The 71,940-nt window shown below is 40.4% G+C and overlaps 1 protein-coding gene across 6 annotated transcripts; it reads left to right on the plus strand.

Annotated features, from left to right (window-relative positions):
* The first annotated feature begins 1,795 nt into the window (after window positions 1-1,795).
* Window positions 1,796-49,153, plus strand: ZC3H13 (zinc finger CCCH-type containing 13). Of its 6 annotated transcripts, XM_065743918.1 has the most exons (20): window positions 1,797-1,993; window positions 7,419-7,544; window positions 7,985-8,094; window positions 13,356-13,467; window positions 20,287-20,395; window positions 23,166-23,305; window positions 24,004-24,164; window positions 24,855-25,052; window positions 26,373-26,546; window positions 29,806-30,116; window positions 31,681-32,145; window positions 32,750-32,932; window positions 37,036-37,579; window positions 38,622-38,725; window positions 39,059-40,099; window positions 41,102-41,617; window positions 44,136-44,285; window positions 45,216-45,416; window positions 47,898-48,061; window positions 48,658-49,153. In XM_065743918.1, exons 2-20 carry the CDS (start codon window positions 7,428-7,430, stop codon window positions 48,826-48,828), a joined length of 4,971 nt encoding a protein of 1,656 aa, XP_065599990.1. In that variant the 5' UTR covers window positions 1,797-1,993; window positions 7,419-7,427; the 3' UTR covers window positions 48,829-49,153. The 6 variants fall into 6 exon arrangements, with proteins under 6 accessions (XP_065599984.1, XP_065599987.1, XP_065599986.1 ...); XM_065743912.1 differs by lacking the exon at window positions 48,658-49,153 and having other exon boundaries at window positions 1,796-1,993; window positions 38,583-38,725; window positions 44,136-44,291; window positions 47,898-48,106; XM_065743915.1 differs by lacking the exon at window positions 48,658-49,153 and having other exon boundaries at window positions 1,796-1,993; window positions 38,583-38,725; window positions 47,898-48,106.
* Window positions 49,154-71,940: the final 22,787 nt, after the last annotated feature.

Here is a 71,940-nt window from a genome sequence, read left to right on the forward strand (position 1 = left end):
ATAACAACACCCCTTACACTTCATTTTAGAATACTTCAAACTTTCCCAGCTGTACTTAAATACCTATGTTTACAGCACTAGATCAGTGCAGCTCCTATAAGGACAACAAAACAGAAAATAGAGTGCTATAAATAAAATCTCTTGTGCAAGTCTGTTACAATCCCATTAAAAAAGGCACTCAGAGCTTATAAGGTATCAATTAAAAAGTTATTTGTTACATCTAACACTATAAAGGGAAAATAGTACAGATAGTTTTACATCGAAGGATCGATATAGTTTTACATCGATCAAGATAGTTTTACATCGAAGGAATTTGATCTTCCCTTTATAGATTGTGGAACTCCCAGGTGTTGGCAACATTGCAAGGATCCCTCATCCACACACAGTATGCAGGACAGACTTCATCTGAAAAAGATGAGAGAACTGAATGGGATCAATGAGAACCCACAGGGGGATCAAGTACACCCCCAGCAAGTCTGCTGATGACACCAAGGTGTGTGATGTGGTAAACACACCTGAGGCATGGGTGGCAAAGAGAGACCTAAACAGCCTTGAGCAGTGGGCCCAGGTGAACCTCATGAGGTTCAACAAAGCCAAGTGCAAGGTCTTGCACCTGGGTCACAGAAACGTTCACTGTCAGTACAAGCTGCAGGATGTAAGTACAGAACACAAACCTGACAAAAAGGACCTAGGGTACGGGTGGGTGGCAAACTGAACATAAGACAGCAATGTGCCCTTGCAGCTCAGAAAGCCAACCGTATTTAAAGAAGTGTGGTCAGCAAGGCAATGGAGGTGATCCTGCCACTCTGCTCTGTGCTGGTGAGACCTCACCTGGAGAACCACAACCAGATGTGGAGTCCTCAGCACAGGAGAGACATGGACCTGTTGGAGTGTGTCCAGAAGAAAGCCACAAGAGTGATCTGAGGGGGAACACCTCCCTTACAAGGACAGGCTGAGAGAGCTGGGGCTGTTGAGCCTGGAGAAGGCTTCTCAGGAGACCTGACAGCAGTTTTTGAGTATCTAAAGGGGGGCTGTAGGGAAAAAAGAGGACAGACCCTTTAGCGGGGTCTGTTGTGAAAGGACAAGGGAAAATGGTTTCAGTCTAAAAGAGGCAAGATTTAGAATGGATATAAGGAAAACGTTTCTTTATAGTAAGGGTGAAGAGATGCTGGCACACGTCCACCAAAGATGTGATGGATGTCTTCATCCCTGGAAACGCTCAAGGTCAGGCTGGATGGAGCTCTAAGCACCTGACTGAGCTGTCCCCTGTTCGTTGCAGGGGACAGATGGCCTTTAAGGGTCCCTTCCAAATCAAAGAATTCTGTGATTCTACAGGATCCCCTCATTTTGTCCATTTGAGCTATTACAAGATTATCTCCCAAGAAGACAACTCTAATCATCACATTTCCTGTCCATCAAAAAGGACGCTCGCAGAGGAACTTCTCGCCTTTACATAAAGGCAAGGTCATGCAGATGGCCTCATCACTGATACTGGACGCAAGCTGCCCGCGGGCTCCTATGCTACAATTACCTAGCTATGTTTATCTAGCAGCCAAGTATTTTTGCTACACAAGATAGAGTAGAAAATGTGCTCACAGTGCTCAAGTTCGCTTGGATAAAAGAGGCGAGCAGGAACACAGACAGACTCGTATCAGAGGGAACCCAAAAGCACACCCGCTTGCAGCCCATCCCCCTCCTCATGGCAGCACTTCCGCTCTCGCTCCCGCCCCCTCCGACGCCATCACCGCCGTGCGGCGCAGGGGCCGCCGGGAGGGCAGCGCAGCCGGGCGCAGCGCGGCCCCGTGGCGCGGGGCAGGGCGGGAGCGGCGGCGCCGTGGGGCTGCGGGAGCGGAGGCGCTCCCCGCCTTCCTCTCCGCGTCGCTCCGCGCTCAGGCCCGGGAGGACGGACTCCCCCCTCACCCCCTCCCACCCTCTCCGCCCCGGGCGGCGGCGGAGGAGGCGGCGGGGAGCGGCGCGGCAGCGGAAGGAGCAGGTGAGTGCGGCCGAGCGGCCGGGGCGCGGAGGGGAGGGCCGTAACGGAGAGGTGAGGGGGGGGGAGGAGGCTGTGCGGGGCCTGCTTGGGGTGCGGGTTCAGCCTGCTGCCTGTCCGCAGGCCCGACCCTGCCGAGCTGGTGTGCACGTCACACGGGGCTGTGTTAGGCTGTGGCTGAAGCCGCTGTTCGGCTCGTTAGTTGAAGTGAGGCAGAGTGCCGCTTGCGGCCATCCTGTAGTAGTGGGCGTCCTGCATGCTTGGGATCGTGCTGTAGTATCACAGAATGGCTTAGCTTGGAAGGAATGTCAAAGATCATCTAGTCCCAACCTGCGAAGAAGGCTGAGCAAGCTTGAGTCTGTCCGCACCAGTCTGCTTAGGCCGCCTCTTGGTCTGCTGAAACATCTTCGGGTAGGAGGACTTAGTTAGGTGAGGTATGGAGTACTGCGTGCCTCAGGCCTTGCTATTCATGTGTCTATTAAAGCATAGGCATCTAACCATGATTTTATATTCCTGAGAGTGTAGTTGGCAGTTGTCCCCCATCCCTAATGGGGAAACATCCTACATTAAATTAGTGGTAGCTTCAGGTTGATGTGATGGGTTAACACCGTGGGGCTGTAGATATAAACACAGAAAATTTCTTTCGGACAGGCTTCTTAGTCAGAGTTAAAGCTTGATAGACTGACATCCCGTAAAATTACAGCAAGTATTAGAATCTTCCCTTGAAAATTGGTTAACTACACGTTTTAACTATTTTTAGCTCTGCTTTTAGGTAGCAAAACTGTGTAACTCCTTCAGGTATCACTGATTAGTGTTATGATGTAGAAATGCTAACGTGATTAGAAGCAAAAGCCTTTCAGCTGAAACCTCTCCATCTGTGATTTGGAAAAAGGAAGGGGAACACTGTCACTTTCCTCTTTTCAAGCTTTTATGAAGGCATTGGCCATTGTCAGGGATTTAAGTTATCCTGGGTATTGCAATCAGTTTGTGTCTAAAGTTCTGTCAGATCTTAATTTCAAGAATTTGTTACTTTGAATGGGACATTATTTACTGCTTCACTGGTAGGATGTTGAAATGTTTAGGCTGTGTGTGGTGTGCATGTACGCATGCATGGGCATTGCCATACTTGATGGTTACGTTTTGGACTTTTTAAGGAGGCTTCACCTCCTCACAGTTTTTGTGAACTTTCCTTTTGCTGTGTTATGTCTCGGTTACTAGTTTACTTGTAGAAGCAGGACTGATGTTTGCAGAGGACTGCATTAGGTTGTTTGTTATTTTTAACAGGAAAAAAGAGCACACTTCAGATGTTTATCACTTGATTTGCTTGATTGTGGCTTGTGTAATATCATACTTCTGTTGAACAAAAGTATTAAGCATGCTTGACTTCCAAATGTAGGAGTACTGATAATAAAAACAGAATCTTGCTGAATGTTGTCACACTTCAGTGATCTCAGTTACTTGCTTGTTGCCCACTAGATAAGCTCAAATCTATCTACGTTTAGGTATCTTAGGATGCTACTTTATAAATACATATTTCACTCCAAATTGCATTACAGATAGTGAGAAACTGTCTGTTACTGATACTCTAGCAAAGTTATTCCCTTAAGGAATAACACAGATGTATCTGTGAGTGAGCAAGTTGTTATAGTGGTGAAACATTTCTAATGTAAAGGTCCAGCAGATACTATTCCTGTATGGAGAGGTAATGCTTTATGGTTGCTGCAGTCAAAACTTCGGGTATAGAACTTAAGGAGATGACTTCTTACTCCTAAATTAGTGTCTTAGCATTTTTATTATGGATGTTAATATATTGGTTAGTAGTAGGAAACTGTTTCTGAATTTGAAGATAAAAGCCCTAAGATTTACCCATGAAATATCACATACCTGGAATAGGGAATTAGATGCATTGCTATTTAGAAACTTAAACTTTTGTTGTGATTATTTGAAATACTGTACAGGAAATGTTTTAAGGCCCAGCCCACACCGATGCTCAGTGTTGTCTGATCTGCCTGGCTGGATCAGATGCAGAGTTTGATGGAGAGGGAAAAGATGGGTCACCACTGGTGATCAGTGCTGTCTGGGCAGCGGGGCTGTGACGGTAAAGTGATGTGAGATGCATGTGAAAAGTGAGCAAGTTGTGGGAGTTCTTATTGGATGTTTAATCTCAATTATCCATTAATTTGCCATTGGAAGAATCTGGAAATCTTGAGCTTTCTGTTCCTTTCCCCTCGTAATGTTTGTCTGTGAGCAAGGGGAACACTTCTGTACTTGTCAGTAATATAAAGCTGCCATTTTGCATCTAGAATGTCAAATACAGCATTGTTTTAGTGATGTTTGTTCATCTGACTTGCTTGGTCTTGTGGGGAATGAAAACGGGAGTGACTGCATGTTGAGATGCATCCTCTCAGGTGTGATGTGCATCTTTCAATGTGTGGATATTGCTCAGTTTGTCTCTGAATTATATGCCCTGACTCTAACCCTTCCACCTGTGTCCCTGCTCAGTTCTCTGACCAAGTGAAGTCTCATCAGTTCTGGCTGCAGGAGTGAAACCCTTGTGTGATAGATAATCTGTGTGCAGCAAGCAATGTGCCGTGCAGTCCCAGCATGCCATTTGCCTTTGCTTAAAATTATTTCTCATGAAGTGGCTCTTCTGTTTAGAAATCATCTAGTCCTAATAGGAAGCCAGTGGGTGTGGGCATAAGGATGGAATTGACAGAATGCTACCTGTATTTTATTTTCACATTTCACGTATTTATTTTATTTAAAAGCAGTTTCTTGTTGCATTTTTCTTTTCCCAAACCTTAGAAGATTCATGGTTGGATGGTGTTTTCTTAATTCCCTTATAATTATCTGCCAAAGTCTGGGGAAGTGGGTAATTGGGATAAAATTATCAGTTTGGTTATTGTGATATTCTCCCCTCCTTCCTTTCTTTCCACTTTTAAAACTATTCTTTTAGACATAGACATCATCATTTCCTATAGAGATGAATTCCAAGAAGGTATTAGTTGCTGGGTAAAGGGTGACATGGTGGTGTTTGTTGGTTTTATTTTGCTTTTTTTTTTTTTAAGATATTTTGCCTCGGATTTATTTGGAAATAAAAGGATGTTCAAATTAGGAGGCAAAATGATTGTAGGTTTGTTGCATTTGTATACTGCTATCGTGTCGCTGTGCTGTACTTACGTATTAGGTGCACTCATTTTATCTGTCCTTCACGTGTTGAACCCCCTACGCCATTGCCGGTGCCGTTCTTCTAACCCTTTTTGTTTCAGATATGGCTCTTTTTACTGTAACCATTTAAACTGAGTTCGGTATTTGGAATGTGATTGTCTCAATAAAAATGCTTTCACATATGTTGGTTTATTTTTTGTATCCTGTATTCGAGAGTAGCTGCATGGAACTTTACAAATCCAGTGGGGTTTTTTGCTGTAATACAATCCTAAAACGGAGTGGTGCTCAGCTAGACTAGAGGTGGTGTTTGCTTTCTAACTTGAGTGATTTATCCTGTCGGACTTTGTAACTACTGCTGCACATTGAGCTGTCCACAATGACTCCTAATGATTTTTCCTCAGAAGACTGGACTAATTTGAACTCATCAAGTATTTTGATAGAATCATTTCTTCTTGTGTGCATTACATTATATTTATTTGCATTTCATCTGCTGTTGTATTACTTGATTTTCTAACTCAATTAGATCTTTCTGGAAATCTCTTCACAGTTTTTACTAACCCAAATAATTCCCTGCAACTGGTGAATTCTCCTGTTTCACTGTCTGCTTCCATCCTCTAGAGCACTAAATAATGTTAGCTGTTGGTTTTTAATGTCTGGTATAGACCTTGTGGTTATCTTTTGCTGAGAACTTGGTTACCTGAGCCTTGCTTGGGAGGTGGCATTCTTCAGATCACCAATGGCTTGAAGAAGCAGTCACTAGAGCTGAGCTGGGGAATGGCTCAAGTACAAGTACATGGCATAAGCTTCCTCCTGTTGTGTATGAAGGAGCAGAAGCACTCAGAGCTTGTTTCCTTCACAGAAAGTGCACAGATGAAAGACCTATAAGTGAGGTCTCATCATCGAGTTCACAGTGGGATTCAGATAATGAATTTCTACCATGGTACAAAGCAAATAATAATAATAAAAAGTATTATCAAAGTGCCAGTTGTAAAAATTTAGGCTACAGTGGTGTTATATTTTGTATACATAAGTATGCATCATCAATTTCGTTTTGCTGTAGAATGGAAGCTTACAGTCTGAATGCTGTGGGAGCATACGCTGATCAGACTAGTGATGTTTTGCACTAATCCAGCCTGCTGAGGGCTAGATTAAATTTGTATTCTCCTGGTTGTGTGAATGAGCTTTTTGTCATTTGTGGCTCGTGTTTGGGTGTAAGAAATCAGCTGAAGCGTGTGTGTTTAGAACAGAGTAATGCAAGGATAAGAGCAGAAAGGTAGGGCATAAGTGCTTGGCTAATCATGCTGTGCTGACTGTGGAGCACTGGAGAGGTAGTAGTTTGCTTTACAGTAGGTATGTTTTTGAGTGGCGTTTAAATTGTTCTGCAGGTTTTCCCAAATCGTTTTTTCTATGCAGATTGATAGCTTGTAAAGAAAGGGCAGTAGTTTTTAGAGCCCGTTTTGCCCTTTTTCTACATTCCTTCTCAGGTGCCCACTATCATGCTTTATATTGTTTTATTTCTATCTATATTCAGTAACTTCTTTATCAGGTAAGATAAACAGTGAGTTATTTGTCAAACTTGCTCTGTATTTGTTTCAGAATCTGTTTTTAATTGAAAACTAGTTACGTCTCTAAGCTTAAGAATTGTAATGCAGTGTGATTTTTTTTTTATTAATACTCTGCCAGTGCCAAATAGTTATACATCACAAACCAGTAATAAATGCAGGGTGTGGATGCTTCAGGATGGTTTTCAGTAGGTTCTCACTTGTAATAAGGAAAAAACAAAAGGAGGAAGAAACGGAACTCTCATTTTTAGAAGCATTTCTGAAAATGGGAGTTTTTAGTAGGCAGAAGCTGTTTCTGAGAGAGACTGGTGAAGGAACGTAAAAATATTTTTTCACTTGAAGTCGCTTGAGTTGTTGCACAAAAATACATGACCAAGAAACTGTACAGTGTATTGTTTGCTACCAAAATGAATAATATTATATGTGATCTTTCCTGGAGGGAAACTGAAGAATCTGAAGGAGTTCATAAAATAAAGTGAAAATTTGTCATTACCGGTGTTCTGCTGAGTAGTTTGAAACAGAGGCATTCCCTGTAATTAAAGACATTTCACTCATTTATGACTTTTTTTTTCTTATTTCTTCATCACCTCTGCAGCAACTCTTAACAACGTTTATCATACTATTTTGTTCATGTGAGTTCAGTGTCAATAGCCCCAAACTGAAGGATTTTACAGTTTTGCTTTCTTTTTTGGTTGAAGTAGTACAAAATGTCAAAAATTAGAAGGAAGGTCACAGTGGAAAATACCAAGACCATATCCGATAGCACATCCCGAAGACCCAGTGTGTTTGAAAGGCTTGGACCCAGCACTGGAAGTACTGCAGAGGTGAGTTGTAAAAACATTCTTCTTTTCCTCCCCGCCCCAGCATCTTCTTTTCCAGGATTTAGGTGGTGGGAAAGAGTAGCTCACAAGTGCCAAGTACTCAGGTGTCACAGCTGTTAGTACACATGAAAAGAACTCCTTAACCCGTGGGTGTTCAAAATACTAGTACTAGAACCCTCAAATAAGGTGTGTAGTCCCAATTTCTGGAGAAGAGCAGTAGTACTGTACCTTTTAATACTATTTCCACCAACTTAATTTTTTCTCTGCCAAACCTGATGCTCATTGTTGATTATTTATTTATTTTTTAGTGTTACATTACTGATAGATAGAAATTAGAGATAAATGGGAGTTAATGTGGAGTCATTTGTTTGTTCTGCCACACTCACACCAATGGTATTTCCAAAAATGAGTGTGAAATTCACTCAGTGATGTCTGTCTCTTAGACACAGTGCCGTAACTGGCTGAAGACTGGCAACTGCCTCTATGGGAACACATGTAGATTCGTACATGGCCCTTCACCACGAGGTAAAGGCTATAGCAGCAGTTATAGAAGGTAAATCAAGAACTCACTTTGAATTCTTCACATGCTGTAGGAAAATAGCTTTTACAACTGTGTCTTTTGTTTTCGTCTTTAAATAATGAAATGCTGTGGTGTACCTAATGGTATGTTTTCTCAGTAACCAGCTGTACTGTGAAGCTGCCCAAAACAAGTGATTTGGCAATGTGCAGTGGGTTTTCCCAACATTTTTGTGTGCATGTAGCTTTACAAAATGGAGTCCACTGAGTACAGATTAACATAGATTACTTGAAATAGGAAAATCAAATATCCTAATGCATTATTTTGTCTGTCGTGTCACTGCATCTTCTGATATGCCTTTCTGTCCTCAACACATGGTGTTGTAACTACTTACAATAGTAATCTGTACTTGTATCCCTTTTGCCTTCACTGTCTTGTCTCACGAGTAAGGTATCTGTCCTTTTTCTTCAGCATTGACTCTTCAAAAACATAATTTTGTTACTTAATCAAGTATTGGACAAATAGATCAAGAGAAGAAATTCAAAGTTACCACTTAATGTATATACATTATTATATGTCTCTTTGTACATTGTTGTCATTTTAAAGTGCTTTTTTCCCCCACTGTCCTTTGTGTGGTACAACGCCATACACTTGTTAAAAGAACTAAATGTTAGTGATGAATTCGTACTGTTGTCATTACAAAGGACCAAGAAGATAGCAGAGTTTTTTCATAACACCCCTTTGTATGAAGGCTTCAGATTTTACAAATGAGTGTTTCCTGATGCTGCAGTAATGTCAGTGTCACCTAGATAATGGGTAGATGCACTGGAGTATTAAGTGTAAAGCAGCATGGTGAAGGTCAAACAGGAGGGTAGAGTTTCTGTTTCTTGTTCCTGTGCCATGCTCTCAGGATGGCATTGACTTTGTTTGATCTCCCTTTGCTTCTAAGGTGGTAGAAGCTGGGATACAGAGTGTGTCAGTAAGCTTAATTTATCTTTCAATGTGTAAAAGATCTTACTCTGTTCTGCACAGAATGTTCCAAATGTGGGGAAAAATATGTAGCTTACTGGTAGGGAGAAATTAAACTTAAATGTAGCATGTCATTTTCTCCTTGCTTTCAAGTAGTTGGAACATCAGTGTGTGATTCTGCTTGATCATTTGACAAGAAGTCATGTTTCTTTTAACAGCTAAAGCTTTATTTCTGCTTCACTGTCACCACTAATGCTTAAGAATAGTGCTGATTTATTGCTAACTTTTCTTCCTATTAGACTGTATTGAAAAAGTCAAAAGGCAGATCTTGCTTCTCATTTGCCTATGTTCAACGCTTAATAAATATGTTCTTAAAAAGAAACCAGTTCCCTAAACAACAAAAAGAGGGAGGCAAACCCCCTACTCTCCTACCAAAACAAAAAAATGGAAAAAGCACTTCAGAAGTTTCTATTGATAGCTCTTGGCCAGGCACAGAAAAAGCTCTGTTTCAGTTTCATAATAAAAATATTGTTATGCTATTTAACATTACAGAAATCTAAACGAATGTTGGGCAGATATCTTAAATGCAATCTGTTGGCTTTGTGCGAGTCAAACTAATGCTGATTCCCACATCAGTTCAGTTTAAGCCGTATTTGTGTTCAGGTACCTGAGGCATTATTGGTAGTATGACAGCAAGCATTCAGCCTTCCCTGCTGGTGAAGTCTTTTGTCTAGTTTGCAGTTTGCCTGGACACAGCACGTTGTACTGCCTTTCTGGCTTGCTCCTCCTAATTCATAATTGTCTGAAATAAGTCTCATTGTTAAGGGTTTTATCTGACCATAATGCCTCCTGTAGTTCAGAGCATTACCAGACAGTACGAGAACTTGTCTCTGAAGTGCAAAAAAGCCTCTTAAAGGGAGTATGCATATGCTTTCAGTATTAATGCTGCTTCTTGCAGCATGAATTTTCCTCTATCTATTAAAAACAGCCAGTATGATTTTTGCATATAAAGCTTTCCTGGTAAGCTTAAAAATCCAGTATTAGACCTGCCTGTTTTCCAGGCACCTGAAGTAAGGAGAAGCCAATGAGGAAAGATGTGCATGTAAATAAACTGTCTTACAAGGAATTCTGCTCTCTTTTTCTGCTCATTGTTTTTTTGTTTTTTTTTTTTTTTGTTAGTTGCTTGGCAGATTTCCTGTTTGCCCTCATAGAATTATCATGGAATCACAGAACGACCTGAGTTGAAAAGGACCTCAAAGATCATTTAATTTCAACCCACCTGCCATAGGCAGGGTCACCAACCACTAGACTAGGCTGCCCAGAGCCACATCTAGACTTGCCTTGAATGCCTTCAGGGATGGGGCATCTTCCCTCTTGAGTGGAAAAACTTCCTCCTAACATCTAACCTAAATCTCCCCAGTCTTAGTTTAAAACTATTTCCCCTTGTCCTTTCACTATCAGCCCATGTAAACAGGCTTATACCATCGTCAGGATCATTTGTTCTGTAGTGTCTTAACTCTTGCCTGCCTGAAATTCAGCAGCCTGAATCCTTACAGTAGATTTAAAATCAAATTGAAACTCCAATAATAGTAGATAAAAATTGAAAAGTGTAACTATCATTGTGCAGGAAACTGAAGCAGGATGTCTAATGAGCATTCAGTTGTGTACATGATGTACTAATCTGCCTATACACACCCATGTGCACACAATACACTTAATGTTTTTTCTCAGTGTCCAGTGATTAAAACTGTGGAGCCTTTTGCATAAAGGTTTCTACTGGTTGTGCTGTAGATCTGTGATCTTAAAACTGTGGAATAAAATGGTATTTTCTTGTTGAAACTCAGCAGTGTGCATTACTTGGAATAATATAAAGCCCCTTGTTGGGAGGGAGAAAAACAAAATGTGGAAGAAGGATGCCATTTCTTAAAGCTCTTGTGGTGCACCTGAAGGCAAAACTAGTTAGTTGACAAACTTGTTTTTCTGTGCATCAAACCAAAATATCTGAAAACAGTCACAGCTTCCTCGGTAACTGCTTCTTTAGTAAAATGAGACTGAAAATTTAAGTATTTGACTCTTTTATGTTATGTTTGGTGGAGGAAAGATTGTGGAATGAGTGGTTGCTTACCTTCACTCCAGTGTTTTTCAGCACCAAAGCTGAAAAAATAGTAATAGAAAGAAAGATGCCAACCAACCAAGCAGACAAAAACAGCAAACAGAAGAGCACAACAGCAGAACCCTGAAGCTGTAGCTTTTTAAATTCCTGTAATTTTCTGATGATTTTTGTAATCTTAAAGCAAGTCTGAATGCTCTTAATAAACTAAGTTCCTTCTTCCTTCTCTTCTCCATTGGAAAAGGCATTCAAGGTGAAATAACTTAAATTTCTTTTCCACTCCAAATAAAAAAGGAAAAAAAAAAAAACAAAACAACCAAACCAGTATTCTATATAAAACCAGGTGTTATATATCTCTCTAGAAAGTACGTGAGCTACATTCAGTGCAAGTTCTGCTTTCTCCTTCAGCTAGCAGGTTTTCCTGTGAGTTGCTCTTCTCGAGAAACAGTATTACTGGTACACTATCTATAATCTTTTTTGCCTTTTAAATTAATTTTCAGTTTCACAAATCTGGATTCCTTGTTACATACCTGAAATACCTCTAAAAATTTAAGCCACTTTAATGTTGAAAGATGATTTGGAATGTTTCAGGGAATTTTGGTAGTACAAAGGAATTCTGCTCCTAAAATGGGAGAGAGAAAAATGTCCTCTGAATTATGACTTTCACAGAAATCAGATCCTTTAAAGATGATATAGTTCTGCACACAGGGAAACTAAATAGTTTATATTTGTATGCTGGATATTTTTTTGGTCCCTTTTAGTACTGAAGGAAGTAGTATGCTCCAGTTTTGTACCTTTCCTCTGATCTTGAGTGATCTTATTTACAACTTCATGAAGAATTAGATCTGTTTAACAATAAGAGCAGTCACTGGTCTTTTTTTTCTTAGATCTTAAGACACGTAAGTGTGTGATGCTGTTTAAAGAATTAAATACAGATCATGTTGCAAAGGTGGAAGTGGAAACAAATTACTGTGTTTCAAATGAGCACAGGTTGAAAATGAAATTATACTAATGTAAATATTTTTATATGTATTAGCTGAGAGAGATACTTTACTAATTATATTTCATGACAGAGGATATGTGGGAGTAACAGCTATTCTTAAAGGGAAACTAATTCAGACAAAAAAAAAAAGCAAATGCAAAATTTTTGATCCAAATACTAGATATAACTTCTAATCAGCTAAAGTAGTATTAATAGGTCTTTATTTCTTTAATTTGATTAGTTAGTTACATATCCAGTACTTTCATACAACCATTTCACAGAAGAATATGTAATTAAAACTAATAGCCATCTCAGAAGTGCCAAACTCAATATCAAGACAGATTTTTATGAAGAGATTTTCTTCAACTGAAAGATCATTTGAAGCAGCTGCTGTGTCCTCTTTGCCTCGAAACTTGTTGAACACAAGAGTTGTTCTCTTTTAATCTATAGGGGATAAATCAGTTTTTAAATCTTCAATAGGAAGTGATGAAGTATTGTAGAGATACCGTGGGAAGTGTAGAATATTCTCTCTCCCTTTCCTCATCACAGTAATACCTTTAACAGAAAATACGCAGTTGTATGACTAGTAGAGTTCACTCAATATTTTAAAACTAAAAAATAATTATATTGTTGCAAGATGGAAAACAGAGACCTCTAAGTTTTTTTCTGGTACATGGCCTTGCAGTTGCCATTCTTTGTGTAACGCTCCGACCGAGGTCATGGGAAGATGGCAAGTAGGGCAGATGATCTGCACTTACAGACTTCCATCTGTGTTTGGAGTTGTTTCTGTGTGACTAGCTGCTGTTCTTTAGTAATTTCCTTCTGCAATAGTTATGTATTTATGTAGATCAACATATCTTAGAATATGGAGGAAGCTAAAGTTATTTGAAGAGATATGATCTGAATTATTGTGAAACATATTTGCATGATGATCAGAAAAAAAAAAACAGATCTGCTGGGGCTAGGATCACCTGTAGCTGATTTAGAGTGGTCACTGAGCCATGACAGTGCCATACATACATACAGTTAATCTGTCTTGATGTTCTGAAAGAGATTATTTTTTTTTTGTTCTTAATGCTTAAGCCTATTAGAACTGAATATTTTGCTTTCATCCTCATCGGTTCTGTTGAGAGATTTAGATCTCTCTGTATGTACTACTAACAAATATAATTAAGATTGTGTTCCTTTTAATATAATCCCATAGAACTGGTTATATTAAGTTTCTGTATTATACAGGTCACCAGAAAGGCCTACTGGAGATCTCCGGGAAAGAATGAAGAATAAACGTCAAGATGTTGAGGCTGAGCCACAGAAACGAAGTACAGAGGAATCGTCCTCTCCTGTTAGGGTAAGAATGGAGTTTGCAGAACTCCAGAATCCCTCAGTAGCAATTGGGCAGTGCGTCCTAGAAACCTGTTTGTGGTGACTTGTAATACTTGAAATGTTTAACAAATAGATCATTTTGTACAATAGCACGTGGCATATTTCGATGTGAAGTGTCTTAACAGTTGTATTACTTTGCAGTTTTTTAGCATTTTTTGATCTTTTGGTTCCCAAAGTTTTAATAGATCTCACAGACTAAATTACATTATAAATATTGATAAACAGGTATTTAATAACAGTGCAGATTCTTTAAATTTTCCAAAAAAACATATTCACTGTTGTTGAATCATACACTGTTTTAACCCCCTGACATGTATTGATATCCATTGTTCACATGCATCCCGATTCCAGTTGTTGGTCTCAAATTTGCTTTTGATGAGACAGTGCAGTTGCTGTTGTCCTGGTTCATTTCATCTTCCTCCTCACATATTCATCAGCCATCCCAACTGCTCACTTTTGGGTTTTGCAACAAGTTAATTCATCATCATTCTCATTTTCTTTGCATCTTTCTGCAAACTGAACCCCCTACAGTATCAGAATTTACTTCAAAATTGCGTTACCTATTTCTGCACTGACGTTACAAATAGGGGCAGAACTGGTAGCATTATGCTGCAGCCTCTGTAACAGTAGCATCCGTGTGTTCTCACATTACTTTTTTTTTTTTTTTTTTAAGACTAATTTCATACAGATAACAGTTAAATTTTTTTCTTCATGGAAAATCAGTTTTGCTTCTTCAGGTATTAACACCATTCTTTTTTTTTTTTTTTTTTTCCTCTGGATCTGTTCCTACTTGCTGTGTAAAATGAATTTTTCTGTGAGGTGTAAATAAATCAACAGCAGCTGCTATAATTAAATTAACAGAATGGCTTACCTTCCAATCATGTTTTCAGTTGCTGTTAATTTGTGTAAACTTTCAGTCTTTTTGCTCTTTTACTTAAATGTGTTTCTTTTATTTTCCTATAGTTTGAATAAACTGTAGTTATTAAGCACATGGTTGGTGGGAAAAGTGTTTTTGTTTTTTTTTCCAACCATTATTAAAAATTTACTGTAACTTCTTCTCTTGGTACAACTCTAATTTTGATGTAATTCTTGCTTTTGAGTAGTTCAATGTTTTTTTTTATAGTATTCTATTACTGCGATAATAAAATACTCTTAATGAACTAAACCCCAAATAAAGATGAACTGGAATCAAAAGGAGTTTGAGAATTAGTGGATCTGTTAAAATACCAAGGAGTTATTCACAGGTCTTAAGCACACTGCAGAGAAATATGCTTCAATCTTATAAAACACAAGGCTGAGGAAACCACTGGATTTATGTATTAATTGCACAGAGGCAACGGTGGAAAATATGAGATATCCAAAGAAAAAATTCAGGAAAAAATAGATGCAGAGAGATAGTCATCAAGAGTTGCATTGCAGAGAACCAGGATGTCCAAAAGAACAGAAGACTGAAGTGACTGAACTGCTTACAAAATTCTTGCTCCATCATTAGAGTTATTGTTATGGTGGAGATCTAGTGATGGACATTTTCATCTCTTACTAAAGCTTCTTAATTTTACTTGGAAGTAATGGAAGGTAGCTTGCTCCCTAAAAAGTTTCATAATTATGTGGTTTATTTTCCTTTTTAAATAAAGAAGGAAGAGCATTGTTCCTGAAGCCAAAATTTGTGTTTCTCTTGTCTGTTAGCATTGAAACTTTGACAGAGAGTAGTGGCTAAAAGAGAACTGGTGTAAGAGAAATCTTAAATAGCTTCTTTTGAAACAAAGCTATTGAAGACTAGCAAGTACAATATTGCCAAATGTAAAAGCCAGCTAGGGAAAAGTTGAGATCAATTTCAAATGGTGAAGTTAAAGAGAGTGCTGTGGTGCTTTACCTAAAGAACAATTTAAGAATGCGGCAAAAATGTTGGACATCCCAAATGTCAAACTCTGCAGAAGATATGAAAATGCTAACTGAAATTAATAAAATCTGAGGGGTGCCCTAAGGCCTGGGGAAAAGATTTTTTGGCAGTACAGTGGTGGATGAAACGTGGTATTGGTGAGTGCAATGCAGTGCACAGCAAAGGAAGTATTTAATGCAAAGAAGTCATGAATAAATATTTCTAAAATAACTGGCGCCATCCAGTAGGAAAATAAGTTATTGTGGACAGCTCAATGAAACCATCTGTTCAGAGTACAGTCACAGCTGCAGATACAAGTACTCAGGTGTATAAAAATGGAATAGAAAATGATTAACATGGTGCTGTAGGAATTACCGGTCCAGTTTTATTTGAAATACTGTTTTGTTATGGTCACCTGTATGCAAGACAATACAGTCAAAGGTCTTCTTGAAGTGAGTGAGGAGTGAGAAGGAGACTGGAACATCTTAGAAAAAAGGAGATGTTGCGAATGCATATAATGTATGATTGAGAGAATGTAAACTAGGTGCGTCTTATTTGTACTTTATCTTAGTAAAAATAGTGGCAAATTTGAAGGGGGAATGCTCTTTACATTATATATGACAGTTCTGCCTGATTGCCAGAAGATACAGTCAAAAACCTGAATAGGTTCCACAGAAAGTTGAGACAGTGTAACTAGTATAAAATCTTTCCAGAAGAGAAGAGATTTCATATTGTTTGGAGGCATAACATAACCAGCAAGATCTGTGTACACTTAAAAAGAAAAATCCTGTATGGACTGCTTATAAAATATATCCTTTATTATTTCCTCACGTCTTGTACTATTATTTTCAGAGACAATGTACTATATTACACGGATAACTACACCAATCTCAGGGTTTTGTTGTGATTCTTAGGTTTGTGTTCAGAATTATTTCAGTTCTGCATGTTAGTGTGTCAAGTACATTACGAAGAATTAGGAGAGGTTCTTGCTATTACTGTATTTAGTTGAAAATTTTCATAGTGAGTGTTGAGTTTTCCAGAGTTATGAGAAGGTAGTTACATTGGAGTATTTGAAGTATTATGTAAAGCAACTTCTGAGAGATTTGTGTGATTTGGGAAATAGTGGGAAGAACTTTATTTTCATTTAGGAAAGGTTTGTGTAAGGCATGTGTACCAGTTGTTTCCTATCTGTGCTTTTTGTCACTGTCTTTTGAATATTTACACTGGAAATGGAAGTCAGCATTGTCCTCCATCTCTGAAATGGAATTGGTATCTGTTCATTTCAGGGAAGCTTCATTTTCTTGTATGTTTATTTTGTATGGTAGTAGTTTTCACTATGAAGATATTACATGTGGAGTATTGGGCGTAACCAAAAGATTCTAGCTACAATACGTGATAGCTTGTTCTAGAATTAAAGCAAAGGCACTTCTGACCTAGTTGATACTGCTGCTGTACGTACGTGTAGTGACAAGGCTGAAACTGAAGCTTCTGCCTTCTAAGAACTGTAAATGTTAAGAGCCTTTTAAATGTTCTCTCTGTCAGCATTGGCAAAATACCACTTACTGACTAAAAACATGTTTTGCAAATTGAATGAGGTTTTTAGTGCTTGACCATTAGTCCTCTGGCTGTAGTGGGAACTTAAAGTAGACCTCAAATCTTGTGGTCTAGAGTGCCATTTATGTCTTAGGAAGTGTGTTACTTCAACACCAGTAGATGTTAAATTTAATAAAATCTCATTAGCACTCAGTAGTAATGTGTTTGTTTTTTTCCTTAAGTAGCATTTTTCCTGAAGTTCAACATTAAATTGTAATAATCTATTCAACAACTGTAAATAGTTCACTTCAAGCATATACCTGAAAACAGCATAGAGAAGGTCTTCTAAGTTATCGTCTACACATATAGTATCATAGAATCACTGAAGTTGGAAAAGACCACCAAGATCATCCAGTCTAATCGTCCATCTACCACCAATATTTCCCACTAACCATGTCTCCCAGTACAGCATCTAAATGTTCCTTCTGCACCTCCAGGAACGGTGACTTCACCACCTCCCTGGGCAGCCCATGCCAGTGCCTGATCACTCTTTTGAAGAAGAAATTTTTTCTAATATCCTACCTGAACCTCCCCTGGCACAACTTGAGGCCATATATATATATATTTATTTTTATTTTTATTTTTTTTGAAGTAAATAATTCTATTACTCTAAAGCTTTAATGATTTTCTTCTGGTAAGTGGAGTTGAGTCTGCAGAGAAGTAGTTTGCAGGTGTGTCAGAAGTGGGTAGAGTATCTTCAACTATAAGTGCAAGGCATACTTTTGTCCTTTAGGTGTTTGATTTATGTGATTCTTGCTTTGTAAGGGAAAGACAGAAAAAATGATGTAAAGTATGAATGAATGATTTTCTTATTAACTAGCACCACCCGTAGTATGAGGGAATTAAATTCATTGCAAGTAAAACAAATACCATAAAAGGGATATGTTGAAGACTTTTCTATGAGAAAATGTGAACGTGTTCTAAATCATCATAACTTAAATTCTTGAACTGTGTGCCCTGGGAAAATACCCTCAGTTTTTAAGCTCAGATGTCTTTTTTCAAGATGCTGTGCTACCAGAATGTTTCCTCCTGACAATTAAGCTCAAGTTGTTTAGCGTATGGACAAGCTCGGATATAGTTGTGCTGACTTGTGAAATAGCGTGCTTACATAAAAATTGCCTGTTCCCCTATATTCAGTAATTCAATAAAATTCCTTACGTGGATGATGTTGTTCTCGATTCTTCTTTAGAAGTATGATTGTCCCACCATTGCCACTACCAAGGCTCTCTACTGAAAAGAGAAAATAAAGGCTGTTTCAATATGTTGGGTTATAAGTTTGGAGATGTAGGTGAGATACATACCGGTTCTGTACAGTTTCTAACTTGGACTGTTAAGTTGTTCTTGAAACATTCTGATTGACCTGCAAGTTCTTTGTTGGCAAGTTGTTTTGTGAATTGGCCTTGAGATGTTTTTCGGAGTTAGTATCCGTAGGGGTTACCCTAATGTGTGTTCTGCAGTTTGCTGGTACCAAATAGTGTTGAATTAATAGTATCCGGTATTTTTAGAATTGATGTTTGTTATTTGATTGTAATTGTAGGAATTAGTTGGATTATATAGCAAAACTAAACAATTCAGTAGAACAAATTCAGCTTTCAAGAAGAGCTATCTAGAGAAACAAAGGTGCTCTAAGCAAAAAAAAAAAAAAAAAGAATTGTTGCAGGAGAGACATGTTGATAAAGCTGCAAACTTCGAATCTCATGAGTTATTTCTTCAAGTAATTTGCTTTGGAGCTTAGTATTGGCTTTGCACTTAGACTGGAATGCCTTTGGTATGTGTTGTGTTGATGGAAGATATCAGTGTGACCTGGTAGGTTAGGATTGTGTGCATCCTTTTAGAGAACCTGTCATAAAGTCACGAAAATCTCTTTCCCTCACTGTGGAAGCTGCTTTAAATTACACTTGACACAAGATAGTTCTTTAATGAGAAGTTTCTCTCTATTTAGCAAATGCTTAGGTTTTCAAAACCTTTTAAGGCTTTGAATATGGGATACTTAATGCGTCAGATGAAAGGTTTGAAAATAACTGCATTGAAGATTTTTCAGTTTACTAGGGAAAATAAATGCTGTACTTATTCTGTCATTATTTATGTAATTAAGCTAGAGTCTGATACTGTTAAAGAAATAAAGGAGTAGTTTAATTGTACTGACTTAGGAGTGATTCTGTGGTATTGTATTATTTCCACACTGTCTTTAAAGTGGTGTTAAGGATTTAAATGTAGTGATGGCTTAAGTCTCAGTAGGTAATAGCTAGTGAAATTCTCAGGCATCTCCTTTTCCTTCATGTAAAGGGTCCAACATACCAGCACTGAAGAATCCCCAAAAGACAAAAGAAAGCACTATGGGAGGAGGTGAGAAGAAAAGGGGAGTGGGGCAGGCTTTCATTTATTGCTCTTTTTGGTTTCCTGAATAATAAATTAGTCTTCTACACTTGGATTTTTTTGTTTTGTTTTGTTTGTTTGTTTTTCTTTTTGATTGCAGACAGTTAAAACAATTTGTCTTGTGCTTTGCTTGAGACCAGGTAGATTACTTACAGAGTGTGGATACAACAGAGGCAGTGGTACAACTGTAGCTTTACTACTGGAATGCAGGGGGGTGAGGAAAGTAGCACAGGTCCTGGTGTCTTTTCGAACTGTTTCCTCCAAGAATAGTCTCTGACATCCTTAGGTCTTCGTAGGACCATCATGTCCAACGTACCATGTGCTGTTTTGCCAAATGTGAAACGAGTGCTGCTGCAATAGATAGGCTTGACCTTAACATTGGGCCAATGAACAAAGATAAAGCTTTCAAGAAAACCTGATTCCAGTGCGTTGCTTTTTTTTTTTCTTTTTCTCTTCCTTCTGCCAGCCTCTCTTCCCTCCCCACATTGTTTATCCTCCCAAGTTAAGTGGTTCAGCTTCTCCAAAGGTCATCTGCCTTTCATATGACATTCTTATTTATAGCTGAGAACTCTTTAACACTGTTAAACTTACCGTTTTAAGAACCTGATCTGTTCTTTTGATTCCTATTTTAAACTTGATTCTCTGATACATGTTTGATTCTTGCCCTGCCTGTAGACCTTCTTATTTGATAAATCCCTTTTTCTTTCTTTACCCCATCTGCTATTTGCATACTGATTATATGAAATTGCATTAGAACATTTTGCCTGTGGAATCTGTGATTATTTGAGAAGGTATCTGGTCAACAGGCTAAAGGGGAAAATGCTTTTTGTGCTATAAGAAAGGAACAGCCTAAATACCATATAAAATGTACCTACTTCTTCAGGCTTCTTTTAAAAATAAAATTGTTTACTCTAATGCAGTGTTTTTCCATTATAGAAAGAGTCTTCACGAGGAAGACATAGAGAAAAGGAAGATATCAAAATTACAAAGGAGAGAACACCAGAAAGTGAAGAGGAAAATGGAGACTGGGAAACAAATAGAGAAGGTAAGGGAAATTGAACTAATTGTCTCTATACAGCTCAAAGAATTGCAAGATGGCAGGGCTGTGTGCAAGGCAGAAATGGTTATAAAGATTCAGTCTGTAAGCAGAGTACTTCTGTGTAGTAGCCACTAAGGTTCATTATTGGAAGAGGGCAAAAGAACAAGCAGAGTTGGAGTGATGTAATAATAAAGCCAACCTATTTTAAAAAACATGATTTTTGACTCCTTAGACAAGAGACTTTGCTATTGTCTATTCTGTGTCTTTAGATTATTAGCAGAATCCAAAATGATCTTGAAACTGGACAGTGAGAAGGAAGCAGGACTCCTTTGAAGTCAGCAGGGATGTTTTGTTTTTGCATAATTTTTGTTGACTGTCTCATTAAAAAGTGCTCAATTACAACAGCTATAGTTCATTTTATGAACTATTCATCTTTTGAAAATACTAGAGGGGTGTTAGGAGTTCTACATTACTAGTGTAGGGACTGTGGTTGAAGGTGATTTTCGTGCATGTGGTGTTGATAATACTCATCCATTTATGCAGACAGTCAAGGGAAAATTTGTATTGCTTTCTTACTTCTCTCCTGTATTCATTTCCCTTCTGTTAGATACTGAGTTAAACTGACTCTGAAATTATGGCATTTTAACAGTGCATTTACATAATTTTCTAAGTGTTGGTGTTTCAGCAATAGAAGGCAGTGTAGAAAGGCTGGGGGGATTCTTATTCTCTTTTGTGGACTCTTTCTACCTAAAGCTTTTATGCCAAACAGAGAAACCGTCCTTTTACTTTGTAGCTCTTCTATAAAGGATATTAGATATCAGTAGTTGTATTAAAATACGTATCTACAAAGTATCTATTCCAAATCTTTCCAAAATGCACGTGATTCTGTATGCTTAGCCCTTCTGCTTAATGTTTATGTTGAGCTAGAAGTTCCATGTGCTGGAAATAAAATGCAGACAGTCACAGCACCTTCCTAAACAAAATACATTGAATTAAGCATTTGGCAGGGAAGAGGAATATGCTGTTCAATTAGTCAGAAGACACGTGATTTTCATATAAATCAAGATGCCTAAAGTTTACGCAGAACCATGGCAAAAAGTCTCAAATTAGAAATCTTCAGATGAGGTGCTTTACTTTTTCTGATACCTTGAAAATTGTTTTAGCTAAACATATAAATGTAATGGTTTGTTGATTAATGGTTCTTTGTGTAGTACTGTACTGTAATGTAGAAAATCAAGGCTTAGCAACTGTAGAAGATCAGCTTTTAATAGTCCAAGTGCCTTTTGAATTTCTGAAAAAAGAAAAACCCTTGGAAAATTCCCAAATGAATTCAGATACAATGAATCTATTAGCAGTGAAGTGTACTGTAAGTTATTTCTGGGATGGTGCTTCTGTGTAAATTTCATTAAGTAGACAGCATTTTTTATTGTTTGGGCTCTAAATGTTGCAAGTATCGTTTTCAAGACACTATTGGAGTAGAACATGTGAAGATGTGTATTGACAGAAGTTGTCAGAAGATTAAAAGGTGATAGTCACTCTCCTTAAATGTAGTTCTGAGAGGTCCTAATGATATTTTGTTCTTTTGTTACCTTTTTAACTCTTATAGAGTCCAAAAAATATTATACTCAATGAAGTTTTCCCTCTGAAAAAGGTAACCATAATATATTTTCACTCTTTTCTATACTTGAATTTTCAGAGTGATATAAAAAGCACCGTCCTGTGACATGTATGCATTGAAATAGAATCTAAGTAAAAAGAAAAAAAGTGCAACATGAAGACATCTATTTCTGTATGAATATGTGATATGGATATCTTAATTCATACACCTTGAGGTTTTCAGCTTGAGAATTAAGAATTTTTAAAATTGATGCGGCTCGTAGTTGTGGTATCTGATGGATAAATTAGAATCAGTGTCTTTATATAACACTGTTATATAAATAAATTGATGGATTGGGAAGGGATGTGTGTTGTTAAGAACTGCAACTTTCTGTAAGTTCTTCCTGTGCATTCAAGACACGTGAAGGAAATTAGCGGACTGCAGATACTTATTGCAGAAACTTCTGTATAGTTCCTGTGTGTCAAAAGGGGAGTGAAAGCTAATGGATGTTAAATGGGATATCTTCTTCTCTAAAGGTTATTTTATCAAAGTGCTTGTTGAGCATCAGACATAAGTATCCATAAACAAAATGAGAAAAGTAATCAGAATGAGTAAAACTGCTTACTTTTTCAACAAGACATCATTTGTGTGGCTTGAAAGGTGTGATATTAACTAGTAAGAACTTAATGAATATTGAGAGGATTTTTTTTAATGTGAAAGCCAAGCAGTAATGATGTGAAAGAGATCACGCAGACCATTTCATTTTAAAGTGAGTTTGTAGATGTAATTAAACAGATGTGTATTTTTGATCTTTGTGTACACATATTTTTGATCTTTGTGAAAACACTCGTTTTAGATACTTTTGTTACTTAAATAGAAATAAATGGCTGACTGGGCTTCCCTTGCTACTTCACATTAATAGTTTACACAAGTCTCTAAAAGAAGTGGTCTTATTAAAGATGTTTAAGTATTGTAATTTTTAGATGTGTAGGAATAACTGGATTTATTTCAGGTTTGTACAGATAATTTTAGGAGATACTTGGTTTAGCTTTGTTGATGCATTTAGGTATTACTTGAAGGACACTGAAATATTTGTCTTTGGCATCTTGTATAATAAGTAATATTTATTTCATATGGAAGCTATCTGTTAATTTATTTGCCTTTTTATTTTAAATAAAGACTCTGACAATGGAGATGTTAACTATGACTATGATCATGAGCTGTCTTTGGAAATGAAGCGCCAAAAGATTCAGAGAGAACTCATGAAGTTGGAACAGGAAAACATGGAGAAACGAGAGGAAATTGTCATTAAAAAGGAGGTTTGTATTCTGTAAATGCAAAGTTAAAGAAAAGTTTTTAAAGAAAGCAACAACCACTTCAGACTTGTTTTCTGGGAGACCTGAGCTTTCTGGACAAATACTGTGCTGTGTTACCCAGTAGTAAATAAGTGGCATGTGTATAACCTGACATGTTAATTGGATGCATGTGCAAGTTTGTACTCCGTCACCTGGCACCATAACCAAGTTTTCTCCTTCATGAAATCAGCTACTGCATGAGTAAGAAACTTGCAATTGAATGACTTGAAACCTCTAACAGAGGTCAGAAGTAGAACACACAGGACATGACTTATACAAAGCTTCTTTTCCAATACCGGAGAGTAGAGTGACAGACGCAAAGCTGTTACTAGATTGCTGAAAACCCTAATTTGGGGGAAGATGGTCTTTGTTTATTAAAATCTGATAGTCCATTGGAAAAACTTGTCTGCTAACTGGGTTTGTACTGATTTTCATCTTCTAGTAAGACTTTTTTTTTTAATGTATTACAGTGCATCATCTTCTCTTCCCTTGTATTTTATGTCATCGTTTTTTAAATCTCTGCAGTTAGTTTATTTGAGGTAGATGTATAAATGGTTAAGTCCTCACATCTAGACTGTTATTTATGTATTTAATCTGTATGAGCATATAGCAAAGCTTTTGAGCATCTATATTTTATCATTTAATATACTCTTTTCCTCAAGATTTCTCCAGAGGTGGTTAGGTCTAAATTATCACCATCGCCATCACCAAGAAAGTCTAGCAAGTCTCCAAAACGAAGATCTAGTCCCAAGTCTTCGTCTTCGGTTAGTAAGAAAGAGAAGAAGGCATCTACTGTATCTTCCCCACTTTTGGATCAGCAAAGGTCAGTAGATGCATCTTGGGAGAATGTGGGGGCAGAGAACCATATTAATTTTTGTTACTGAGCTTTTCATAATTAATACAGTTGTTCATTTTCTTTGCTTTCTGTACTTCTGAAAATGATGCTTCCCATTAGAAGGTAGAACAGAGGTAGTGTTATTGACTTGTACTATGTGGCAGCAGCTGCTTTAAATGGTTACGTCAGTGATCATTTACATGAAAAAATGGTGTAAATATTCTTGAACTGTGAGATGTATATTCCAGAACAGGTGGATGCTTTGTGCCAAGTTAGGTAGTTAACTTTAAATCTAAGAGTTCTTTAATTCATTTTCTGTGTGTGCATGAAGTATTGTATTGCAGAATGGGGAGTTTGAGCAGACCAGGTGCTACAGAGTTCTGATCTTGTGATGCATGCAGTTCATGTGAGGACATTGTAACTTTAGAAAACAATTCTGTCTGAATGGGAACAATTTCTATTTTTGCTTGCTTGCTTCAGAAATAAAGGTTATAGATTGAAGAGCTCAATGTGAATTTGTACCCTTCAGTCAAGTTATTGAGCACTGCTAATGGAGTGGTAAAACCTATCCTAAAAGCGGCAAAGCCCTTTCCATTTTAACTTTTCCTGACAGCATCTGGGAAATCACTATTTGAAGCACTTGTCAGTCTTTTTTTTTTCTTTTTAATTTATCTCTAGGAGTTCTAAAAGTAACCAGAGTAAAAAGAAAGGTCCACGTACCCCAAGTCCTCCTCCTCCAGTACAAGAGGAAACTCCCTTAGGAAAAAAACACAAAGAAAAACATAAAGGCAAAGAGCGTTCAGATGAAAAGACAAGGGAGGTGAAAGAGAGAGGACGTGACTTTGAAAGGCACAAAGAGAAAAAAGAGAAGCAGAGGTAAGTCATGTTACGTTATTAGCTTTTAACTTCAGCGTAACCTTGCTTTTGAAGTTACCTTTCATAAAACATCAGATAGTAAGGAATTTATGCCTGCTTTACCAACAACCATTTTGGTACTGGTTAAGTATTTTAAATTTGTTACTGGATTGTTAGATAAACAGTAACATATTGGTAGGTTTAAGATACATAATACGTTTTTCAAATGCTCTTTGGGAAGATTCATTATTATTCAGGAAGTTGGACGTTAATGAATGAAATAACTTGTTTGCCAAGTTCTTAGTCAAGTCATTCACTTGTCTGCTTGCCTGCTTTTTGAAATGTTAGAGGACCATTGTCTTTGTAAATGGTTGGTGGCACACTTAGACTTGGATTGCTTAAAAAGCATTTCTGAAGAATACTGTTGCAATTCTGCAGTTTCTTCACTTATGCTTATATATATATGTATATATATATATGCATATATATATATATCTCAAATGGTGGACTGATAGGACTATTTCCTTCATCTTTTTAGGCATGATAGTCCATTTAAGTTGTTAAATATAAAATTTACAATTTAAAGCCTTATGTTGCCATGATAAAAATAGAGTACGTATTCATACGTGCTTGCTTTGTAACTAGCATAGCAAAGACTTAGGAGTGAAAGACCAGTAAATTGTGTATTTTTAATTGATAAAGTAAAAACTAATTTATTTTGAAACGTATTATTTCACTTGTGCTTGCCAACTTCATTACTGGAAGGTTGTAAACCATGGAAAACTAAGGTAGTACTGAAAGGGTCAAGAGTCTCAAGGGTTTACTATAATCAGGTATTGCTGCAGCCTTTTATTTCAGTATTGGATTTTCATTTATCCTTTTTATTATAAAAAATAACATCAAATCTTCATGATTTGCGGTATATGAAATTGCTGAAGATTCAGCCAGATCTTTTGTTTGAAAAATGGGATTTGTATTTCAAAATAGCTGTGAACTTTAGTCTTAAATAAAATGCTAACATTACATATATTTTTAAATCAGACAGCAAGGTATGTCTCTGATAGAAGTTTTGCTTCACTGCTGACTGAAATGTTAGCTAAAATTATGAGCATATTTTCATTTTACTTTCTTATAGTTCTGAATATTACAGTTCGTTGGTAGAGTAAATATCTCTCAGTCTATAATTCTGCTAACTTTCAGGTAATTTCATATGTGAAATTCCAGATGGAACTAACCCTTCTTTAAGAGTAGTTTTTCATCTGGTGAGCAAAAGTTCTCTCAGTAGAAATGCACTAATGCCTTGTTATGCCTGTTGAACAAGCTGCTCTTTATCTTTATCAGAGATCCTTCTGAGAGTTCCCATAGGCAGAAGCGTTCTCCCAGTCCTGCAGATCATTCTGGCAGTAATTCCTCCCCTTCCAGGGAGTATTCACCACCTGCTGCAAGGCGACGACAGGTCTCACGAGCCCCAGTGAAATCAACGACTCACAAACATAACTTCTCACCCTCTCGCAGGTGGGTGTTGTGTTCTGCTGCATAGGTTTTTACTTCCATATTAGTTCTAGTTGAGAAACTTCCCCCATTGCTTTGACTGCTTGTTCATGTGTGTCTGTGGGTATATGGGCGCCTCCCAAACTGAGTTCAGAGGCTTTTTTATGGTTGTTTTTTTTTTTTTTCTTGTTCAAGTATTATATCAAAAGTGCCTGTCATGTCAGAAGCACAAGTCATTGTGCAGGCTTCCATTCATCAGTTCCTTTCAAATGTTTTGGCTTTACATGGAGCTTCACAACTCTGATATAAGACATGCTCAGTCTGTGATCATTGGGGAATATTTTTTTTTCTTCTCCACCACTGAATAGCAAAAAACGTGAGAATCTTGGAACTGGAGAAGGAGCAGAACTTCAGCATTCCAAAATGTGTATTATAATTCACTTACAGTCTTGGCTCTATCTCTCCTGATAAGCAAGGGCAGCTAGCTAAATAGTACAATTTGAGGACCATTTCAGAGACCCTTCAGAGAAGACACAATTCCTGCTGATTCAGGGCACCTTAGAAAAACACCTTTTGTCACCTTGGGAAAGGTTACTTCTTTTTCCAAAAAAGGAAAGGGGATAAAGCTTCTTATTTTGGGCTTAAAGAATTGCTAAGCTTAAATTCAGAATGATAGTACTAAGTACTGTATCCCTAATAGAAGGTGTACTTATTTTCCACAACTCTATTGGGAAGGGTATGGGAAGGACACCATATGTGCTTTTTCTTGTTTCATCAGCATCAATATATGTGACATCTGTTGAACTATCCTAAGAGTTGTAAGCATGCTCTTAACTGCTGTGGTTACTCAGCTAATTAATCTAGGCATCTTTGATGGTGCCTTTCTCCAAAGTGGCCTGTTGATTGGAAGGGGAGTAGAGAATCCAGTTTCCTCTTACAGTTGCCAGTAGTAAGGAGACTGAAGAACGCATACACACTTACGGAGACAGAGAAATCTGAGTTTACTCTTTCCTGCCATCCATGAAGAATGTTTACCTGTAGCATGCACAGGAGACCTTGAGGATTTTTATTTTTTCAGACAAAAGGGGCTACACTTAAACATCCTGGAGGTCAGACAGTCTGTAGATGTTTCAGGAGTCATAGGTTCATAGGTTCATAAGGTTGGAAAGGACCTACAAGATCATCTAGTCCAACCATCCTATCACTATCCCTACCCAACTACTAAATCAAATTCCTATCGAGTCCCTAATCTGGATCAGCTGGATGCCATACAATTTTATATATTCAGATAAAGAAATTCTAATCTTGAGTCTCTGACATTAATCATCATAGATGCATTTTAGTGGGATAGTTTCCAGACCTGGCAGTATCTTTCTGCAAGTATACAGACATGAGGATACATTAAACATTAAAAAAAAAAAAGATGCAACCTGTTCTTCAAGATTTTTCAGTTAAACATGTTCAAAGGCTGGTTTTATATATTTTTCTGAGTCATCCCTTTCTTTCTCCCCCTTCCCTGAGTTTTTCTAGTAGAGCTGAATGACTCAGTTCAAGTTTTGCTTCAGCCCGTTCTGTAGAATATTTTCTTTGATGACTTCAAGGAAAAGTCACAGAGCATCCTTTAATGGGAATATCTGGTTCTGTAGTTGATAATCAAGAGGCAGAATCACCATCTTTGTGAGACTGGTCCTTTAATGATCAGTATATTACTCCATGGGACTCTGAAGGCAGTTTTCTTGAGTCATTAGCATTAACTAGAAGGATGAAGTGCTGATATTAATAGAAGATTCCCACCATGTTGTCTTTTACCTAAAAAAGACTTCCATACAGGCTTGGGTTCCTGTCTCACATCACCAGTGATTACACTTAATGTTCTGTTCCCAGGGCTTTGCTCCTTGGAAGCTGAATCGTTCCTCTGTTCTTGACATGAGGAGAATCTTTTTACCTGCACACTCTTGGTCTAATAGAAAATAGCCTTAGCCATGAGATCTATTGCTGAGCAGCATTGATGGCTGTTAATTTGGCTTCTCGATAGCAACTTGATGTGCTGAAAGCCTGCTAACCTGAAGCACTCTGGAGTTCATTCTATTTAGAATCCAACTGACATCAGCTATCCCACTGAGAATAATTTCTTGTGATATTTTCAAGATATTCAGCATGAGTTGTATTACATACATATCTCTGCCAAGTACCACCTGCTGGGCTATTGTGGAATACTGCATGGAGATCTTGCCTTTGGTAAAGTAGTCTGCCTTTTGTGAGTCACCTGAAACTGAGAAATTCAGCTGAAAGATCTGGAGATTTGTCTAAAGTTACTGACTATAAGGACATTTAAAAGCAGAAAGCAAAGTACTTAAATTAATTTTTTGAAAATGCATTATTCTGACACCTGCTTTTCTGTTTGGAGTCTCCATAATCTTGTGAAGTGGAAGGGAGCTGGGAATTAAGAGCAACGCATATTTAATGTGAAAAGACACTTGCAAGTTGCTTAGATGCTGATAAGGTAAAAAAGCTATTGCTGAGCTCAAAGGCTTGAAGTGTTTATGTGTCTGTGTTGGATTTGCATGTGGTAACACATATTGAGGAAATCTGTTCACTGTTGTGTAAATGTTATTTAGTTAAGCTATGGGATTTCCAAGATGAAAGAAACTTAGTGTATATTTTTTCTTACTTTATTAAGTAAGAGATTTCCCTGCTCGTAACATTCATGGTTGTTCAACTTTTAAGTAGATGCACATATGAGTTTCCAGGATAAGAAGTCTAAACTGTTAGGAGATAAACGCTTTGTAACTGAAGAAAGAGATTAGAAATGAAGAAAAAAAAAGAAGACATTTCTAATTTATCAAAAAATAGGATACTGTCAGGGGGAAAAAGATCCCCTTATGTAACACTGTATGAGTTATCTGCCCAATTTTAGCTTAACGTCCAAAAAACAAGATACGTTGAAGAAAACAATTATACTTGGTTTGTGGGATGGGAGAGAAGGAAAAACACGTTTTGTTAATTCTTCATTTTTCCCCTGGGAAAGCAGTGTGTGTATGTGTGTGTGTGCGTATAAGAAAAAACAAAATAATTTAGACTGAAAAACCTGTTCATAGATATTAAATAAACGATTAACATTTAAATGTAAATATACTCTGAATTATACGAGGGACGTTTAGTTTGATGTTATAGAAATAGCACTTGTTTTCAACAGACAGAAGACAGAGAATGCACAGTTTGTTTTAATCCCTCTATTTTATGTAGGGTCTGGTAGTTTAACTTTTCTAACCCTTTCTTGCAGATCTGCTTCTCCATCGGGCCAGCGTCATTCTCCCATATCCTCTAGACATCATTCTTCTTCATCGCAGTCAGGCTCCTCTGTTCAAAGACATTCTCCTTCCCCACACCGCAAAAGAACTCCTTCTCCCTCCTATCAAAGGACGGCTTCTCCGCCTGCAAGGCGATCATCTTCCCCCTATCCCCCACGTTCTTCCTCTTCCCCTCAGAGGAAGCGAAGCCCTTCGAGACACAGATCTCCTGGAAGAGAAAAGGGAAGGCACGATCGAGACCGAGCTTCACAGTCTCATGACAGGCGCCACGAAAGACGGGATGGTATGAATAAAAATAGCACTTTAGGATAGTTTGCATATTGCAATTTGAACCTTGGCTTTCAATTTGAGGCACTGTGAAGAAAAATAGTCAGAAATCTGGATTATTCTTTCTGTGTTGTTTCGGGGACTGTGCAGTGGCTTTGCTTTGGTGGCACTACTTAGGTAGGCTCAACTGGTTCACGAGTTCCTGTAGGCATCTGTTTAGGTGTTTCTTGTGTAATGCAGTGATGGTGACAGTGACGTTCTCTTTTTAAGAAGCGTATGCTAGAGTACTTCTATGAGGAGAGGTTGAGAGAGTTGTAATTGTTTAGGCAAGAGAAGGCTCCATGGAGACCTTATTGCTACTTTCCAGCGCTTGAAAGAAGTTTATAAGCAGGAGAGGAATCGACTTTTTATGCAGGTAGATAGTGACAGGACAAGGGGGAATGAATTTAAACTGAAGAAGGAGAGGTTTAGGTTATATGTTAGGCTGAAGTTCTTCACTCAGAGGGTGATAAGGCACTGGAATAGGCTGCCCAGGGGAGCTATGAATGCCCCATCTGTCACAGAGTTATCTCTAGATCTGTCTATGCCCCATACTTGAAGGCGTTCAAGGCCAGACATGATGGGTTCCTGGGCTACCTGTTCTAGTGGTTGGCAACCCTGTATATGTCAGAGGGCTGGAATTAGGTGATCTTTCAGGTCTCTTCCAACCCAGGCCATTCTGTGATTCTTTGCTAGTGGATCAGCTGGGTGGCTGCAGGATATTTGCAAGTATTGCTCATATTTGTGAAATGCCTCATGCTAATCCAGTTATCACTGATAGCTCTATCTGTAGTTTTTTTCATTAACATTAAGTGAGGTGCATGCAAAGAAAGAATCATTCCTCTTGGAAGTCTGTAGAGTTTTTTGAGCAATTTGTAATGGACAAATATACCATTTCTCTAGAGACAGATTACAAAGATTGCACTTGTCTGCCTTTTTTAGATCTACTATAAACTCACTTTCCTGAAGCAATAACATTGTAAATAACTTAAAAAATATATATTTTAGCAGAGCATTGAGGTCATTGAGGTCTTAACAGCAGGTGGTCCAGTTATAGCACTGATTTCCTGAAAGTATGTGTTGTTTAGAAAAGAAAGGAACCTATGATTGAAGGAAAGATGATGCTGTCTTTAAATCGTTGAAGTGTGCTTTCTTTCGGATATCTTTTTATTTATTTTTACTATACTTGCTGTCTTTACTAAATTATTGCTAAATATAATCGCTAAAATATTATTATTATTAAATAATAATATTAATATATAATATAATATAATTAATGTAATAGTATTTAATAATAATGTTATTAAAATTATTGCTAAATATTATTGCTAAAATAATTGCTAAATATTTGTAAAGTACAAATTCAGATCCACAGAAAGATTATTAGAGCTTATTGAATATTTAGATGGATACACAGCATCACCTGTGTGTATGTCAAAGTATATTTTTACAGTATTGATTTAATGTGATCTGCCTTCTGAATTTTTTTTTGTTTGTTTTGATTAAGTAAGGTGTATAACACTGTATTAAATATTTTACAGAAACTAGAGGGAAAAGGGAAAAAGAAAGAGAAACGAGAGATGATCGTGATTATGACCAGGAGCAGAGTACCTCCAGGGATCATAGAGATGATAGAGAATCTCGTGATGGAAGAGATCGGAGGGAGACAAGAGATAACAGAGATCGGAGGGAGACGAGGGAATCCAGAGACACTCGAGACTCCAGAGATACGAGGGATTATAGCAGAGATAACAAAGATAGTCGTGATCAGAGAGACTCACGTTCCACACGGGATTCTCATGACTACAGAGACAGAGAAAGTCGGGATGCCCACAAAAAGGATGACCAGTATCAGGAGGACTCACGCAGCTATGGAAGATCCCATGGCAGAGAGGAGAGCTCTCGTGCTGAAACAAGGAATGACTCCAGAAGTGATTCCAGAAATGAGAGCAGAAGCGATCGAACTGGCAGAAGTCGAGGCAGAGGTCCAGAATTGTCTGACAAAGGTATTACATGATTTAAAACACTGGTAAACACCTTTATTGTTGGAGATTGAATATTGAAGGCTGTATTACCTTGTTTGCTAAGACATTTGGAAACATTGACGAATAGTTCAAGCTTTTAAGTTATGTTCAGTTCTGTTGTTATTAAATTAGAACAGTTGCTTAAAATTATAGTCCTTCTGCTTTCTCCACTTGTTAGAAAAGTGTAATGACACTGGTATCCTGCCAAACTGGTTTAAAACAAACTCAAACCCATGCAACAATCTTAATTCTGTCACCCAACCCTGGGTTTTCCTATGGGCCATAAACAGCAAGAGGCTGATGTATAGCAAATTAGTAGGGAACAGCATGTCTCCAAGTACTGGACAGCAATTTTATTTTCTCAAAAGCTACTGTGTAGACATTTGAAAGCAGTATTTCTTCCACATCCCCGTTTCTTCTTTGATGAAAAAAAAAGGGGAAATTTCAAATTTTGACAGTATTTTTGAAAGTTTGGTGCACTCTGTTGAACGGTTTGATGAAAAGTTAATCCTATAGTTAGTGTAATACCTGAATGGATTTCCATATGTGTGAGAACTCATCTGTTATATTGATACATCACTATTAGGAAGTCGAGGGACTAGAGGATCCCAGGTTGATGGTCACAGCAGTAGTGGAAACTACCACGACAGTTGGGAATCAAGGAGTAGCTACCCTGATCGGGATCGCTATGACAGTCGAGACCAAGCAAGGGATTCCTCCTTTGAAAGAAGACATGGTGAACGGGACAGGCGGGACAACAGAGAAAGAGGTATTGTAATGTAAATATTATGCACACATAGGTATCTATTACACATACATAGAAAGCATATGTAGGAAGGTGAATATCCTGTATTTCCTCCTTCTCCCACTACTAATTCATAAGTAATTACACTCTAATACTAATCCTGTCCTTCGAGTTAACTTCATCAATACAAGTAACCTGTACAGATGGTACAGATACCCGTTATCATGGAAAGCACAGATGTGTTCTAGATGTTCACCTTAAGTTCTTCCATATACAAGGGCTCTGTAATATTTGCTGTTTCTTATCATTGATAAGAAATTGTACTTGTCTGTTCGTATATATTTGCATCACAGTCGCAGCTATTGCAAATATGTATAAAAAGAGTTTTGGTAACCATCTGGTGGGAACTGCAAAAGTTTGACACAAGTTACTATCTCTGATAAAAGTGGATAAATAACCTTTAGCTGATTACTTCTTATTTACTAAAGGAAATGCGTCAGCATATCTGTACTGTTAGAATCTGTGCAGGCATCTTAAGACATCCCATGATGCTTCTGGATGGGTAATTCCTTTTTAGGATCATAGAATGGTAGAATCACCAAAATTGGAAGAGACCTCCAAGACCATCTAGTTCACCTACCACCAATATTTCTCCTCTGAACCATGTCCCTTAGTTGTTACGGTTTTATGGTTTTTGTTGTATTGTTGATATTCTACATCATAACATCATGTGGTATATTGGGAGTTAAAGAGTTAATGCTCTAGCTCCGTTCTGGGTATACCTGACCAGGAATCAAACCCGGGCCGCTGCAGTGTAAGCGCCGGCTCCCAACTGCTAGACCTTAACATTAACTCTTTTATATATTGTCCATTCATACATTCATTAGTACAACATCTAAACATTTCTTGGACATCTCCAGGAACGGTGAGTCTGCCAGCCCCCTGGACAGTCTATTCCAGTGCCTAACCACTTGTTTGGAGAAGAAATCTTTCCTAACATCCAACCTAATCCTCCTCAGCTCAACTTGAGGCCATTCCCTCCAGACCTATCACTAGTTAGAGGAGAGGCTGATCTTGCCACAACCTCCTTTCAGGGAGTTGTTGAGAGTGAGAAGGTCTTTTCAGAGCTTCCTCTTCTCCAGGATGAACGATCCCAGCTCCCTCAGCCGCTTCTCATAGGACTTGTTCTCCAGATCTCTCACCAGCTTCATTGCCTTTCTCTGCACATGTTCCAGGGCCATATAATTGTTTACTGTGTGGTTCAAAAGTGAATGCAGTGCTTGAGGTGCGGCCTCACCAGAGCTGAGTACAGGGGGATGATCAGTTGTCTGCTTCTGCTGACAGCACTATTTCTTATACAAGCCAGAATGAATTTGGCCCTACCGAAAAAAGACCTGGGGGTACTGGTGGATGGGAAACTGGACATGAGCTAGCAGTGTGCTCTCTTGATCCAGAAAGACAGCTGTATCCTGGGATGCATCAAAAGCAGCATGGTCAGCAGGTTGGGGGAGGTGGGGTTGCTCTGTGCTGGTGAGGCCTCACCTGGATTACTGCTTTCAGATGTGGAGTACTCAGTGCAGGAGAGACATATACCTGCTGGAGTGCATGCAGAGAAGGGCCACGAAAATGATCCAAGGAATGGAAATCCTCTCCTGTGGGGACATTCTGAGAGAGCTAGCACTCTTCAGCCTGTAGACGAGAAGGCTGTGAGGTGACCTGATAGCAGCCTTTCAATAACTAAAGGGCCACTTCAGCAGGGTCTGTGGTGACAGATTAGGGGGTAACAGTTTCAGGCTTGGGGGGGGTAGATTTAGGTTAGAAACATGGAAAAAATATTTCACAGTAAAGGTGGTGAGGCACTGGAACAGGTTGCCTGGTGACATTGTGGATGCCCTGTCCCTGGAGACTTTCAAGGCAAGGCTAGATCAGGCTCTGAGCAACCTGAGATAGCTGTGGTGTCACTGTTTGTTGCAGAGGAGTTGGACTGGATGGCCTTCAGAGGGCCCTTCCAACTCTTAACAATTGTATATTTCAAAGGGATGTTTTGTACGCTACTTTGTGTAATGTTTTTTGGCCCACTGAAATCTGACTGTTATTGTTTGTTTTTGTGAAAGTTCTCTTGCTTTGAAGACATGAGAGAATCTAATTTTGAAGAAACATAATCTCTAGGTTTCCTTTTTTGTGTTAGCTGAAAAACAGTCTGAATGTGTCCTGGAGGGTTGGCTCTTGCAGACTAGCTTTCACATCTTCCATTTCCAAAAACCCAGTGAATAACTTATAGTGTAGTTTGTACTTTCAATATCATACTGAGTTTTTCATTAAAAACAAAGAAACAGCAACTTACAAGTAAAAACGTGCTACTACAATGCAAGATGTTTCTTGAAGGGAAGATGCTCTGAATGGGCTACTTTTCCCTTTTTGGGGAAAGAATAAATAAAAATACTTAAATGGAGATAAGATCTGTCAGTTTCCTAAAAATGTATATCATTTTTGTAATTTCAACTCTTAGAGTTATGAGTCAGTACATACTTCCCATGATTAGATCACTGTCTTAAAATTTGTTGTTTGGAGGAGTATCAGGATAGATTCTCATTGATACTTAGTTCTGTGATATATAAAGAAACATTTTAGTGTGATTTTAAATGTTAACCTCTGTATTTGATCTGTCTTTATTCAACTGAAGTACCCAGGTAGGTGTACCCAACCATCATTGGAGCAGTGCTTCAAATAATAAGGTTATGTAAGAAGTGCTGATGTTCCGTGTTCAAATGTCTAATACACTTGCAGGTATCTTAAGGAGGGTAAATGTTTTGTGTAGATGTTTTGTCACTAAATCTGACACAGTAAACATTACAGGGCCCTTGTATAAAACTTAGTATGCCCAGTATATCATATTATAAAGCTACAGACACCATTTGAAGAATGTGAAACCTGTTCATGGAACCAATTGCATGAACTGATGATTTAAAATCTGTTAAAAAAAGTATTAACATCTATGGCAGAAATGTCATTTAAGTTTACTTTTAATTTTACCTGGTAACAAGGGAGCATTAAATCATTATTAATTCACTCTGAGATTAAAATTGATTAAACTGATGGAAATGCATGTTTTATTGACTTAGTCCTGTTCAAACTCTGCCTGTTTGTCCCTTGTGGTCATTGTCTCAATTTATAGGAAAGTGTACTAATAGTGATGGACCTCTCTATTTCCACAGTTCGTGTTTATTGTATAATGCTTTGGGTATATATTGTAGAATAAGTTTTATTGATCTTTCACTGGTCAGATACTTCTAACATCAGCACAAAAACTGTTACAAAGTCATCAAAATTTATTGAAATAGTCAAAATTAATTAAAAAGTAACAAAGTGCAGTTCAACTTTAACTGTAGATCTCTAGTGTGCAAATGCCCTTAGATAATCAAGCTGTGCTGTCCTTCTGGATCATTTATTTTATATATGAGAGTAGTTCTCTCAATAACCCCAATCCACTATCTGAACATTGAAAAACCTAGCTGCTGTGAAGTCACATGAGAGCAGGTATGAGTTCTGTATTTCATCATCATCTCTCCTGCTGGATTTGGTTTTTCATTTCTGTGCAGAGATCTCTTCTTATGGGAGTAGATTGGACAATATACATAGTAAAAGTTGAAGCAAAGTAAACACAGTGAGTTCTTGTAAACCTGAGAGTCTTAGTTTTTGGAGGTAACATTTTCTTAAAGAAGTTGTAGTACTTCATTTGTCGTTCTGAGCTTTCCAAGGTCTTATACTAGATTTTGAATGATTCAATCGTGTGGTAATAGTGGCTCGACTAAGTTATATCATTACCTATTGAAGCCTTTCAGAAACATCCCGTAGAAGATGAAATTCTCCTAGTGACTAAGTGTAAACTAAGGCAAGTTCCCACCTGAAATACTGAAAAAAATTACTTAAAATTAGTACTGCTTTTTGTATCCTTCTCAGCCCCAAGAGAAAATACCCAGGTTACCACAGGGAGTCACTTCTCTTTTAATGCAAACCAACATCTACATTGTCAAAACAAAAACTCTTAGTATTTTATTAGTGTAGTGGAAGTGATGTATATGTCATCCCTTCAATGCTCGGTAATTGAACCTTCCCTCTTTTCACAGATCAGAGAGCAAGCTCACCAGTACGGCATCAAGGACGAAGTGATGACCTTGAGCGGGATGAAAGACGAGATGAACGAAGGGTAGATCGGAGTGATGACAGGAGAGATGAAAGGGCCCGGGAGAGAGAACGGGAAAGAGAGAGGGACCGAGAGAGGGAGAGGGAGAGAGACCGGGAACGAGAAAGGGAGAAGGAAAGAGAGTTGGAACGAGATCGTGCTCGGGAACGGGAGAGGGAACGAGAGCGGGACAAAGATAGGGATCGTGAGCGCGATCGAGACCGGGACCATGACAGAGATAGGGAACGAGAAAGAGAGAGAGAGAAGGAGCGAGAGCGAGAGAGGGAGGAACGAGAGAGGGAGAGAGAGCGTGAAAGAGATCGCGAGCGAGAACGAGAAAGGGAGCGAGGTCGAGACAGAGATAAAGAAAGAGAGCGCCAGAGAGACTGGGATGACAAAGAAAAGGGAAGAGAAGACCGCAGGGATAAAAGAGAGGACATTCGAGAAGAAAGAAGCTCAAGAGATGTCCATGAAGAAAGGAAATCCAAGTAAGTAGATCTGAATGTTACTTAAGATGAAAGAAAAATGCACAGTATCTTAAGGAAGGAGGGGATATGCTGTTCATGCAGAGGTACAGTCTAGAGCTGTATCTCCTCTGCTTCTATGTGGCATCTGCTGGTGGCTACAAAATCAATGTGTATGCTATGTTGGTGAAGTTAGTATGGTGCTTTGCTAGTGCAGAATCAAGAAACAACTCACAAACTGAGTTAGATCATTTCATTTGCTCTTCTAAGTATGCCTGCATGGCATTGGTTTTGTAGTGCAGGCACTGTACTATTAGTGGTATTTTTTGAAGTTTCATGAGTCAGATAGCTGCTGTGTAGGTCAGAGTTCCTGACTTTATTCATCAGATTTCTGTTGAACATACATTACCCTTTGCATTGTTGACTTTTCAACACCTGAAGGCTACGCTCTGGAGATGTGAACAGTACTCGAGTAAATGTGCGATGCTTCCTTTTTTTTTTTTTTTTTTTTAAGTAAATGCCACCGATTCTCTCATTTATTTTTCAGCTAGTGAAATAAAATACTCATTGTGACATCAATAATGAACAAAGCAGTGTTGTCCTGAGTGGCAGCTTTGCTTGGAAATAACAGTAGTTTTTGTGTGACAGAATTGTGGAGCACTGTAAATAATCTAGCTCCTCCATCCCTTTGGGGAAAAGCAAACGTCTGGGTTGGAGCTTAGCTGCCAGCTGAGGTCAGTCCACTGCAAGGACCATTGCCACAGGAAAAAAAAATGATTTTAATATTCTTTCATACCTTCTTGTTAAAAAAAAACCCTGAAAATTTGTTTGAAGTGTTAGAGTTTTACTTTAAGATAACTTAGATATTTAGAATAGGAAAGAATACTTCAAGTTTTAAAATAACTTATAAAGCTACAAAACTCTCTGGCATCCTTGTTAGCTTGTATGAGGTATATTATGTTTGAGGTGCTTATACTTGAAAGACTGGATCAATGATAAACTTAATTATTGAATGTTTTCTTTAAAGAACCCTCAAGAAATTTGACGACAAATATTTGCTCTGCAGGAAGCGTCACAGAAATGAAAGCAGTCCAAGCCCTCGTCAGTCACCCAAACGTCGCCGTGAGCACTCTCCTGACAGTGATGCTTACAACAGTGGAGATGATAAAAGTAAGTAGGAGTAGGCTGTCTGCTGCAGCACTGTGCTTACCCTTTGCCTATGAAAATTAGCTTGCAATCTTAAGCAGGAAAAAAAAAAAACAACAAAGCGTGAAGAAAGCATTTGTAAGTCTCCTCTTCCACTGTTAAGATTCATGCTTACCAAAACAAAAGTATTCTGTTGCTGCTGCTGCAGGGAAAAAAAACAACAGGAAAACAAAAATATGCAACTGAAATGATGAATTATTTGTTTTGATTGAAACCTTTTAGCATGCAGAAGATACCATGTATTCACCTGTTCTCCTTTCTAAATGATAGAAATACATTCTTTTTGCCATTTTGTAGACGATAAGCACAGACTTCTGAGCCAGGTTGTGCGACCACAGGAATCCCGGTCACTGAGTCCCTCTCACATTGCAGAAGATAGGCAGAGCCGCTGGAAAGAAGAGGAACGGAAAGACAGAAAGGAAAGTTCCCGACGTTATGAAGAACCAGAGTTTAAAGAGAGAATTTCTTCATCAGATAAGCAGAGAGAGCAACCAGATGCTTCAGAAAGCTCCCGGTCCAGAGTTCAGGAAAGTCTTGGACGCCGTCCCTCTGAAGAAAGAGATGCTTCTGATAGAATGCACGATGACAGCAAGAAGAAGTCTAAAATACAGAAAAAGGCCACGAAGAAAAAGAAAGATGATGACAGTGGGGTGGAAAGGTACGCTAATGAATCAACAACTGAGGAAAGCCAGGTCTTTTCTCCCAAGAAAGGTCAAAAAAAGAAAAATGTGGAGAAAAAGCGGAAGAGGTCCAAGGGTGATTCTGAGGTTTCTGATGAAGAAATTGTTCCACATCATAAAAAAAAGAAAGGTCCAAGAACCCCTCCTGTCACAAAAGAGGAATTGGTTGAAGCACCACCTGAGAAAGCTGTGGCAGAAGTCCCCCAGAAAAGAGAAGAGACAACATTTAGTGACTGGTCTGATGAAGATGTTCCAGAACGTGGTGACATCGTTGTTCCAGAGAGAAACACTGAGGAATCCCATAGAAAAAGTCACAGATTGAGGGTAGAAAAAGTGGAAGCTCCGCATGTTACTATAGATGATGGACCACATCGTAAACCAGTGGATCAGAAGCGCAGCAGCAGTCTTGGTAGCAATCGGAGCCACGCCTCAAGCAGACTTCGATCCCCTTCCAATGAGTCAGCTCATCGCAGTGGCGATGACCAGACTGGACGGAAGAGGATCCTTCACAGTACCTCTAGGGACAGGGATAGGGATAGGGATAGGGACAGGGACAGGGACAGGGAAAGGGAGAAGAAAAGCTTAGAAATCACTGGGGAACGAAAGTCCAGAATTGATCAGCTGAAAAGAGGAGAGCCCAGTCGCAGCACATCTTCAGGTAAGAATATATTTTCAGTGAGTCTGGTCTGCCATTCTTTACGGAAGTGCAGAGGTACAAATCCCAAATCTTTCTTGTATGGCCATATACTCTCTTAGTTTGTAATCAGTGTGAAGGGAGAGGGAAGTTCTCTGCCATTCATAATAAAACTAGAGTGAGTCAAGATTCCTGGGAATGTTACCATATTTGAAAAGTTGATCCTCACTGGGCATTATTACCACTTTGTTTATAACAAAACATTCAGTCAGATTTGGCAGTTCATGCTGCCTGGAGGATAAAGTAATCTGCAGGATGAATTAAACTGTAGAAAATCCTTCTGCTAACAGAACATTAGTTTTATTGAAAGAATGTTTTAAAATGAATTAATAAGATTCATTTTGATGTGGAAATGTTGAGATCTATGCAAAATGTCCCTTCATTCTGGAAGAGGGATCCGTTTTGAAGTGGGGAGCTGTTTTTGCTGAGGTAGATGTGTCATCGTTCTCGATAGGGATACTTGTAGTGCATATAGAGATAATTTTTATTGCAAATCCAGGGAATCACAATTGATTTGGTTTCTTTCTGTGGTTCCTATAAAGGAATGACTAAAAAATTTCTGTACAACATAGACAGCATCAATAGAGTAATATCTTCCTCCTAAATCAGTTTTGACTCTTGTCATGGTTTCATGTCTGAACTTATTTCTGAATTTACCATTTGCTAGCCAAGACATCTCTAGCTTTTAAAAAAAGATGTGTTTTGAAAATAATTTTGAGATGATTCCTATTTTTTTCTGATTCCTGCTTAGATTTCTGAGTAAATTATGTATTTCAGTTTTGCTTCTGTAATAATGGAAAGTAGCCACTGAAAATCTTTTTCTGGGACTTGGAGAAATACCATTATTTATTTCCAGGTGATGCTTTTCAGAAGTCAGTTTTCATACCAGACCCCTCAAAGTAGTTTGGTGTATTAAAATGGTTTCATGAGCTGCAGTCATGCCTGTGTTTAAAATATTTTATCCAGATCGTCAAGATTCAAGAAGCCACAGTTCAAGAAGAAGCTCTCCTGAATCAGATCGTCAGGTCCACTCCAGATCTGGGTCCTTTGACAGCAGGGAAAGGCTTCAGGAGCGAGATCGACATGACCACGATCGAGAGCGAGACAGAGACAGGAGAGAGGGAAGACAAAGAGACTGGGATCGAGACCGAGACATTGACAAAGACTGGCCAAGGAGCAGGGAGCGAGAGAGACTCCGCGAACGTGAGAGAGAGAGGGAAAAGAGAAGGGAGCTGGACAGAGAGAGAGACAGACAGCTACCTGATACTGCTGAAAGAGAGAGGGACAGGACTCTTGACATGTCCTCTCAAAAAGAATCAACAAAGCACAGTGAAACCAAACTGGACAGAGATCATGAAAAAGAATTTGATGGTGTTTGTCGAGATTCTGCCACTTCAGAGAAGGAAAGAGCAGACAAAGACTTAGGATCGTTACAAGGTTTTGAAGATGGAAATGAGGCTGAAAAGGGAGAGAGTCTAGAAGGTGAGATGTCTGGGAAAGACTCAGATATTTTATTATTTCCCTTTTAGCACAGTGCTGAACTGAGCTATATTAGAGAGCTTTGTTAATGAAGGGGATATGGCTTGAGCTTCTCTATCTGTAAGCATAACAAGATAAGGGAGAGTTTTAATGGGCATTTCCTTAGCGTTAATTATGTGTATATTAGTATTTTTTCTAAAGAATTCTTGTGTCAAATAAGCATAAATGATATGAGATATAAGTTTGCCAAGGTGTAACATTTCTTCATAGGCAGTTTGCTTAAGAATAGTGCCAAAAATGTAATTGCTTTGGTACACCATTTTAAGATCTACTTGTTAGTTTCGAATTGACAGGCAGTGAGTGAAAGAAAATGAGTGTTGACTCACAACTGTTATTTGGTATTTTTTTCTGCATAATCCAATTAGCAGAGAAATGATTGTCTGATGAGTAGATTAAGTGTATATATGGCTTGGCATAACAGTCCAAAAATGATTTTACTGAATTAGTCATAATAAATGCAGCTTCAGTTTGCTATCCCTAACAGTACTGGGGAAAACATTAATAAAGTAAGGAGCAAACTGTTTCTTTACCAGGAGTGGGTTGGTTGGAAATAGACCCAGTCTATATAGAAATATAAAAGAAGCAAGAATCTAACTGTAGAGAAAGTGGTATAAATTATCATGGAATCGTACGATGACGTAGGTTGGAAGGACCTTCAAAGATGATCTGATTCCAGCCCCCATACTGCAGGCAGGGTTGCCAGGCACTAGATCAGATTGCCATGAGTGGCATCCAACCTGGCCTTGAACACCTCCAGGGATGGGGCATCTACAGCTTATCTGGGAAGCCTTCATTAGTACCATCTTTTGTGACCGATCCATTTTGGATGGTGGCCTTTCCTTGTATTGTGTCAGCCTGGTGTCATCAGGAAACTTGCTGGGGGTACACTCAGTCCCACTGTGTCTTGATAAAGATGTTGAAAGGGCACCAGTACCAAGACAGACTTCAGGGAAACACCATTCATGACCGGCCTCTGCCTGGAGATAGAGCTGCTGACAACACCCCTGTGGCTGCAACCATCCAACCAGTTCTTTTTCCATTGCATAGTCCAGCCTTCAGATCCATCCCTCTCCAAATTACAGATAAGGATGTAATGCTGGATCACGTCAGAGGCCTTGCGCAGGTTCACGTAGACATTTGCCTCTCCTTTATCCACCAGTGCTGTCACTCTGTTGTAGAAGGCCACCACATTGGTCATGCACGATCTGCCCATGGTAAAGGCCAGTCGTGAGAAATGAAATCTGTTAGAGATTGCCATATTTTCATTTTAAAAATGATAGAAAACTAAATACAATTTTCGGTTCTGATGGTATGTCTGATATTTATTTGAATGAATTTACTGTAGTATATTTTCTAGCAAAATATTTGAGTGTGTAGTTACTTAATTATTGTGGTGTGTTGAACCTTAATGTGTTGCTGCAGGAGTAGGTTTAAGTGATGCCCAGGATGGTATATGCTTCCTCCAAGGCACTGCCAGGTGGTCTGAATAGTTAATTTACACTCTTCTAGCATGTATTTTACTTGTTTTGCCCGTGCTGATTTTTAGGTTAGCTAAGGTGACATTTCCTTTAGCTTCTACAAAGGCAGAAAAAGATTTAAAAAATAAAGAGAGAGAACATGTTAACAAAGAAGCAGTTTCCCTTCTGGACAAGGAAGATGGAATAGAGTAGAATAATCATCCACAGGGAAGGACCTTTATACATTCTCTTTTGAACTGCATGACTGGCAAGTACCTTGGCAGAGGACTCTTCAAGCCTGAATTTTGAACAGTTGGGTTTTTGAATGCTTCAGTCAGACCCTTCAGGCTTGGAGATGAGAGAGCACCTTCAGATGTTTCATGATTTGCAGAATGCAGCGTTTGAGTGTCTTGTGTTTCCTGGCTTTAAGGAACTTGCTTATGCATGTATCACAGGTAATTACATAAACACATAGAGATGTGTGGTTCTGTTTGTATCTGCATTCATATGTGGATGAGTAGGACTGGAACAACTGAAGAAATTTGTCACAGCTTTCTTTAAGCTCTTGTGATTTCCACTAAGAGTCTGAAACTCTAAAGAGTAATTGCTTATAGTGGACTATCTCACACCTTCTTGTATTTTGGAGTTTTGTTACTTATTTGTCTTGTAAAGCTTTTGTGCTGAATATTTGAGTTAGCATTCATGTGGAAAAGCATCTGGAAGAATCTGTGTTGGTCCTAACATAGATTTAGATTAGTAACTATGTACCAGATAATCAACATATATTTCTTCTGAATATGGCCTTATGTATGTAGTTTAAGCAAATTGACCGAGATGTCAATTTTCTGTCTCCATAAGTGAATATCTGCATTCATTTTGAATACATTCATTCCAAGAAACTAACAAGCTAGTTTAGTGAACTTCTTTTTCTTCAACCTGCTTAAAGCGTGTTTGGAAAACAAGAATGACTACTTTAAAGCGACAGTGTGTATTTGCCTCTGTAGGAGGAGAAGATGAAGCAAAGATTGATGATGTACAGTCACTGGCATCTGGTGCTGGAGAATACGAACCAATCAGTGATGATGAACTGGATGAAATTCTGGCAGGTGATGCGGAAAAGAGGGAGGATCAACAGGAAGATGAGAAGATGCCTGGTAAAAGTATAGCAAAGGCCCTTTGTGATTATTTGAACGTAAAGTTTACATCAGTTTGCATATAGTGCTACTTTGTCCTTTCTGAATAGTTTTGCAGTGTACAGTAGTTCTGAATTCAGAATGCTGCTTGTGTGCTTCTCACTATTTCTCCTTTGTCCTGCAGTGGTCAGGTAAACCTGTGAAGCATAGAGTACTGGGAGCTATGTTTTGAAGTAATATTTGTTATGCTGTATATACCTAGAAGGATAAGGTTTAGTTTTAAAAATGTGGTTTTATTTGTCCTGTTGGATATTGATTGTTACTTGGAACTGATAATTTTAGGAACAGATTTTATTGTTGCTTGAATGCTTCTCAGATGCACAGGAAACACGGAGTCTTCTAGTTGTCATCATTTCCATTAGGTCATCTGGGCTGTATGATCAGCATTCATATGTTCTGTAATAAACTTACACCCATAGTTGTATGGTTATTCAATAAGTAATACATCTCCATTTTGAAAAGAGCAGCATCCATAGTTGAGCTACAAGCTTTTTATGCATGAAATTTGGATCTCTCGTAGCATGTTAGTGGTACTGTCACTGCTGTGAATGCATGAGTGATGCATCTAAATCTGCTGGCTTAACAGAGTCAGAGCAGCCTTTCACAGAGTTGTTAGGATCAAAATGAAGCAGAACTTTAGGAGTGTTTATTTTAATCCAATAAGCTTTATGCTCTTTAAGAAATTTTATACACCTTTTCCTCACCAATCTAAGTGAGTTTGAATGCTCTTATTTGTAAGTGCCTAAGGAGCTCTCTTTGGTGAGAGCTCCAGAACAATGTTCATCTAATAGATACTGCTCTTAGGAGATGGGTGTATGCAGCCAGTGAAATGAATCAGCTGTGGTAGGGGATGATGATATGACAACTCATTCTCTGTCAATGTTTTTACAGATCCTGTGGATGTTATAGATGTTGATTGGTCCAGTCTCATGCCAAAGCAGCCAAAAGAGCCACGAGAGGCTGGGGCTGCACTCCTGAAGTTCACACCAGGTGCTGTTATGTTGAGGGTTGGCATTTCCAAGCGATTGGCTGGACCAGAACTCTTCAGCAAGATTAAAGAGACATGCCAGAAAGTATTAGAAAAGCCTAAAGGTAATTGTTTGTGCAAGGATTAAACTGTCTTTTTTGTTCTTAGTAACAGTGTTTAATGAAGTGGGTGCTCATTCATTCTCTTAGTTTCCAGGCCATAAAAAGTGTATACTGAGTATTGTGTAAGTATTTCAGGGATATAATGCAGCTGCGTATTAATCATATTAGTGTCTCAATTCCAGCAGAGGTGGGCAGGTCTTGAATAATGGCCTAAACAAATTTTTTAGTCCTCGTAGAATATTCTTTTGTGAGACCATCTTGTATTAATGCTTGGTCTAAACTGTTGGCAGCATTTTGGAGAGCTAATGATCTTCTGCAGTGAATCAGTAGAAACTCTGTGGCAAAAGTGAGATTTTGTATTTTCCCTGAAGCTCCTCTTCATGCCATCTTCTTTTCTTTCTGAAGATCTATCTAGACCTGTGTGTGGATAGATGGTTTTGGTTTAGAAGGAGGAGTCCAGTGAAATTTGTGTATTACATCTCTGCTAGAAGTGGGAGCTGAAATGATGCAGTACACGTCTATCCTTTGGTTCAAAGCATGTGGGCATAAGACAATCATGACAGATGGATGGCCATGAACTGTGCCAGTGTTATTCACTACACTTCTTTAGTGTAAGCAGGACTTTTGCATGAGGGAGAATACTGATTTTCTTTTTGGCATTCTGGGGTCCATTTGAGCTTTTTGCAGCAACTCAAGTGGGAAAATTGTTAGTTAGGTCTGTGAAGCATTTGCGCTGTAAGATCTGTATACAAGTAACTCCAGGATCTAAACAAGATAAATCAGTGCTTTATAAGTGATATTTTCTGTAGAGCACATGATTTTAGGGAATGAGTGGGGGGGGGAAGTGAACTTGTTTTTCCAGGCAGTGATATACTCCATGAATTTCACTGCTTGCTTGAGACATTTAAGATGTGTAACTGTTAATTGATAATTAAGGTCTGTTCCTACTGCTCTTACACTGTTGTTTTTCTTGTTTTTTTTTAAAGCCAGCTTCTATGCAGACATTGTAAATGCATCATATATAGTATTATTTGAGGCGTTTACTGGGTATTAGTGACCATTTTGTGATGCTTGCAGTTCTTTTTATGCAATATTTGCTTTTCTCTCATTTAAAAAACAATCTTAGCTCTGAAGCCTAGGAATTTCTGTGACTGATATAACACACTATTGTCTCTTCCTGAGCTTGCTAACAGTCTGATATATTAAAAGTAGGAACAATGTCGTTTTCTCTGTGAGCTTTAATTTTGCTGTATACTTCAACAGCTCTTGTCAGGGATTCCTTGCAATGGGAACTGCAGTGCAGAATTCACCTGGTTATTTACAATACTACCTGAAACCATGTCAGCAGTCCTTGCATGCATCTCTAGAGATAACGCTCAGGAAAGCAGTGATAGTAGATGTGTCTAGCACTTTCTCTGCATTGTTTTGAGTGTACTCAGATGCAGGAGTCTTTGCTCTAGAAAGAAAGATTCAAGTATCTCCATTACTTTCCCTTTGGTGTGTGCAGTCTCATGCTCATCAAAGTTACCACATGTAAAACTGCCAGTGTGCTTTCAAGCATGTGCATTTTCTCCTGCCAGGATTCTCAGCTGAATACAACGTTTTGCTGTATAGAAAAGATTGCATTAGACTACTACAGGTAGAACTTTGAATATTTAATTATTTAATATCTTCCTATTTATCGTGAAAGATATATAAAATAAATACACTGCAGTCCAACCTTTTGTGCTCTTTATGTCTTTGCCAACGTTTTGCAGAAAAGATATAGTACAGAAGATATGCCTCAGGAGCCATCTGGAAAAGCAGCTTTGGTTGATACCTTGGTTGTTCTAGCTGCACTTGTTCTCTGTAGTAAGAACTAGTGTTGGCTCTTTGAGTACTACTGGCAGATACTTTAGGTAGACCTAAAGTAGGGTGCAGTTCATTAGTATCTGTTGACTTGTTCTCCAGATTCAGCTGCTGTTTATAAATCAAGTACTATACATAGCCATATTTCATTTTTACATAGCCATTGAAACCCTGTGTTGATGGTGGTTGATGGTGCAATCATCCTGTGCTTTGCAGGGAGGTGAAACTTTTCCCACCTTCTGATAAATACTAGCAGAAAACACCTTTCTTCAATTGTTTCTGACCATGACTGCTATACTCTCTTCTGCCCCAGAGCTGTCACTTATTTTTTAGGCTTCTCAGTGATTGCTGTACCAATACCTCTTTCCAGTGCTGAAGCTACATACAAGTGCACCTACACTTAACCTGTAACTAGTTAGTGAAAGATTTATTCCTTTTATTTTTTTTTTCTTTACTACAAATTGCAGTACCAGCTGGGTATTTTTTAGAAGGCAGAAATATCAACAGCATATCTTCAAGGTAGTTGTTAAATCTCCTGCAGGATTGTTTTTAACTCCAGTAAATTTATAACATTGTATATTACCAGTCCAAAATACTGTGTATTTGTTGATCTCTGCAAATGCCAATTCTTTGTAGATGCAGAAAACCTCTTTGAACATGAACTGGGAGCCTTGAACATGGCTGCACTTCTACGAAAAGAGGAGAGAGCAGGTCTTCTCAGCAATCTGGGTCCTTGCTGTAAAGCTTTGTGTTTTAGAAGGGATTCTGCAATTCGTAAGCAGCTCATGAAGAATGAAAAGGCAAGTGATTTGTTTACAGAGCTTGGTTAAAATGTGGAAGTAGACACTACTGTGCAAAACATTTCTCTAGGGAGGGAGTTTTGCTAGTAGCTGTTTGTTGTTCTGGAACAGACTTAGTCCTTTAAATAATAGAATAGACTTTTATTGAAAAGTTATAGGGTGTTTGTGTTTTAATAATGCCATGAGATTAATTTAAGTTGGGAACTTAAATTGTTTCTTACTTTGACATTTAAATTCCAAAGAGATACTTTCTGTATTTGGAGGATGAGGATTGAAAATAATTGGTTAAAATACAATTTCAAAGACAGTCATTGAATTATTTTCCTGCTTGACAGTCCATGTTCTTTTATATGAATTATTAGATTCTGTTCATCCAAATTAAAAGAACCTAGGTAATTTGAAAAAGAAATATCCCTTTCTGACCCTGTGGTAGGTTTTGTGATCTTGTATGCTAATAGAAACGTCTTTAGTTCTCCAAGTATTTCTTATGAATATGTATGAGTAAACTTACAAGCACAGAGCGTACTTCAGGTTCGTTTCTCAGCGTGCATGTTAAAAGCAACTATTTTCTGTTTTTATTTTTTCAATTTCAACAGGGTGCTACAAAACAAACTTACACAAATCCTGCAGCAATGGACAGTGACTTGTTACGGCTGAGTCTACGGTTATTCAAGCGCAAGACTGTGTGCCAAGTTCCTGGGCAGGAAAAGGCAGAAGACAGTAAAATTCCCCAACCAGCTATCCAGCAGGAAGTGTGTGTGTCTTAAGCAAATGACAACAGTGGCTCCTTGTAGCTGATATCCCACTACTGGTGTTGGTACTGATGTTTAGAACTGGTTGGTTGGAAAGCAGCTCTAGAAGACGGAAGAAAAGACTCCATTTGTACACAGAAAAGAATTTGTGATTTTGGATGTTAATAAATGTGGTAAAAAGTGAAGACTTCTGTGTGAAGTTCTCTGCAGGTTTTGTAATATGAATCTTACACTAACAAAAACCTGTTTTATGGTGCATCAGGTGTAATAATGTGAAGATGTTTGGTTTTAGCAGTTTATAACATTGCCTGATAATAAACTGAAAAAAGCTTTGTGTGTATCTTTGCCTTATTAGGAATGGGTTTCTCAACCCCCTTGCCTTTCGTGCATGTCTGGAATTTCTGAAGTGATTTGCTTACTGGGTGTCTGTCTACCTTTTCTTTCCAAGTCCTTTTCCTTATTCCAGCAGTCTGGTGTGAACCTGGATTTGGGCAAAGCAGGTCAGGTTACGTAAGAAGAAATAATTTTAAGGGAGCAATTTCACAAGGGTTAAGAATGAGTTGTGAGCCACTGGACTGGCAGTTGGTTGGTACTGGTTCATTATCCTTTTTTGTGCATGATAATATGGGATGTTGACTGCACAGTTCATGTGGTGGGCTTTTCTGGCATCTGTCTTGTGCTTACTGACAGTTGTGTTGGCTTTGAGCAGAGGCATGAGTATAAATTCCAGTTCAGTTCAGAGTCGCTTATTATAATGTTAGTGACAAGTTTTCTTACCTACATAGCTTTCCTATAATGCCCTGTACATAAGCCTTCAGTGAAATGTTACTATTCTGCATTCAAATAATTGTTATCAAAGAAAATGTGAGGATTTAATTTATTTTTTTAGAAGTGCCCACACACTGATACTTGAATAGAAAAGATGTGAGATGTTTCTACCATTTTTTTATTTATGTTAAACTAAGTCATCTAGGGAAATCTTAATCTTCCTAAGTTTTTCTCTTGCTGTAAACCTTTAAAGGACTTGGCTGTTATTTTTTTAATGTCACAATAGATGTTCTGTATTCTTAAAACATACGTATGTTCTTAAACATACTAGTAGCTTAAACTGAGCGAGAGTTAACAAACCTATTCAGTATTTAAATGCATTCTCACCTATTTTATAGCTGTGCTAATGCTGCCTTTAAGCTGGAAGTATTAGATCATTGCTTCCAATTACGTTAAGGCCTGTTTTAATCTCCTTCTCTAAAAGACATAAAAATGTTTGATAGCAAGAAATGGCCCTGTCTTAAGACTGCAGTACACAAACTAGATTCACTGTTTGGTATTTAATTACATTGTGCTTGCTTTAAACACTTTTCCTGTAAAACTGTCAAGGTGGATGTATGCACTCAGTTCTCTCTTGGCTTGATTTTATGCAGAAAGGGAATAGATGGAAGGCTTGTAGTCCAGATTTCCTTTTGCAAGGCTCCAGCAGTGGTTTGCAGGAGCCTGTAACCTGGAGCAATGCGAAGAGAGGGATGCACATGTGTCCTTGGGTGCTCCAGCTCAAGGTCTGAAACTGGAGAAGCTCCTGTTGCTACTCCTAAGCTGTGGCAGCAATTCCAAAGCAGTTGCCATACTCAGGTAGAGATGGCAGCTCTTCCTGCTGAGCCCATGCTCTGCCTAGCTGGGTGATGCATTAGCATCCCTGAGGCACAGACTGGAGTGAGGAGAGGCAGAAAAACAAGCTGCTGTGGGAGCTGGTGGGATGGGTCAGGCTGTCACAGGGGAAGCACCGTGCCCATCTCTTGCAGCTGCGCCTCAGGGCACAAACAGGGCTGTGTCCTCTGTTCCCTGGCACTGTCAACGTCTGTTATCTCAGTTCCTACTTTCAGGCTATTTTCAGCTGATGGAGTGAGATGCAGATGTTGACAGTGGGCCATCTGTATCATGTAAAGGTAGTGCTGGAGTACAGACAGTACTCTGTAGGTTTGTTTGAACTGCCTTTACCCAGTCATGGTCTCCTCTCTGTGCAGTAGGGACAACCAGCAGGGAGGAGGGCTGGAGCTGCCACTGGAGCACTTGCTGCCAACTTTCTGTTCTGCATCACCAGTCAGTGTGTGCTTTTAAAGTGGATTTGTAAAGATAAGATGGTGTTTACTGATACCACCTTAAAACTAAGAGGAAGGCACACAAACGTTTTGTGAGCAGTGGGGAAGAGGACTTTTTTTGGATGCATTGTCAGGAAACAATTTGAGAGTGACAAAGGTACTAGTGTAATAATGCCAGTAGAGGACCAAACTGAGCCTTAAAACCAATAGGAAAGCAGTGCAGCCAAGTGTCAAGTTGCAAGGGATTTCTTAAGCCAAACTGAATTTGAACATTTGCCTCCATTAAAATAGAAAGGCCATTTAATTGCTTCTGTCCTATCACTAGGCAATCAAAGAGGGAAAACTGTGTTCTGGGGAAGTGTGATTTCTCAATACCAGCTTTCACTGTCAGGGATGCAGCAACCACAAAGTGATTTTTCCTTAGTAATGAAGTTGAAAGACTGAAGTGCTGCAGGATGTACTAGAGCAAACTGCTGAAGCACAACGCAACGCACTGCCAGATCTTCAATGTCTGATAAGGTATGAAAGGCTTGGGTAGATGGCAAATGTGCAGCTTGTGAACTAGAGGGTGTCTCCAGGTGTGGGGCATCCAACACATCAAAGATGAATCTTTTTAATACTGCATGTAGTCCCTGTGACTTCTCACCTGTCCTGCTCTGCTCATCTGTGCTTTCAGAAGCTGGGTTCAGAGACACGGATCCCTGAACGTGAAGAGAAGCATGGAATAGGATTTCTGTCTTCTAGGGCACCATGCTCTGGGTGTCCCTTGAGCAGGAGTTGGACTGGATGGACCCAGAGATGCTGTGCACGCTCAGGCAAGCTGTGGTTCTGTGAGAACTGGGCAAGTGACATGGGGAGAAAAAAACAAGAGTGTCAGCAAAAGACCAGGGGAACCTAAGCTGCCTGTGTGTGCCTTAAAAATGGATGCTGGAAATGCCCAAGGAATCTGCATAGAATCATTGAGGTTGGAAAAGACCTCTAAGGTCATCTGATCCAACTGTCATAGACTCAGCCAAAAAAGATGCTTTGTATCAGCATGAAGCCTGTGGTTGCTGCTCTCTTAGACAAGCATGCCTCCTCCGTGCTCACCAAAGAGCTTTGGGAATGCCTTGCATAAGCTTACTTGAAAAAAATCAGCTGTAGCGAGTGAAGGATTAAGAAATCGTGTAATTTAAGAGGGAGTAAGTGGGAAACAGAAGGTAAATCTGAGGAGTAAACAATCAAGTCTCAGTCCAGCCAGCTCCCAGCAGGTGGCCTCCCAGGACATCTGCAATTCTGGGAAGGCGCTGACTAAGAGGGAAGAAGGGGAAGTTAGCAAAACAAAATCAGAAAATGACACGAAGAGCTCCATGTGGTGCACTGATTTGGCTCTTCTCGAGTCCCTCTGCTGGTCAACATCAAGTTGTGCAAACTGATGCTGCAGAAGGAGATTTACCCAACTTCCAGGCTTTAGTCTGCCCTGTTTGCAGCGTCTGCCAGAAGGAAACTTGCAGTTGACAGAAAACCTCGAGCTGGTATAAAAAAGACATGCAAAAAGTCAGACGTAGAAGAATACGTGTGGTATACTGAGGTAGAATGGGCTGTATGGATAAGTTCAAGAAAGCCTAACTGCAAAACAAGTGAGAAATTGGAAGATTTAATTCCAAGGTTATTAAAATTCTTGGGACTTGAGAAGAGAGAGGAGTAATAGCGGATAATGATTAAAATGTATGAAACAGTGGTCCAGAAGGGGAGAGACGTTTTTTCTTGCTCTGTGTGGCAGAACTGCATTCATTGAATTTAAAGGCTGGCAGATGAGCAATGAAACAGAAATCCCTTTCCTTGCATTACCTCACTGAGCTTCAAACTCAGGGCTGTGGGACGCTGCAGAAACTTCACAAGCTTTCAGGAGGCCTGAACACGCTGTGCTCACATAGAGCTGTACCCCGAGTAAACTGAAAACCACGTGGACCAGCTTATGAGATGGCTGTGTGTACATACCTGATGGCTTCTGAATGTCCCCTTTCAGCTGTCTGGTGAGGACCCCTTCTGTCCTCTGCTTCCCCCAAAGCATGATGCCCCTTTGCACATCTCATCTGATGCATGAACTGTCAGTAGATAAATGGGCAACTGTGACTCCTCCACTGTCTGCTGTGGAATGATAGCGTAATCTGTTAGCTCTGCTCATTCCTGTAATTTACATTTTTATTGCTACAATCTCACCCTCTTTTTTGGCTCACAAATTATGAAGATGGACTCATCCATTCATCAGTGGCCTCAAAGCGGTGTGTGATGCGTCCTTCAATCCCATCATTTGATCTTGTTCACAGTGCCTTCACAGCTACACATAAAAGACAGGGAGCACTGCCTGATGACGTCTTAACATAAATGGTTCCTCTGACCCAGGTAAGTGCATGGATTCCTATGTCTTTCACACAAGCATTTTCCTGAAGCACTGCCCCAGTGGCATCACTGCAGTGATGGAAGCATCACAGCAGCATTGGACGGCCCCAAGGTCTGCTTATAGGCAACACTGGAGCTGAGTCCTATTTCAGCACCTTCACAGCACAAACAATTTAATACCATTCATCCACCATAGTGGCATAAAAAGATCTGATTTTACGTAAAATCGGCGGAGCCTGCAATAAAATCTGCTCTATAGATAATGAATAAGGTGAGAGGATGGAGAAATTTGGAACCAGAGGGGATTTTTACCATCTGGCAACAGGCATATATCAGTTCCAGCCTCAGCTCAGCCATGCACTTCTGGATAGAAAGGAACAACTGCAGTTATGGATGGGAGATTCAACTCCAATTTTCACCCATCTAAACCAATATGAAGTGTGAAGAGAATGACATGATTAAATTGATACACTCCCAAAGTGATAAAATTCAGTATCTGGAAAGATGTTTCCCTTCCCCGCTTTCTTCTGAACCGTAGAAATTGGTTTTCAGCAGAGAATAGCAGAGGAGGATTTATCAGGTGTTGCTTTTGGGGTTTTTGAATATTTGGTGTTTCTCTAAAAGCACTGAGTCGTTGTCATACTTATTTGTGTATTAAAAAAAAAAGGGAACAGCAGGAGTTCCTGTGGCTTTTGCCCCTGATGGCTACTGACACACCTTTCTGGGGTTTTGCTGCAGTTTTCAGTGGGTGATTGATCCTATCTGGCTGCAGAACGGAGCACTAAGTGGGCAGACACCTGCCCGAGGCCTGAGCACACAGTGGAAGTGTGCTTAGAGCTGGGTGCCTCAACGGAGCCGGTGGGCTTGATGTGAACGCACGAGGTCTGCAGCACTGAATGAGATATTTGACCTCAAGACATCCCAGTGTACTTTACCATGATACATTCTGGCACTGTGTCCCGTAAAGGGATGGAGGAGAAATCGATGTAAACCTGAACAAAATTGAATTGCTGGGTTGTTTTCCCCTCCCCTTTCTGCAAGACTCAAGTCGCTTTGTGATTCATCACGCACCACTGATCGAGAGCTGGGGAAGATTTTCCAGACTTAGGAAAATTAAATTGTACATAGGTTTTGACCTGGTCAAATGGTGAGCAGAGCAGTGTGTGACCAGCTCATGATGTATGAGCCTGCTCATACAGGCTCCTTTGTCCCTTGGAGAAAGGACTCATGGAAGTGTCAGCCCTGCCCACGGCAGGGGGCTGGGACAGGATGGGCTTTCAGGTCCCTTCCAACACAAGCCATCCTGTGATTTATCACAATGGGAAGCTGTTTCAGGTAAACACAGAAAAGAACAATGGAAGTCTTAGATACAATTATTAAGTACTTCAGGAAGAATACTGTAAAGGCTGTGGTATTGACATAGTTACCTTAAATGTGACTTTCTGTTGCCCCAGAGCCCCAGTGGTTAAATGGCTGCCTTCAGTGGGTAGCTCTTTATGAACAGTGCTCCTGCTACAAATTCTGAAGTACAGTTTACATCAGCAATAAAGCCTTTAAGAATTGCTGAAGGGATAAACCAGCTCACTCAAACATTCCCCATCTCAGGCCTAGCCTTAGGAAGTTAACTAACAAACATGTTATTAACCACTGATGAGGAGCTGCTTGGAAGAGATTATTACTTAATTAATCTTTGTACTGAGCTAATAAGAATGTTAGATGGGCTTCTCTGTTGCACTGGGTTGTTAATACAGATTGCAAGTTCCCTCCAGGGGAAATCTGAGACCCGTATGACAGTAAAGTTAGCCATCCAACAAAGATATTTTTGGCATTAAAAATAACAAAGCCAAGCGTCTTCATTTATAATGTCACAAGATTCAGTGGCTGTGAGTCTATGAGAGAACATACGTGTGTTTATGAATTACTGCACTCCGTCCTCTCCTGGTAAGGAAGCTCCATCAAAAGTCTGATTTAGATTCAGCGCTTTTCATCACCGTTCTGTTGCGGCATAAATTAAAGCTGTCACACATCTGCAGTAAGCAGGCATCAGGAAGGCAGAATCTGAGGCAAATGAGTGCTGTCTGCTTATCCCAAAGAGACAGAAAAGATCAAAAATCTCTTCATATTAATGAGTCAGATAAACCTTCTACTTGAAGCAATGGTAAAAGGTGGTGAACAGATTGCCTCAGTGTGACATGGCAATTTTAATAGGGAGAGCTCCAGTTTTAGCCAGGAGATAGAGTGTCCATCGTTAATACAAAACCTTTGTTTTGAAAGGCATTATAATTCCTGTATAAGGGATATGAGAAATTATCTTCTGTCTTCAACTGTCTTTTAACTTACACGTTACATCTTTCAGGAAAGGAGAAAGACTCCATAAACAGAAAGGTTAGAGGGGATAATTCACCCTTGAATGTCTGGTGTTAGCAGTTCAGGAAGGATATTTGCTTATTACCATGGCCACTTCTATGGCTCTCCTTATTCCCTATGAAACCACCATCCTTCCTCACACCTGACACAGGGGATGCTGCTCTGTATATCCCATGATCTGAATATCATACTCAATTTGTGACTGCATTTATTTCATATAAGATGATCTCAGAAAGACCAAGCAAAGCATTTAGTACATGAGAGCTGAGATATGACAGAAGTGCAATCATGCATACCCACACTTTTGGTGTCAGGGTTTTATCTTGCATGAATTCTTGCTGGCTTCATGCTCAATATACTGCAGTCCCCTTCTCTCACCAAAAGTTTGGGGGTGTCTCAATGAGGTTAAATCCTTGTGTGCCTGACTGTCTCGTCACTACCCTTTGATATCTGACAGGTTTGTTTTACAGTCTCTTGCCATGCACACTTGAATATTAATGAGAGTCTTGCACTTACAGGATGTGGTCATGGTACAGATCACTGCTTGATGGTAGACTGTTTTCTCTGTGTTGTCCATGTTGTCTCTAATGCATCACATCAGTGCACCAGGGCAAAACCTTCATGTTTAGCATACCCTCAGGGACCTCTAAATATTGCCTCACTTCATTACTACTGCAAAATGATCAATATGCTTCACCAAAATTAACTGTACTTTGGATGTCTCCCTTGCCTGATTACTGTGCATTTTTATTCCTCAAGGATAATGGGGGTTTGTTCCCAGCCAAGATTTTTATCACCATCGTAGGCACGGCTGTGGAGTCTCTCTGTGCCTGTGGCCTTTTTCAGGATTAGGTCTTAGCTGCTAATCAAAAAAGTCTTTGTACAAGCACAGGTGATTTGTGTTTGTTGAGTATGACTTGGAATTCATGAATGGGAAGTGATTGATTACAATAACATACTCCTGTGCTTTTACAAACATTGGGATGAGGGCTGGAATACCTCACTCGTGACTGTCTACAGCACACGTTCACTAATCAGATGTGTTGTTCTCCCATCCCTCATTTCCTGCTGACCTTTTAATGTACTAGCTGAAGCTAATATTATGGGTACAACAACATATTGACTTGATGTATTTGTTACAGATAATTAATATTACTCTAGTTGTCCATGTTCTCAATTATTACTTCCAGTTGCTTCACAGTTATTAAACTGTCACATTTCAAGCGCCAACAAGTGTCCATGGTGATATATTGAGGCTTTTTAAGTGGAAAACTTTTAGGTGCCTTTTTATTACTCAGTTATCCAAGAGATGCCACTGTGATCATGGTGTCTTCAAATATACATTTGACCTATACTTCATATGCGCAGCTAAAGGTTAGAATAAATATGCATGTCTTCTGTGCTTATTAAGCGAATCTTAAGACATCAAGAGAACACACTGGTGGTCTCACAGAGAACACAATAAATCGTATGTCACACATCTCCCTGTCCTAGCTCTGCTCTGCTCTTCCATGCCTCTGTTTTACCATACATGTGTGCATAGACATCTATTTGCATGGAAATAGGACTCAATAGTTAAACCTTGGCACTGTAAATCCAGTGTTGAAATTGCTCCCTGCTGTGCACCAAGACTCTGTAGACTGCTTTACCATGCTGTGGTCTGAAGAACTCGTGGCACATCCTGCATCTTTCAGGACTGAATTTTCCACTTCACCTCCTTTCATGAACAATACCAAGTCCTTCTTGCTGTGCAGTGGCCATCTGAACTGGTAAAGCTTGCAGTAAAAATCTCCCCTCTACACATGGGAAAAATCCTTTGTTCACCAGGACAGACCCAGATCCCGACAGTCGTGTTGGACTCATGGAATTATCTTTTGCAAGCTTCATCCCAAGGAAAGTTATATCTTGGCTTTTTTTTTTACCAAGAGACCTGCCTACATCAGGGAGTTGGAACTAGATGATCTTTGAGCTCCTTTCCAACACAAGCCATTCTATGGTTCTAGGATTCTGGAAATGGTCACCCAAAGAAGTTGGGAATCCAGCTGAAGAATGAATATCATTAGTGCTGTTTGGCTGAGACAGGGCTCCCCTTCCTCTTCCTGCTGTCACACCCTGTGTTTCTTTTTCTCATGTAGTCCCTCAGAAGACCCTTTTGTTTCCAGCCACCTTCCCCCACTTGCTTCCCCCTTTCCAGTTTAGGTATGTTGCCACGACCTTCAGAGCTGATATATGGAGCATCCCTGCAGGATTGTTCTCTCTGACATTGAGCATGAGGCTGTGCAATAAAACAAGGAATTAGCAGGCATTTACATTCTGAAGTTAATGATGAGGAGTGTGAGCCTTATGAACATCTGTTTCCATTGTTTTCAAGGGGGCCTTCAATTTACTCCTGGTTCTCATCCATGCAGCTATCACCATTAAGCATCAGCTAGTGCTGTCCTGGGTCTGGGGAACAGAGGCTGGGCTGTGGAATAAAAGCCTCTAGATCATGGTAGGATTTGTTTTTTGGGGGAGACAATTTTAACAACCGTGTTATTAGGAAATGTTGGAGAGCTTCTTAGAGATGATAGGACAAGCATGAGGAAAGCTGTGCTGTCCTCAGGCCTGGAGCTGGGCTCAGGCAGAGCCGTGAGGAGATGTTCTACTAGGGGCTGTGGTCTCTCCCCCAGAACACCTCTGGTCTGTCTCTGCTGGCAGCCCACTTAGTTCTAGGCTGGCAGGGAAAGAAGGGCCAGAGAATCCAGAAAGCAGCAACTCCCAGGGGAAAATGAATAAAAGGAGAAAAAAAACAAAAAACAAACAAACAAAAAAAAAAACATGGTAAGAAAAAAGCAAACAAACATGGTTGAGTGTACAGAGAAAAGGAATTCAGGAGGGATAGATGAAAGTAAACTGAGTAATTACCACATTTTGAGATAGACTCAATGGACAAAGCAATTTCTATCAGGAACCCAAGGATATTCAGTACAGAGCTGTTTTCTAGCTGGTGAGATATCAGCATGTCCTGGTGCTTGGATTGTTAGGATGCAGGAATTAGTATTTCCCCTGTTGAAATTCAGGACATTTCTTTCATCTCATTTCATTCACCCCTCCAGGTCCCTCAGTATGGCAGCAAAGCCATCTGGTCTACCCACTGCTCCTCTCAGTTTTATCTGCAGACTTGCTCAGGATGCATTCATCCCATCATTCTGGCCATTAATCATGATATTAAACAGTACTGGTTTCAGTATTGACCTATGGAGCATCAATTGGTACTCTTCATTGTATATCAATTATGAACCTGCTGAGGGTATGGTCCATCTCATCATTTAGGTGATTTATGAAGATTTTATCCAGTGCTATAACTTGTCACCAACTGGACTACATGCCACCAGCCACAGCCCTCTAGACCCATCTGTTTATCCAGTTTTCAGTCCAACTCACTATCCACTAATACAGCCCATACTTCATCAGCTAGTCTAGTAGGATATTATGGAAGATGATGTCTAGGACCTTAATGACACTGAGATAAACAACATCTGCTGCTCTGGGTTGTGTCAATCAGTCATGATTTCACCTCTCTAATTAAATCCATGCTGACTACTTCCAATTACCTTTGCTTCCAGGACCCAGGTGAGCTAACTGGGCTGTGGGTCCCCAGAACTTCCATACTGCACTTCCTGGAGATAGGAGTGATATTTACTTCCTTCTAGCTCTTAGGAACCTCTCCAATTTGCTGTGATCTTTCAGAGATCATCAAGGGTGGCCTCACAATTCCATTGACCATCTCTTGCAGCACTCAAGTATGCAATTTGCTGTGGACTTGTCTATGCCCAGTTCATTCAAATGTTCCCTAATCTGAACTTTTCCTGAGAGCTGGTGCTGGACTTTTCTGCTGGAGCCCAGGACCTATGAAATTCTTACCAGTAAAGACTGAGGAGAAGACATACACTTTGACCTTTTCTGTGTTCTTTGTCACTGGGGAGCCCATCTCAGTCAGCAACAGATCTACGTTTTCCTTAGTCTTCCTTCTGCTGCTCATGGATCTGGAGAAGCCCTTCTTGCTGCCCTTTGTTGTTTCTTGCCAGATTGATGTCCAGGTGACTTTTGGCTTTCCTAACCCCATCCCTGCATGTTTGGGCATTGTGCCCATATTCTTCCTGGATGACATAATCCTGCACCCACCTCTTGCTCCCTTCCTTTTGAGTATGGATAAAATAGTGATCCCTCTAATTTTGACCCAGAGCAAGGGCTGGAACTCTACAGAGTAACGCAACCAATGTTCTGTGCTGTGGTCAGGTGGCAGATAAAGGGCTTTTTGTTCAGCAGAATGTCCGTAAAGAGAGAAGGAGGTGGAATAAAATGCCTGAGTGACTCACAAAAGACAGTGTAAGGATAAATCTTCCTGCTACCTGTCTGTCGAAGTCTTTTAATAGGGCACCTTATGCAGATGTTACACCCCTCCCTGATTTAGTAGTGTTGGGAATAGCCTTCACCTCTGATACTTTCCCACTTCATTGCCTTTAATAACATCATGAAGAATGATGAAGCATTTCAGGTTTCATGTCAATCTGGCCAGTGGGATGGGGCTGAGATGTTAGGGCTTTGGGATGCCTGAGACACCAAGTACTCCTCATTTCAGCACCACTGCTGAGACCCATCCATGCTGTGAAGGAGCAGCTGTGCCATGGCCTACTTCCTCACTGGGAAAATGTCCCTGAGACTCTCCCACCCTTTGCTATATTGGCCACCAAGAACATGGTCAAGGTTTCAAGATGCCTATGAGTAGGAGCACATGGAGAATAAGGGCTCCCAAAACTCAGCTAGGGGACAGGGTCCTGCTGCTGCAAGATTTTCGTCTTGAAGCCTGGAAGCTGCCCCCCATATTCATTGCCACCTCCATGACCTTTCACAAATTCCCCTTCATGTACTCACTCATGACTTTCCAGAAACCCATAGCAAGCTTGTGGAAATCTGGAGCTGAAGCAGTGAGAGGCAGAAGTGGAGGGGTTCATCTGAGAGTTGTATTTTAGCTTTCCCCCTCATCAAAATCTCAGCATAATGATAGCCTTGGGGTCTTTAAAAGCCTGACACCACGCGGCTTTCATTATGTGTCACCCTGCTCACAGTCATCAAAAAGCAGCAGTGCCATTGCATACCTTAAATTACACATCTGTGATGGCCAGACTCAGCACATAGATGTGGGAAGCTTCCTCTTTTTCCCAAATAACAGGGAGAGACAGGAAAATCAACATGTCATACAGGTGTCTATTGGTAGTCTGACTGATTTAACAGGCTCTACAGTTTTTAGTGCATGTGTTGGAATAGCTTTGCTTTTAAAAGTAATTGGGCCTTCCGGCTGCAGCCACTTTCAAATCAAGTACCATACACCATTTCTGTCCCCTCGCTCTTCCAAAATGCTTTTTGGCTGTCACGGGTTGTTTGATGAGGATTCAGTTCTAAACTGACGCATCCAACATTGCAATGGAGGGTCTTTTTTTCCCATTTCCCTTATAAAAAAATATAACCAAGAAAACACAATTTGCACCCAGGAAGGCTGATTGCACTAAGTAGTTTAAGTCCATCAAGTTTCCAGTGACACCTTCTGTCTGTGAGTTTCAGATAAAGATGGGGAGCTAAAGTAGCTTAATGGATTAAAGCAATTGGCTTTGCCATCAAGACACCTCAGTGGGAATCTGATTTCGGTGCACAAGTGAAATTTCTCATTTGCTTCAGAGGGCAGATAGCCTCAGTGGCCCTGAGTGTCTGTCTAGCAGCCGAGGCACGGCTGTGACCTGGACAGTGGGAAGAAGCCCCCAGCCCTGTAGTGTCACATCCTATCACATCTCAGGGTTCTGGCACCCACAGATGGACTGACTCCTGATGTGTCAATCTACTACAAGTTGATCACCTGCCAGATGCCCTCCCCTCCCCGTTTCCCCACTCCTAGAAATGCACCTTCCTATGGCATGGAATAACCACCCCTTGCAGCAGATGCTCTCCTATGGCCCTGCTGCGTAAGTGATGCAGAAGCCCACTGAAACATCACACTGCAAGGGCACAAGTATAGATACACACAGCAACCATCAAACATATGAAAGATGGTGCCCATTCAGGTCCCCTCCAAAGACCTACCATACAGCTCCAAAGAGGAGAGCATACAGGTAAGTGTAAAACCTGCTCTATTTTCCCACCCTGACAGAGGATCATTTCAGCTGGAACAGAGCAGAGCTGCTGGAGTGATGTGGACAAGCCGGTCCTGCTATTTAATATAGCATGACAAGTCCTGTCAGATTCTCATTCACTTGGAAAACAGCATTCAGAATTCTCAATTCAGACTGAGAAGGTGCTAAATGGTTAACCTTTCCGTCAGGCCACGGAGAGGCTCTGGCTGTGAAAACACCAGTAATTTACCTTCCATTAGGATTTTGCAGCTTCTCATCTATTCCAAGGTTGATGGAAATTGTTTTCGAAATAATAAGGCTTTCCCTATAAAAAAAAAAAAAGCACCACAGGTCATGGAAAGATTAAAACAAAAGTTGAGACGTGACAAATCTATATATTCAATCAAGGCTGAATTACTGAATGCAGTCATTCTCCACTTTCGGACACATACTGCTGGGGCCACACCACAAAGCTCAGGAGAGTTTCCAGGAATTGCTGCTGTTTAGTTCAGCTTCGAGGTCAAGATGAAAATAATTGAAAACTGTCCAAATGACATGAGAGGTGGGTGGAAAATCTCACAGAGCACCCACAGCTTTTCATTTGCAATCTTTGGGAGCGTTCCTTCCACTATCCAAGGTGGCTGTAGGGAAAAGTGGACATTTTGAAGGGATGATCTTGTTTCTACATGTAGCTGAGGCCCATCACTCCTCATTTCTCAAGAGAGTACAAAGCATTTGAGAAAATACGTCCTGATGGATCACCTCCTCATTACTGCCTTCTGTAAGATGGAACATCACAATTTTGTCTGGGACAGGGATGGTACACAGCAATTTTCACAAGTTCCTTCAAGATAGATAGTTTTGATTAGGAAGAAGAGAAGAAGCCAAAATTAGTCTAGCCAAGGTATGCTCCAGTCTTGTAAACATCTGTTTTTCTAGACGTACAGTGTCTAGAAACAAAGGTGAGCAGACTGGAAGGGAAAAGGAATGTTTCTGACCTCTGCAGATGGAGGCTGATCCCACTGCTGGCCAAAAAATCCCAATGAAACCTATCGAGGCCAGTGCTTCCCAGGAGTGATGCATCTGTGTGACAGAGGAAAGAGACAGAAATACCACTTAATGCCAGATTAACTTAACACAATTTAATAATAAAGAGCAAAGGAGCATAGCTGTCATTTACCATTGCTTTAAAATGCTTTGTGTTAACCGTATTTACTCTTCCATCCGATGTAAGCTCTCCATTTAAGCTCTCTTGACACATTCTCTCTCTTGGTGTTTCCTGCTGATCTGTGTTTTACTGCCCTCTCTTCAGGCCTTAACTTGACCCAGCTTTGACTGAAATGCGATGGGAGCAGAAAAAAAATGTCCCAAAACCTGCTAATGTGGAGTTTACTTATTTCCTCTCCCTTTATTTTCTGCTAAATGTCCAAAAGACTGACTTTAGCATAGACCATCAAGTCATCTCCTGTGCCCAGTGCCATGCAATATTACCATTGCTTTTCACTCAGGACAAAGCAGGAAGGAAACTGCTCTGCAGATTTAAACAAAAGAAAAGCTTCCCTTGCCAGTGAAGTTAAGGGATGGGTTGGGAATGTGTTCCTGGCTTCTATCTAGAGATTTGTTTCCAGATTCCAGCCAGAGCTGATGGCCAAACTATTTTCTCTGCAGAATTAGGGACTTTCACTGTCCATGCTGATGGTGTTCAGGTTTCTCCCTGATAAATCTAAACATTTTGGAACTTCTTGGCAATGAAAGCTTTTCAGATCATGAAAAATCGTTGAGAATAGCATGTTCTTGAAGAATTTTATTGAGTGGAAATGCTGTTTTTCGTTGGAAAACATCAGGATCAATTTTCTTCTCCATTCAAGTGGATTGAGACACACCTGAGCTTGCTCTCTCTTTACACAGCTTTGTTTCCTTTGGTTTTAACTGCTTTTCCCTCAGAGGCCCCTCTCCCAGTACAGTGACAATGCTGTAATGGAACAGGCTGCAGCCCTGGAGGCATTGAAAGCCAGGTTGGATGGGGCATGGGCAGCCTGAGCTGCTGGGTAGCACTGCCCACAGCAGGAAGGTGGAACCACGAGGGCTCTAAGATCCGTTCCAATCCAAGCCATTCCACGGTTCTATGATTCTGTGATTCCATATGAGTGCTCACAACACTTCCAGGGCACAGGAGTGCTCAAATAGCTCATGTGCTTACCGCCAAGCCATTCCCATGGCCTTTTTTCCCCTGCATCATCATACAAAGAGCTCTGGGATGCTCAGTTGAAGTGCCACAACAGAATAACAGGGATACAGGTGGCTGTCTTTCTTCTCTCTCATTAATTAGGATCCACTAGCTAAGGAAATTGCTATTTGACACAGTCAGCAATGGACTACTGCCTATCAAACTTACAAAATGAAAATATGCTGGCCGGCAGAGGGTTAAGGGAAGGCAGCAACTAAGTACTTGTAAATTGATGTAGTGGCCTGAGGGTATCTCTGCTGGTAATAAAGTGCATCTCATAAACAGATCTGACTCTGTACTACAGCCCAGTAAAGCAAAGTGGAGTGGATCCATCCCAAATTAACTGTAAATGAGACTGACACTCTAACACAAATCAAACACCCTCAGGGCTCTGCTTACATTAATTGCAAAGCCCTAGAAAACCATCTAGAAGTGCTCCCTCTTTTCCAGAAGTTAATTGAAGGGGTCTGCAAATAGTGGAAAAGACTGTAGCATAAGAAGCAAGCAATGTTGAAATCCTCTTTGTTTGTGCTTTCTCATGAGGTAAGCCTCATGAGGTAATATTAACAATAACTGGTAAGAGTGAATTCATCTGGGTGCTGTCTCCCTCCTCTGATGCTTTCTTCACTATTACCTTCATCCTTTAGGATGGCTCTGACCCACAAACCCAGAAGGGATGAACCAATGTCTTCTGCCCTTGTGTGACTGTGTTTTCTCGTACAGAACCTTACTGAGCACCATGAATCAGCAGAGAAATGACAGCTTGGTGCTTCAATTTACACATAGTTGCTCCTGTTTATCAGATTTCTCCAGGTTGGTTTAATGGGAGCATTTCAGAGAATAATAAAATCATGCAGTATCCAAGGTTGGAGGGGAGTTATAAGGATCCTTGAGTCCAACCCCTGACTCCAAACAGCACTACCCAAATATCAGACCATATGTCCAGGAACTGTCCTTGGAGCATCTTTGCAGCACACATCTGGCAGGAGCATAGATGAGGTGACAACACATGAACTGCACACCAGGGAATTAATGACATTTGGAGCCAGAGAGCTCAAATCCAACCCCAGATCCACACCTCAGGATGGCAAGTTGTCACCATTCATAGAATTGTAGAATAGTTTGAGTTGGAAAGGACCCTTAAGGGCCCTTTCTTGTGATGGAACCGTGGAGGAGGTGGCTCCTTGCACACCTGGCACAAAGGCACTATGACCATGGTCGTAGAGTGAAGGTACTGCTCAGTGCCTTTCCCTCTAGCTCTTGCATTTCTACTTCAGTTCCAAAACAAAGCATCTATTCTTTATGCTTTGTTAAGTATCCTGTTAAGACTTCTATGATTCGACTAATATTTGTGCAGGTTCCTTTCATTGTGAGCATCAATCCAACAGTGACTTAAAATAAAAAGAGGAGTCTTTTTATTGATTTTCCTTTACTTAAAAACAAACATGTCATACATAATCGAGATGTACGCTGCTTACAGACCGTAGAGAGCACATTTATAAAACTACTGGAAGAAATAATTAAATGGAATATATCACAGCCACCTTTCCAAATCATTCGAACAGGGATGTTACACACATAAAATGTCGATAGTCCTTCTGGTAAACTTTTAATACAATCATTTGGTTTGCACTTTAAATGCCTGGCATATTTTAACCCTGGAGATAAATTAATCTCAGTGGGATTGCTGAGTAATTAAGAAAGGTATCTCTGATGGGCTTGCTTCATACAGAGAGGTGAAATAACACAGGGTTATTCATTTGATGATTTGATATCTTTACATTAAAAAAAAAAAAAAAGCCAACCCTGAGGCATGCCATTGTCACATAGAAATTACCTTCAAACAAGTCGGGTTTTCAGTGTTGGATGATTTTACAAATTGCCATTTAAAATGTAAAATACCCTGGAATGAAGTCTCTGCAGACCCCCCAGAGCTGGATGGTCTTGGTAACCAGCTTTGATGCTTTGTGCTGAGCTAACGGCACGCTCAGTTTTACCAGAGAGTGGAGGCTTAGAACATTTTTGTAAAATTGAAATACTGAGCGCCACCCCCCACTCCAATCTTCTCATCCCTACCCCCATCCCCCACTGAAAACAAAAAAGGGAAAGAAATCAAATACAGAACTGGTGCCTGACCCTGTGATGGACCATGATTAATAGCATACACAGTTTCAGTCCCAGTGCTATTACATGCACACCACTCTGGGAACTCTTCCTAAGCTGTTACTGCTGGCAGAGGGATGTTTTCATTGCAAGGCATTTAACTCGTTTAAGACCCCTACAGTTGCACTTGCTGATCTTTGTAGATCCCCTCCCCTCCCCTCCCCTCCCCTCCCCTCCCCTCCCCTCCCCTCCCCTCCCCTCCCCTCCCCTCCCCTCCCCTCCCCTCCCCTCCCCTCCCCTCCCCTCCCCTCCCCTCCCCTCCCCTCCCCTCCCCTCCCCTCCCCTCCCCTCCCCTCCCCTCCCCTCCCCTCCCCTCCCCTCCCCTCCCCTCCTCTCCCCTCCCCTCCCCTCCTCTCCCCTCCCCTCCCCTCCCCTCCCCTCCCCTCCCCTCCCCTCCCCTCCCCTCCCCTCCCCTCCCCTCCCCTCCCCTCCCCTCCTCTCCTCTCCTCTCCTCTCCTCTCCTCTCCTCTCCTCTCCTCTCCTCTCCTCTCCTCTCCTCTCCTCTCCTCTCCTCTCCTCTCCTCTCCTCTCCTCTCCTCTCCTCTCCTCTCCTCTCCTCTCCTCTCCTCTCCTCTCCTCTCCTCTCCTCTCCTCTCCTCTCCTCTCCTCTCCTCTCCTCTCCTCTCCTCTCCTCTCCTCTCCTCTCCTCTCCTCTCCTCTCCTCTCCTCTCCTCTCCTCTCCTCTCCTCTCCTCTCCTCTCCTCTCCTCTCCCTCTCCTCTCCTCTCCTCTCCCTCTCCTCTCCTCAACAGTGTCTGAGAGCAGAGGAAAGAAGCTCCTGGTTATTGCCTGTAGAGTTCAAAATAATTTGATTAAATTTACAAAGGGAAGAAAAAGCAACAATGCCTATTCCTATGGCTTGCCTTGAAACAGAGTAAACACTGTTGGCTAAGAGTGAAATGTTGTCATCTACACTTGCATTTCAGCTGTCTGCACATGCAATTGGTGTGATTGGAGTGCCACGTGTGAACACGGGAAGATTAACATCCTTCTTGTTTGTGCTTCTGGTCAGACAAGACCTTCTGCACCATCCCTGTCCTATGCGGGCTCAACCTTAACCACCTGAGCTTTGAAAAAGCATCACTGTCTTCTGGGGTGCCACATACAGAGGCAAAGGCACGTGGTCCAGGCAAGCTGATAGTTGGTGCACACCATGAGGGATGGCTGCCTCAGGTGGTATGCTGAGACGTGGTAATCAGCATAATAGCACTTGGCACTGCATGCTGCCTCCTGTCCACGTCGCATTCTGTGCCTCTGTGCCATTAGCTAATTGAGCTGCACAGCAATGCCTCAGCAGCCACAGCAATGCCTCAGCAGCACTTGCATTGTCAGGCATGTTTTTCTAAAGAGTAAATATAGATTCAGGAAAGCTACATATATTTCCTGGTTGTTGCCTGTTGGTAGGACTCACAGGCCCTGGGATTGCAGGAGCTGGTGAGATTTTCAGGTCATGGTAGTGCCTGCTGAGCTCACCACAACCTTGTCCTGGAGATTCTTATCTGGAGGGGGCACAGAGGTACTTGCAACAGGATGCACCCACTGTGCCCAGAGTGATTTAGGGTCGGTCACCAAGGCTCTGGAGCCTTCTCTAGGGGAACGCAAGGGGGATGCTCTACTCAGTGGTGCCCAGTGACAGGACAAGAGGTGACAGGCCCAACCTGGAATAGAGGTGGGCTTCATTTGGTTACAGAGCACTGTGGCCTGTGAGAGCTGCAAGTGTGCAGTAAGCAGAAGTGATACGGTGGAGAGTCATCCAACCCATTTTAGGTATCTGCTTTAACCGGCAGTGCCCCAGACTGCTTCTTCCTGGTGTTTCTGGAAGCACAACCAGGTAACTCAGATGTTGGCATGTGCCACAGGAAGCTGTGTGTCACTTCTGATGTCTGGAAAATCCTCAGTGAAATTCTCCTTAGTTTACCTGGACTAGATTTTGAAGACAGAAAATCCAAGGCGAGGCAAACGTGAACGTAGGATCTGAAGCTCCGAAGCGAGCCTGAATTATTCATTATTCTCATGACCTGGAAAATGAGAAACACTCCATCTCTTAAAACCTACTCAGAGTTAGAGGGTGCATCTCAACAAGCTGCTGCTCATGCAGTCAGCAAGATAAGGAGCCTCCTCCATCCCTCACCACCACCTCCTGGTGCTTTGTCTATCCAGTACAAGGCAATGGAGGCAGCTATAGCCCAGCCCTCCTCTGTGCTGCCGTGGCCGAGAGCACTGGGATCCTCCACTGGGCACTGCACTAGGCTTGCAGTGGAAAGCAGTACATCCTTATGGTAATGCGGGCACCAGGCAGCCACTCTGAATTGGGAGTGATGGCAGTTACTTTATCTAATAACAGCATGAAAATGTAATGGGTCTTTATTGAGCTGCCGGCTTGCTGGTGGGAGCTGAAGGAGATGCAGCCTCGAGTATAGCATTTGCAGAGAGAAGCGGCATGAGATATTGCCATGAGCTCCCCTGTTAATAAGCAAGCAGAGGAAGGGAGAGCATACCAACTGCAGCAGTGTGAAGGAAAAAAATGGAAAATGGAGGCAGCAACCTCCTTCCTTAGGCAGCAGATGTGCCCCGGGGAGAAATGAAGGATTCCCCTCTTGACCCAGGCACTAGAAAACTCATGTATGACTAATAATAATGTAGGAAGGATGTATTTGAAAGGAATAATAATAATAATAAAGACTCTTGTTATATTAGTGTCCTCAGTGCCAGAGGGAAATGTCCATCTCTGCAGAAGAAAGGTTAATGTGGAAAGCCCAGCTGGGCAATGACCACGCTCTGCAGGCGGCCATGAGGCACAGGAAGGACTTCTGCCCTATGATGGATGGGGGACGTGTGGCCAAGCTTACATGCATCCCCTGCTATTATATCCAGCTCTGAGGGTGATGACCACATGTGGCTGAAGGGAAAGAAATGTAGTGAAGAACCACATCTTGGCAAAATTGGTTCCAGTTCACCAACTTCAGTTTCCTCCCTAATTCAGTAGAATTACTGGTGGCATTTATCACGGGTATTATAATAATTGCATTAAAGACTGCTTCTGATGCTTCTTGCCTGATAAAATGTGGCTTTTTGAGAAAATGAAAATTGCTGAGATGTTTAAGATCACTTCCTGAATAAATCTTGTCAACCAGCTCTGACGATCCCTGCTTGAGCAGGGGGGTTGACCAGATGACCTCCAGAGGTATCTTCCATGTGATTCCATGAAAAGATTAATGCAGTTCCAGTGTAGTTACCATTCATACTTTGCTTGGCATCTAAATGGACTGTTGAAAATACATTTGGTAAGAAAGTTAGTATTTTGGTAGAGACAACAACTTTTGATAGCTCTTCACTTTGGAAAGCCACCGCCACCACCAAAACAAATCATTTTTTAAAGAAGAAACAAATTGGTTGATGTTCTCTTTCACATCATGAAATATCAAGAAAAACTGGGCATTTTGCAAGGAAATTTGCAGCTGCCTCACTCCCTGTATGGAGCTTTATCCTCCACGTAGCTGTGCTGAAGGTGTGGAACCAAAAGGAAGTGTAGGAATGAGGCAGGAAGGATGGCAGTGGATGTTTTGTGCCCATGATATGGGCAGCCCAGCATAGCATGAGGCTGTGAGCCAGATGGGCCATTTTACTTCTGCACATATCAGCTAAGAGGGGCAGACCAGGCTCAGGAAGAGGTGATAAGGCTGCAGAGAAAATGCACAGAGAAGCTGCAAGAGTGATCTGATCTCAGGCAAAAGGTGCTTTGCAAGGGAAACACTATCGGTCAGCTTGGTTTGCTGGAGGACAGTTCAGGCAAAGCTGTTTCTTCACACAGAGATCTGTGACACCAGAGGCCATGTCAGCCCAGCAAGAGAAAGCACTTTATACAATGACCTTCTATACATAGAAGCCTATGCAGCAAAAATAATTCAAACTGAAAGTGTGTTGCAAAATGTTAGTGGCAAAGATAAAAATAAAAATGTTAGTGGCAAAGACCTTTGCAAAATCTTACCAGGAAGAGATGCGGATCTCCTTCATGGGGAACCTCAAAACCAGGCTGTTCAGAAAGGATGGGGATGCAGCAGTTAGCATGGGGGGACAAATGCTTTACTGAGGACAGATTGGAGGGCTATATCACTTCTTCCAGCTTCAAAAGTTATTGGTTTTTCTCTGCTGATATTATCTAGTGCTCCAGCAGTAGATGCTGGGGGAGAGTGAATACCAGGAGAGTGAATGGCAGATGCTGACCCTGGCTTACATGCCATCCCAAAATGCTGTCTCCTGTAGTCAATGTTGGGGACAAAGTACTGAGCTGGAGGGGACACTGCCCTGAGCCAGCAGGACAACTTCTGTGCTCTTGGTTAAAATTTCAGGTGAACATCAGAGGAAAATGTGAACTGGCAGTGCAAATACCTCTCCTCAAACTTGCTGGGAGACCCTGGAGAGCAGATAGAGCTTCATATAGCAAGCTTAGATCTAAAGGATGAGGAAAACTGCCTGGTGTCCCAGCTATCTCAGGGGAACTTACATCCTCAAATGCCCTATTCATCCAAACCTGTAAAGGGATCTGGACTGATGCAGTCAGATGTGGAGTCCCACAGGACAAGAGTCAAGGTGGCCTGAATCCTGCTCATGCAGCCTCTTGCCAAGTCTAGAAAATAGACTTGGCTAGAAGAGGGGAGGGATTTTTTGAATGGCCAAATAACATCCCTCAAAGGTAGGCCTGAGAGTTTTCCCATCCCCAGGGCACCACGTGCACTGCCCCTGGTGCCATCTGCACCAGCATGGAGTCATTCCATGGATGCTTCTGGCTTGAACAGATGTAGGAGTGGGAAGGAGCTTGGCTTTGCTATGTGAAGGGAGCAGGAGCCACTTTTAGGAAGGTCATTCTCCAAAAAGGCCCAGCCAGAAAGACATCAGATTGAAGCCCAGGCCTTGCAATTTATTGCCTGGTTTTGAGCGATGTGTCTCTTGGGCTTTTGGCCTGAGAAGCTGCACAGTTCCTGAATGCCTGAAGTTTCCACATTACAATGATGACCCTAGAGCTACTAATTTGGCAAATTAGGGTCCTAATGAGGATTTATCCAATGTTGTTTTTAACATGTCACAGAACTTCTGTTGCAGAAAAACTCTCAGCACCACATCCACACAGTCCTTGAACACAGTGACTCCACCACCGCCCTGTGCAACCCATTCCAAAGCCCAACCACTCTTTCAGAGAAGTTTTTCCTAATACCCAACCTGAGAGTCCTTTGCACTGATGACTTGGAGCATGAGTTTTGCCAGTTTGAAGTGCTTGTGGAGCTACCAACTGCAAACTGGCAGTAAATAAATAATAAATAGTTGGATGCCTGCCGTTTCTTTGGGAACAGAGAAAAGGAGACATTTAAGCAAATCAATTCTCTCGCTTGTCCTTAAGCCTGTCTGAAAATATCCTCCAAATCTCTTTCCACGCTGCAAAAATTATCTCCTCATCTACAAGTGAATGTGAAGAACTGAGAGATTCATATTCCTCCCATCTTTGATGTTTTCTGGGTGGGTTGTGTCGTCAGCTGTTCCAGTATTTGCAAAATTCCACTTATTTATCTGTTTTTATGCACAGCTCTCTGCAGCCTGGCAGAGTCAGTATTGCAGTATTGATTCAGGAGCTCGCAGCAGTGACAACCCAGTCCCAGGCTGATGCAGATGCTGCACATGGGCTGCTCCATCCCTCACCCCCAGAGCTGGATCGCTTTTAAAATGAGGCAAACAAAGAAAGAAAAGCTACTTTCATCTGT

The sequence above is a fragment of the Cyrtonyx montezumae genome, unplaced genomic scaffold (assembly GCF_038088225.1).
Source record: "Cyrtonyx montezumae isolate F1298 unplaced genomic scaffold, pur_monq_1.0 scaffold_3, whole genome shotgun sequence".
Lineage (NCBI taxonomy): Eukaryota > Metazoa > Chordata > Aves > Galliformes > Odontophoridae > Cyrtonyx > Cyrtonyx montezumae.

What these genes read in the sequence shown, in the direction of transcription:
- ZC3H13 (XM_065743918.1), top strand. Translation starts at nt 7,428, where the DNA reads ATGTCAAAAATTAGAAGGAAGGTCACAGTGGAAAATACCAAGACCATA. An exon ending in GCACTGGAAGTACTGCAGAG is followed by an intron (nt 7,545 to 7,984) that starts GTGAGTTGTAAA and finishes TCTGTCTCTTAG; the next exon opens with ACACAGTGCCGTAACTGGCT. An exon ending in AACTTCTCACCCTCTCGCAG is followed by an intron (nt 26,547 to 29,805) that starts GTGGGTGTTGTG and finishes CCTTTCTTGCAG; the next exon opens with ATCTGCTTCTCCATCGGGCC.